This window comes from Urtica dioica, chromosome 2 (genome assembly GCF_054948205.1).
Source record: "Urtica dioica subsp. dioica isolate 48M chromosome 2, U.dioica_male_clone48M_v1_H2, whole genome shotgun sequence".
Taxonomy (NCBI): domain Eukaryota; kingdom Viridiplantae; phylum Streptophyta; class Magnoliopsida; order Rosales; family Urticaceae; genus Urtica; species Urtica dioica.
This window is the reverse complement of record NC_142757.1, coordinates 18,900,196-18,972,284: the sequence shown is the minus strand read 5'-3', so window position 1 is coordinate 18,972,284 and position 72,089 is coordinate 18,900,196. Positions and strand designations below refer to the sequence as shown.

Below are 72,089 nucleotides of genomic sequence, written 5' to 3'. Positions count from 1 at the left end.
TATCGTACTCATTGATTATTCGATTATATATATATATATATATATATATATATATATATATATATCCTTATTTAATTTGTGTATTAAAACCGAGTTCGACTATAAGTTCGACTCTTTTGAACTGAAAAAGAATATCAACGCAAAACGTTTTATCTAGACAAGAAAATAGAAATAAAAGCAAGGTTCGAATACGGACCGAGGGTTCGATTATTTCATAAATATTTTATTAAATCGAATCCGAAATTTATTTATAGTGTGGTTGAACATTTAAAATAAACGACTTAGTTTATTTTAAACGAAAAAGTTTTTATGTTATTTATTTGTATTCTCAAGCATTTATTACTTGTCATTAAAAAAGAGACAAGTAAAAAAAAATGATTTCTAGAACTTATTTGATAAGAGTTGTTTCGAGTTATTTTTTAATAACTTACCTCCGTTAGAAACTTTGAGTGAAAATTTCTTGTATGTTCTTTTCTTTTGTTTTCGACCCTTGGGAAGGAATAGAAAGTCGAATATTGTGGGACGTTTCTTTAGCTTAAATCAGAGAAACGACGTCAAGGCCTTGTTTTTTAAGGCTCGATTCTTTTCTATATCTCTGTTTTGTCTTCGTGTGTTCTCTGGTAATCCTGTTAGAGGCGCTCTGAGTAGCGTCACTATAAGGACGTTTATAATACGTTCCATATGAGCTTCGTTTTCAGTTAGAGTGTGTACGTTATTGTATCGATGGATGAGATACTAAGCACGCTCGATGTTGATCTTTCTCTTTCTTAGATAAGTCCAGGTTGCTATAAGAACTAGCAGCGAGCAAGAAGGAGCTGACGTGGACGGGGTCTTAAGTGAAGATGTGGATTACCCTTTTATTTGGAAGAGAAGGTTTTAGGATTCGAAAGAATCATATCCGGGTAAGTGGATTTTAGGGACCAACAATATCAAGAAATATTATATATATCCTTATATATACATATATTGTACGTGCATCTTTATGTGTTTACTAGTAAGCAAGAGTAAAATACGCCAAAAGATAAGTCACTATCAAGATTAAGGGCTTTAAGCCACTAACAAAATTGGGAAACGGAATCAGTCAGGCTAATGAAAATGGCTAGAAGTGGTTAGGAACTCAAGCCTTTGTTATATGTTTAGTTAGCATCCCCCAAGAGAATCCAGTCCTAGTGAACTGGGTTATGAGAGACTCTGGTTAAGACTCGTATTCAAAAGCGAGGATGATTACATTAGGATCTCCGAGAGTCATATCCCGAGATCTTATAAGTCACGAGTTAATAAGCAAAAAGAATACATGTTAAGGCCTGGATTTAACCCGAGCTAAGCAGTCTCTCATGTTGAGTTAATTAAAGAGAAGACATAGAAAGGTACCGCCTCCGACATATACCCCATGGTAGTAGGTACATGTTATCCTTCGTGGTGGTACCACACAGGGATTAAGCAGGAGATTGTTCACCCTCTTGTATGGCTCCAGTAAGACATATGTCATGCGGATATCATTAAGGGATCCCGAGTATGGCATGTATTGTATGATTGGAATCGTCGGGACCTAAGCTGGCAGATTCTCAAGTAAGTTGGAATTGTCGGGACCTAAGCTGATAATTCCATAGATTATGGTCGAAGTATGTATGTATGTTATGATGTGAATCACCGGGACCTAAGCTGGTGGATTCTTATGAGATGAATCTATCGGGACCTAAGCCTATCGATTCTTAAGTAAGATAAATCTATCGGGACCTAAGCCGATTGATTCTTAAGAAATGTGAATTTATCAGGACCTAAGCCGATACTTCAACAAAATATGTTAAGATATAAATTCTATGCTATGCATTGCTTATCTGTTATGTGCACGGTGCATTAGATACAAAGATATCCGCTTGCTGAGTCTTTCGATGCATAGTTATTTATCTTGATATTGTAGATAAAGGCAAGGCTAAGGAGGACGAAGCAGTGCATCAGCAGAATCAAGTAAGTAGGTGTGTATGTACGGCTGCTGACCTGTGGCCAAGTCATGGGCGAATCAGCCTGTTTTGTTTTTGAAAGTCGAGTCTTTTTTGTTTGTAAGAGTTTTAAATAGTATGTTATAGGGAAAAAAGAAAAATCCGCCCGTATTTTTGAAACGTTTATGTAAATATTTTATAAAATTTTCTAGAAAATATTTTCCGGAAGCGCTTCCACCATAGTTTTCATGAATTTTATTTTATGTTAAGCAAGATACGAAGATCTCTGCCGCGACTCGTGGGCGAGGTAAGGCTCGCGGGTCGTGAAAGAATTTTTGGTATTAGAACCCAGGTTGAGTCGTTTCTGTAGACTTGTGATCGTACATACACTAACTTACTTACTTATAAGTCAGTTGATGTCCAAGATAGCCTTATTTATAATATCTTGTTGAGTCCTTGTGAAAGATAGCAGTTATATTAAGATAACCGAATGCTTACCCATTCCTACTTGTAGGTGAAGTAGGGATTAAGAATGGGAGTTAAGAAGCAAACGCCGACGGATATTTCACAAGAAATGACTGAAATTAGCCGAGCTGTAGAGCGCAAAGCAGAAGATGCCCGACAAAGGGATGCTCAAATTGAAGAGCAGAACAGGATGATCACACAACTTATTGCTCGAATCAACGAGCAGCAACCTCCACGAGGTCCACAAGACCCTGAACCTCAGTTACCTCGACTTGAACAACCCTAATGACAAGGTGAACCCACGCCAAATATGAACATGAATCTAGATGGTCAGAATGTACAAGCACCACCACAAACTCAAGCTTTAGCCCCAGATAAGGTTTCGTTGTTTCATATTCCGATAATGGCACCGATTGTCGGAGAGTCTGTATATGAGCGCTTTCGTAAGCAGAAGCCACTGACTTTCAATGGAGATCCTAGATTATGATCCGATGGATGAGAGAAAAAGTAGGATTTGTAATCAAGATCCAATTGTTCATGCTTAACTACAAAATATGAAAGAATAAAAGAGAATTAAATATCTCTAGGATCTTCCTAGAATATCTCATTTCTACCACTATAAATAGGGGTCTAAGAGAAAGCAAAAATGACACAATTGATTAAGCAAGAATTGACCTAGGTGAGTTGGTCGAAATTCTTGCTTAATCAATTGTGTCAGTGTTGGATGAAAATTCTCTCTCTCCCTCTCCCTTGGAATTCCGTGATTCCATTCTCATAAACACGGTACGATCTAAAGTCATAAATTAGAGTCGTAGTGAGATTTTGAGTGTGCCCACCATTTCTTCTTATTCGTCTCAAAGATTACGTTTTGGAAGACTACAATATCATCTTCTGAGTACCATACGATGAGAGTACTAAAGCCAATCCTGAAGATCTGATCGTGGAAGATAAAGCTTGAAGAAGGAGTTGGAGGAACTCGGAACGAAAGCTTGAAGAACGCATTGAAGTTTTTGTAGCTAAGGAGAAACCCGTAAGTTTTTCCTAATGACTCTTCTATTTAAATCGGTTGCTTGATATTGCTCTCATGCTTATATTAATTAAAGTAAATCTAGATCTTGTTACATATAATCAATATTAATTAGCTCATGTTAGTGTAATTAATTTTCCACATGGTTATATGGGTGCATAATCACCAACAGAAATTATGCGTCAAGTTGATAGTGGTGACTTTGGGCCACAAACTTATGCGAATGCCATTCAGAGGGCGTTAATGATTGATGGTTGGCGTGTAGCACAAGTTGATCCAGTAGATAAGTCGGTGACCACAACACAAGAGCTTGCAGCGGGAATCGAGAAGAAAAACTTTAGCGATAAGAAGAAAAAGAGTTGGGATAGAAACTTCAGGCCTAGGGCACAAAGGAATGAAGAGAATTATGGAGGGAATCAAAGCAAGAACATGTATAAGAGGCTAAGGGTTGAGGATTTCCCTAGTGCAGCAATTGTGGCAGGAAGCACCAAGGCGAGTGTAGCATGGGAACCTCAAGCTACTACCGGTGTGGCTTGGAAGGTCATTTTGCAAGGGATTGCCACGTTCTAGAAGATAAAATCGCCTATCTGAAGAACCAGCCTAAAGCCAAAGCTCGCGTCTTCAGCAGCTTTGGGAATGAAATAAAAGAGTCATCGTCACGAAAAACTGGTTAGATTTATATCCTCTACTCTTCTGTTTACGCATTCATGTATGTGGAAGCTATACATACTTGTTTGTTGCCTCTAATCAAGTTCTTAAACTTGATAATTCATCAAGTGGATTCCTTGCTAGTTTATAGGGAAAATATCAACAGCATCCCACGTGTTTAATCGAAATGCGAGATTTATCCATTCGATTTTTAGAAATATCAGACATATCCCTTCAGTTTGATATAAATGACATCTACCTCCGCTAAAAAAATGTTATATTACAATTATCACCATTTTTGTTTATTTTTTACAAAAAAAAAAATTGAACTCCCCAAAATACCTTTAATGAAATAATTTTTTATTTCTATTCTATATACAAAAAAAAATTAAATTAAAAAATTTCTTTATGAAAACTTAAGGATTTTTTTTTATAAAGAGAGATTTTGATATTTTTTTAAATAAAATAGTAAATAAATATTTATTCTATTAAGGGTATTTTGGGGAGTTCAAATTATTTCTTTGTAAAAAATAAACGAAAAGAGTGATATTTGTAATATAACATTTTTTTAGGGGAGGTATATGTCATGTATATTAAATTGAAGGGATATGTCTGATATTTCTAGAAATCGAAGGGATAAATCTCGTATTTCGATTAAACAATAGGGATACTCTTGATAATTTCCCTAGTTTATATCCAAACATTAGGGATTGACTATCTTAAGTCACCAATCTAGTTTAGATATGACACGTATGCGGATGCTAAGACCAGTATCAATTTACTGCTCATCAAGCGATGATATGTTTAGGAGAAGATATCTCTTCTCTAGTTTCTAAAGAAGAAGAAGTCACCTGGAAGCTCGAGAGTGAGATGCAAAAGAAGTACACTACTTTGTTTTAAGTTTCAAGGACGAAACTAAATTAAGCGGGTAAAGATTGTAAGGATTAGCTTTTGCATCACTCGTATTGGAGATTTGGAAATAATAAACGAGCTTTCGTTGTTACAATTAAAGTCTTGAGTGAATTATGATCCTGTTAGTTTATCGAATTAATTTAAAATATTTTAAGCTAATGGAAAATCTCATAATAAATAAAGAATTGATCGAGTTCGTCTCGAATAATAAATTATTTTCTGAATGAATATTCGGGAAATTAATTTAATAAATAAATTCTCAAGAACGAGAATTATTTCCGAGAATTTGGATTAAAATTTGAGCTCGGGGTCAGTTTGGTTCGGTGAGAAAATGGGGGGATTTAATGAGCAAATATGAAACTCATGCATCATATAGAAGAAATCTCACTTCCTCTCTCCTCATTACCCATCTTCTTCAATCTTCTTCCCTCTTCTGCTGTTGTCTCCTTTGCGCGACCATCTGCAGAAGAAACCGAAGAAAAAAGAAAAGAAAAAAACAAACAAACAACACCACTGAAAATCATCATCTCCATCTTCTTCTTTGTCATCCACCACAAACTCGGATTACTGAGCCTCTACCTTGCGCGACTTCAAGCCATTAAACCCATCCCGCAGGCGCGCTCCGCCGTGAAGAGTGAGCCGCGAGTTGCCGAAAGCGTCGGACCAGAGGAAAGCATCGGAGAAGAAGGAGAGAGAGATGGCGACGGAGAAGGTAACCTTGTTTCCAAATTTCTCTTCTTCGATTGCTCAGATTTGAGAATAATTAAATGGCTAGGGTTTGACATGATTACTACAATTTATAACAACAATTATTAGCAATATGAAAAGAAACAACTATCAATAATATTTAGGAAAATTAAAACTAATACATAAGCACGAGATAAAACACTAGAATAAAAGAACCCACCTATTATATTCCACAGTAATTCACCAATAGCCACAGTCCGTTTCACTAAGGTGACGTAACGGAGTGCACCTAGTAAACATGAGAACTATCTCAGATAAATGAGCAGTCACAGTTCATGCACATAGTTCATGTACATTCATAACTATGTTCATTAATTACCAGTTTATAGGAATCTTTGGCCATATGAAACAACCACCGGTCATTCATACATGAGTCGACCCAACATTTCAGTAGACAAAACTTAGCCCGTTCGTGCTAGGGAAGCCTAGGTCAGACACGAGATCCACTTCTCTACCTATCGTTAGAAACACAACCTTGGTATTGGCATGCACTTACACCTTCCGAAGGGAATGGACCACCATGTCTAAAAGACCGCCGGTCACGAGGCGAACAAGACCACCCTCACAGTGTTGTGTTAACGTTGGAGGCCTACGACTCAATGTACTTTCAGTATTTTAATTTTTCTACATTAACTTTAATCTAAGTGATCCACTCGAGTTAACTAAATCGTATTAAAAACTCGAGTGTTTCTAAGCTACCCTTAAAAATATAAGTTTTGTATAGCTTAGTTATAAGGCTTTGCATCCCAAAAACATTTCCTGCAGCGAGTCAAAGATTTCCACAGTAGTCTCATTCCCTTCCATTTTTGTTCATAACGCATCAGATATGTTCGCGACATGTAGGCCATAGCTTTGTTGTAAGCCATGACCCACTTGTCATAATCCTCCCTCAAGTTCTTGGAGGCATTAGGAGCAAGAAGGGGAGGTCTCTCTTCAGCGAGGATAAAGTGTATGCTTTCACTCACCACCACGATGTTAATGTTCGACTTCCACTTCGGGAAGTTATCACTAGTGAGAACCTCTTTTCTCTGGAGTTGGAATCCGAGATTTATGTTCGTATTTTGATGATTTCGGTGATGATTCTACTGGTTATGAGTTGTTCAATTAACCGATTTTGGTGACTTGTGCTGGGTTTGTTTGGCCGAAAATTTGAGATGGAATCTGAAATTGTTGTGAATGTTTGGGCTTGATGAGTTTGTGTTGATGGTGATGATTCACGTTGCTGATTTTGTTTCCTCGTGCTTCTGTTTGGTTTGGGTTTGGTCGAGACTTGTGATTTTCCTTTTAGTTGAAATGTTATGAAATGGTTGTTTTGACCGTGAGTTTGAAGTCAAGAATAAGAGAAATTGGGTTTCTTTGTGGTTATGGAATATTGTGGTATTTTTAATCTGAGAATTTAAGTTTGATTTTCAGATTTGATATTATGATTTATTGAGTTGTTTTTGGTCTGCGTGTCAGTTGTATTTATCGAGGGTCTATGCTCGATTTAGGTGGGCTGCACAGAGCCCGTGGCGGCGGTTCGGGATGGCGAGGACGATGTCCAAGAAATGGCGGAGCTGCCGCACGTACGTCGACGAGGTGGGGCCGGACCAAGCCGAGAGTAGGCCGGGTGGATAAGGCCTTTCAGCTTTGGCTCGGAGACTCGCAAAGTGTCAATTTAGTGTTTAGCGAATTGAGAATTTCCTGAGTCTCAACTCGAGCTAGTTACAGACCATTCATCAGTTTTATGAGTCGTTTTGATATATATATTTATTTGTAAGTATTTTATTTTCCGAGTTAGTTTCGATATGAATTATTAAAAATTATCATGTTATTATCTTACTCGTTGATTATTCGATTAATTATATATATATATATATATATATATATATATATCCTTATTTAATTTATGTATTAAAACCAAGTTCGACCATAAGTTCGACACTTTTGAATTGAAAAAGAATATCAACGAGAAACGTTTTATTTACGCAAGAAAATAGAAAATAAAAGGAAGGTTCAAGTACGGACCGAGGGTTCGATTATCTCATAAATGTTTTATTAAATCGAATCCAAAATTTATTTATAATATGGGTGAACATTTAAAATAAACGACTTAGTTTATTTTAAACGAAAAGGTTCTTACGTTATTTATTTGTATTCTCAAGTATTTATAACTTATCAATAAAAAAGAGACAGGTAAAAAAAATGTTTTCTTGAACTTATTTTAGAAGAGTTGTTTCGAGTTATTTTCTAATAACTTATGTACGTTAGAAACTTTGAGCGAGGTTCTTTTCTTTTAGTTTCGACCCTCGGGAGTCTATTCTAAGCATTGGGTCTTGCCTAGTCGAAGTAATAGGAGGTCGAATATTGTGGGACGTTTCTTTAGCTTAAATCAGAGAAACGACGTCAAGGCCTTGTTTTATAGACTTTGATTCTTTTCCATATCTCTATTTTGTCTTCGTGTGTTCTCTGTTGCTCATGTTAGAGACGCTCTGAGTAGCGCCACTAGAAGGACGTTTTGAATACGTTCCATATGAGCTTCCTTTTAAGTAAGAGTGTGTACATTAGTAAGAGTCGCCGGGCCAGAAAAGTGCTTGCCCGGTCCGTAATTATTCTTGTTGGGGCCATCAGGTCCAGTCGAGGTCACTAGCCCATGGTCACCGGACCATGATCAATGTGTGGCAAGGGTCTTTTGAGCATGGTCAAGGCACACGTGAAGATGCACGGCGAGGTACGCTGCAAGGCGCACAGCGAGTCACGCATAGGAATGACAACGAATACGGGTATGAAGAGGTGCACCTAATCGGTACCCAACTCGTTAGCAAAAAATACCCGTTAACCCGTACTCGTTAACCCGTTTTCTCAAACGGGTCGGGTAACGGATAATACCAGCCGGGTAGTGGGTGTGAAATTTCAATACCCGTTCACCCGGTTGACAAAAAAAAAATTAACCACTCAATAAATCTAAATATAAATTATAAACTACAATTTATAGTCAAAATATAATTTAAATTGTGAACACTGAAGCAAGTTAAAATTCATAGTTACAAAACAAACAATTTAGAAGTAGAAAGATATCTCATTATTTTTTTTTTTAAATTAAATTTTTTTATAACGGGCCGGGTTATCAAGATGAGTAAATCTATACATGTACATGTACCTGTACCTGTATCCGTACTCATTCAAATGTTAACAAGTATTACCCGTTAACCCGTTTCAAGTGGCTATTACCAGACCCGTTTAGACCGGGTAACGGGCAAATTAACAAGTACCGGGTAGTAATGTCATCCCTACGCACACGGCGAGGCATGCAGCAAGGCCCACGACAAGACACCCGGCAAGGCACATGTCAAGACAAGGGCTATAACTTATATGCAACATGCCCTTTTTCTTTTTGGGGGGTTATTTTTCGGTGCCAAAAAATAACGGTTTAACAAGAATGATGAGGTCCAAAATAGAGAAAGTTAGGCATATAACCCTACATTCAAATTCTAGCCGAAGTTTCTATAAATTAAGTAAATAACTCAAACTCAAACTCAAACAAGACGCATGCCCCATATGATAGACGTATGAATGAATTGAGCTTTTTTTTAATGTTAGAGTAGTTAGATTATACTTTTAATTGAAAATAATCATTTGACTATTTCATATATTTTTTCTATATAAAATAGATAGCCATACTGTTCATGGAATGTTTCGGCCCAACGACTATAGCGTTGAATAGGAGCATATAGTTACTAAATGTAAAAAACAATTCTTCAAAATCCATATAGAGTATTTGAGATTATCCACTGATTGTCTATCAAACTCTCACAATCCTCATCTTCATACCACACAATGTAAATTGAAACAGCAAAGGAATACCTTTGACAAAATAAAACAAAAAAGTAAGCATATGATTCACTTGTCATTCTAATGTATTTCTTCATATTTTAATTTAACATAAATTATAGAAATTCTCTTTGTACTATGGGCTCGGTAACAAAGTGTCCCCTCATTTAGAAAAATTCACAAAAAATTATCTGAACTTTGGTTTTCCTCGGCTTTTACCCCTTCCGTCGAATGAGAGAAATTATCAATATGCCCTTTCTCTCTTCTCTTCATTTTCATAGCATTTCTTTTCTTTTTAAATTTAATTTTTTTTATTTCTTCTATCTCTCTCTCTCTCTCTCTCTCTCTCCCCTCTCTCTCTCTCTCACACTCTCTATCTCTCTTCGAATCTAGAAAACTTAAACCCATGTATCCTTGCTTGTTCGTCATACTCAGAGAGAAGTCCTAGTTGTGTGTGCAGACTTGCCGGCCGCAAGGTCGTCGAAATCTGGAATTTGTGCTGTTTTCATGGGCTGTCACGGGGGTCTGAATCCATAATTTCTTTAGGCGAGTTGAGAGACAAGGGAAATGGGTTTTTTTTTACAATGGGGGTTTAGTTTCACCGTGTGTGCGACGCCGCGCTCGAGGCGAAGCTTATCGATGAAGAACCAACTCTTTGAAGCCAGAACGCTCTTATGGATGTCCATGGAAACCCTAAGCTCGTCCCTTCCAACTACCGCGGGCTTCACGTCGCCGGCACAACCCTAAGCCCTTCCCTTCCAACCATCTGTGGCAGAGGAGAGACTAGGGATTTGGACGACAGCGATTGCAGAGAGTACATTTTGGAGGCGGCAAATCTCGACCGTGAGAATGTGAAGATTTGGTCGGAGATGAATTCTTGCTTTATCATCGCAAAGACTTCTCTCGATTTGAACGAGCTCTCGATCGCCGTTTTCGCCTCAAAGAACAGATACAAGCTGAGAAAATAGAGTAATTTTAATAAGAATAATAAAAAAGAGTACTTGTGGTGGTGAGAGGTGGAAGAGAGAGAGAGAGAGAGAGAGAGAGAGAGAGAGAGAGAGAGAGAGAGAGAGAGAGAGAGAGAGATGAGGGACATGAAGATGATCGAAGCCGTGGAAATTAGAAGGTATCAGCAAGAAATAAAAACATATTAAATAAATGAGAATAAATAATCAATACATATTAAATAAATGAGAATAAATTTGATATGGTAAAATTACCATTATAATCTCACTAGAAGTCTCACATGGCTAAAATGTGAGTAATGATGATAACTACCAAATTTTGACGAAAGGGGCAAAACTCAAGGAAAACCAAAATTCAAATAATTTTTTGTGGATTTTTTAAAATGAGGGGACATTTTATTACAGAGCCTAGAATATAGATAGAATTCCTGTAATTTATCCTTTAATTTATTTTAACTAGAAGCTTTGACGTAGAACACAGTTAGAGATTGGCACATGACACTAACGAGATCCAATTATTTGGGGGATTTATACGTTTTCGATGGTTAGGGAGATGAACAAATCTATGAGTAAATTACGATAACTTTGCATATTTCTATTAAAAAAAATATATATCTTTCACTTTGATGAATAAATCTTTTAAACTTTATGAGTAAATGGAGGAGAGAAATTAATTGCACCTATTATTATTATCTTACATCCTTCATTTTTTTTTCCTTTTTTTTTCTGACCAAACCCAATAAATTTTTGGCCAAACAAAAGGTTTCCAATATGACTCTTTCTTTTTTTTCTCTCTATTTCCTTTGTTAACTCCTATCTTTCTCATCTTTTTCCATTTTTCTCTCTTTTTGTCCAACGGTCTCTCCCTTGGTTCCTCTCTTTTCATCGATTAATCTTCTATCTATCTCGCCATTTGGTCATCAGAGATCCCCTCGGGGGCTAATGTTGTTGGCCCGTTCCGGACCACCAAAGACGGCCAGTCCAGAAAGGCCATTTTGGGACGGCCAAGCCCGATCGGCCAGTCTCGGGCGGCCGGTCCCAAACGGCCATTCCTAGGCGGCCAGTCCCGGGCGGCCAATCTCAGACGGCCAATCCCGGGAGACAAGTCCAGGACGGCCAATCCCGGACGGCCATTCTCGAACGGCCAGTCCCGGGCGACCAGTCCCGAGCAACCAAGCCCGATTGGCCCTTCCAATCATCCGACCTTGGTCTGCCAGTGATGGGCTGGACGTCATGCACGCCCAAGTCCATCCTTGAGCCAAACCCAAGGTAATCTAATTTTGAGCCCCGAAACTCTCTGCAGCTCGTTTCTTTCATAATATACCCCTAAACACTATAAATCTTTTGTCTATCACCTCAATCTTCCTAATGTTGAGCGTCCGAAAGGTAAACAAAGGCAACTCCTCTGTTTTTCCTTTGTTGTTCATCGTTTCCTTTTCTTTCATGATCGACAAAGGACGAGAGAGACCAATCACAACTAAGGAGAACTCGAAACACCGAGTTCAAGACGCTTAGACTCGAACGCGATCACTTGGTTCGGGCTTGGGTCGAATCGTTTGGAGCCTCTAAATCGTCCGAAAACGAGAGACAACATCTAATATAAATACCAAGCATTCTCCCAAAAAACCACGAACATTGAAACCTAACAATCCACAACACCCAAAACCGTTCCATGAAAGATCATAAAAATAACATGCAACCATAAATCCGAAAACATTAAAATTTAAGTCTCGTGATAATTTTAAACACATTAAATCATAAAGCACTCTCATTTGTGGGTAGCTTGGAAGAATTTGTTCTACACAGAGAACAACAAACTTGTAGACATCAAAATCAGAGCTCGATTCACATTCATATTTCATGCATTTTCAACGTTTTGCACTAGCCTTCTTCGGCGCGAAGCCTTTCGCTTCATCACCGATGAGGTATGCGCTTCCAATCGGGAGTTCTTCATGGTTCGCGACTTGGCTTCCATGACGAACCAGCGAAGAACCCACTATAGGACTCCGGCGCGATGACAATTGCTTCTCTAGCGAGGGTTGCATGGGCATTTTGTTAATGAATTTTAGGGTTTGATAGATGCTTTTTCGAGGGACTCTTCTTCATTTCAATAGGGCTCAAGGAATGAAGAAAGTAAGATGACGTTTGGTCTACAGTTAAAAGGAGTTGGGCGGAAATTTTTGTCGTCGGTTTGAGTTTGGCTCTCTCTCTCTCTCTCTCGCTATCTATCTATCTATATATATATATTATTTTTCTTTCACTTTTTATCTTCCTTCGTATTTTCATTTTCTCGTATTTTTTGGATTCCAAACGGAGAGTTTTATTATTATTATGGGTAGGAGAAAAAAAAGTGTGTTATGTTGAAGATTAAGTTCAAAACTTGAATTATTTAGTGTAAAATGCTATTGGACAAAATCAAATAATCTCTTTTCTACTAGGCGACAAATGAATAGCAAAGCAATAGATTTCAAGTTGTAGCAGACCAAACCTTCAAGCATGATTATGCTGTCCTACGCATATATAATAGGTTGTTATTGAGCAAAGTGAAGACCTGAACATATATGGCTGACATCAACAACCAAATAACATCCCATTCTCTCTCTCTCTCTCTCTCTCTCTCTCTCTCATTAATCAGCTCAGTAACACGCCAAGAAGAGAAGTTAACAGACCGGTATAAAATATGATATGTTACACTCCATGAACATACATATCACATCTATTTCATACACATAACTTAAGGACAGACTGAATGTATGGCTTTAGTCTACCACAATTGCTGTTTTCAAATTAAGGAAATGTTGTATAAATTATTATGGGAATCGAAGATCTACTATTATGGGAATCGAAGATCTACTAAGGGTATACATCCAACGTATGCTTATACAATGCGATCAGGATGTTGATTATTACATAATCAGTTTCAGATGATTTAACTACCGCACTCATGTATTAATTTTGGAGTTGAGTGAACAGTAGGAAAAATTTGTTGACAACTATATATATATATATTATATGATATGGAATCAAATTGATAATTTTGATCCACACCATATTATATCAAAGTGGATTTGAAATTATCTAGTGAAATGCTGTTACTCGGCAATTAAAATCCTCTATACATTCTGAAACAATCCGATGTACTTGTTCACTGAGACCTCTTTATTTGACTCTAGTTCAAATCTATATAGGAAGAAAAAAACAATATACCTGAGTTATAAGGATGGGTCAGGTACAGATTGGGCACAAAACAAGGCCGTTCTCATTACAGTGGGAACACCTAAGGACGAGAGTCCTTGACATGACGACTTTACAGCTGCCATTGCAGTGGAAGCAGGGAAGGAAGCGAACCCCGCCACAGCCGTCACACACAGTCCCTGCTTTTTGCCTGGGCAGTCCCTGCAATATCTCTCCCAGCAGGCCCTCCTCTGCAAACCCCAGTATTTCTTCCGCCCCTCCCACGTGCTTCCCTCTCACGAACACCTGAGGCAGCCGAATACCCACATTGCCCCTCATCAACTCCCTTAATTCCTCCCGGAACCCCCGGTCCATCGAAACGTCCCGCTCGCAGATCGAAACGCCCAAGCCCTCGATCGCCGCCCGAACCGCGTTGCAGTCCTCGAACGTCCTCCGCACGCCGCGCAGCGACGTCGTGTAGATCACCACCCTCTTCTCGCCCGGCGATCTCTGCCCGGCGCTCTCGAAACGTTTCGAGAGGGACTTCGGCCTCGGAACGCTGCTGTTGGGGTTGGAGTTCTCTTTGTTGTCTGCGATGAACCTGAAGCTCTCGGCGTCGAGGCCGGCCATGAGCTCCCACGAGTTGATGACCTCCGGTCCGGGCCTGATGGGCCTCGGCTCCGACCACAGCGATTTCGCCTCCGGAAGTGGGCCCGGCGACGGCGTCGGTCGGCCCATTATAGCCTCGAAACGCGGTGCCGTCGGAGGGGTCGTTGGATCGAGTGTGATCAGCCCGTAGGTTGAGGAGGTTAGGGAGACTATGTGGTGACTTATTGCTGAGCTTCCGAGTTGAGTCAACTCGTCCTCGTTGCTCAGCAGGTGCGAAGAGACGCAGCCCATTTTTTGTGTTTTCTTCTGCTTTTGTTATTCAAGTTCAAGTGATTGAGAGACAGTGAGTGTGAGTTGAATATTGAACGAGAGTGAGGACAAAAAGGACAGTTACATTTGATAGGGATGACTTTCTAGTGAAACTGATTCGTAACTTTGAATTTTTTTTTTATTTATTTTACTGGTTTTATAATATCGAGGAAAGTTTTTTTTTTTTTTTTAAATGTTGAAATGTAACGAAGCAAATTTGAATGTGAAGAAGACGAGTTTCCTTTCGAATGAATAAATTTCTTTTGGGATTGTTAAAGCGTGGGTCTTTTCTCTGTTCAATTTTAATTTTCAAATATTTTGGTGGGTCTGGCGGTGGGTCATTCTGATTTTTTTTAATATTTTCTTGCCTTTCTGTCACAGATTTGAGCGCTAAAAAATGAGTTCAAAATTTAGGAGGTTGTGAAGCACGTGTCTGATGCAGGGAGAAAGGCTGATATGCATTTTTTTTTTTTTTTTTTTTTTTTTGTGGGAAAGGCTGATATGCATTTACTTTTGGGAGTTTTCCAAAACAACGAATAAATAAAGATCAAATGACTTTTTTGGACCTTTTTTTTAAAAGGTCAGCAATATGACCTCTTCATTTATTTCTATTTATGTAATTATCATTATACCCTTATTTATTTTCTATTTTTTTTTTTTAAAGAATCCTAAAAACTAAACCCTACTCTCAATCTCTCCTTTATTTTCTTTCATTTATTATCGGCTTCATCTTCTCCACTGCACTTGTTTCATCTCCTCCATTGTCTCTGTCGCATCTCCTCCATTGGCGTCGTGTCTCATTGTTGTCGTCCGGGTGTCTGGATCTCAGCCGGCGTCCGTCCTCTCTCTCTAACTTGACGGCCATCCCTCCTCTCTCTCTTAGTTCGCGCCGTCCGTCGTCTTCCAAGGCCACCCACCTTCGCCGTCGTCTCTCTCTGCCCTTTCCGGCGCAACAAGCTCTCACATTGACACTCTTTTCGCTCTTTATTCCGGTAAGCTCCCTCATACATAGCCATTGTGGTTACAGTGTTTGTGACCAACGTTGTCACGAAAGCTTCAGCATGACTCAATATTTCGTGACAATATAGTCACAAAACGAAATTATTTCATGACTGTCACGAAACTAAATTATTTCGTGACACCCATAGTCACGAAAGCTTCAACATGACTCCATATTTCGTGACAATATAGTCACAAAATGAAATTATTTCGTGACACTATTGTCACGAAATTAAATTATTTCGTGACACCCATAGTCACGAAAGCTTCAGCATGACTCCATATTTCGTGACAATATAGTCACAAAACGAAATTATTTCGTGACACTATTGTCACGAAATTAAATTATTTTGTGACACTATTGTCACGGAATTAAATTATTTTGTGACACTATAGTCACGAAACTAAAGTCTGCAATGACAAACATGAACGATATTATATAATATGGATTCAGGTGCTTACTATATATCTGCACATATAATAAAGTTTTATGAGAAAATAATTTAATGTGACTTTATCTCCACTATTTGCAGTTATGAAAGACATTCATACCTTCGTCAAACATAGCGGTAGATGGGTGAAACATGAACGATACGAGGCTGGCCCTGGGTGTGCAGTGGGAATCTTAATACCGGAAAAAGCAACGTACGAGGTGTTTATGCAGCTATTGTATGCCACGCTCAATCGCTAACCTAAAAATCAAGTCCTCTGTGTTTCTTATGAGACAGAAGGGTCGGTACCCCCAGTATTTATTGACTCCGACCTAAGTTTGAAATGTTACTTGCATCTTCGGAAGGAGAAACCGGACAGATCCAAATTTAGTTTGGTAGTAGATATGGAGACATTGAAGCAAGAGCCGTTGGTTTCGGACTCAGGCGTTGGTTCAACTCCGAACACCGGTCAACCAGCACAAGCGGACATGTCGTCTCCTAAGTCGGAGGCTAGTTCTCCCGAGATCCCCGACCCGAATCAGAGTCATTCAGGCACACCATGGCAGACCCCTCCGCGCTCAGGCACTCCAAAACGGTTTAGTACGCCTTGCTCTAGAACGAGGAGGACGAGTCAATGCGCTACGCCTTCCACGGATAACCAAAATATGCATCCTGACCTTGATGTGTCAGATATTCACTCTCCGCTGAGACTAGTCAAAGGAGGATTGTACGCCAACAAAGCAACTCTGAAGAAACATTTATGCATGTTAGCAATCACCAAACATTTTACATTCAAGACGAAGACTTCTAACAAACGGTATATCCATGTTGTTTGTCGAGATGACTCATGCGCGTGGTCTGTTCGTGAAGTAAAAAAGACTACATCCGAGATCTTTGAAGTGAGGAGGTGACTTATTACTTATTTCTACATTGATATTATCGTGGTCACCCGAAATTAACATTGCTCTTACATTCTTGCAGGTATGATTCTGAGCACACGTGTGCTACACAATTCAGACAAGGAGAACATCCTCAGGCTACGTCCACATTTGTAGGCGAGACTATGAAACACAGGTACATCGATCCCTCATGTTCACCATGCAAACCCAAAGACATCATGTCCTACATGCAACAAAATTTTGGAGTGGACATGTCCTACAAAATAGCATGGAGGTCAAGACAGGCGGCACTATCATCATTGTTTGGCACCGATGATGCATCGTATAGATCTCTGCCTAAATTCATGTACATGTGGTCGACTAACAATCCAGGTTCGTCATTCGACCTTGTCACAACTCCTCGATCCCACCGTTTCAAATACTTCTTCATGTCGTTTAGTGCTTGGAAAAGGGGGTGGAAGTATCTACGGCCCGTAGTTATCATCGACGGCACTTTTTTGAAGAGTTACTATAAAGGCACACTGTTTTCAGCATGTGGTATGGATGCGAATGAACAAGTTTACCCCCTCGCATTCGGCGCTGGTGATTCAGAATCTACTGAATCGTGGGTTTACTTCTTGACAAGGTTAAAGGAAGCAATCGGGGAGAGGTCACATCAGGTCATAGTGTCTGACAGGAACGCGGGAATCATTAACAGTGTGAAAAAGGTTTTCACTAACTCAGACCATGGTTATTGCATGTTTCATCTTTTGAAGAACGTGAAGAACCAAATCAAAGGTCTATCAAAAGAGGTGAATTGGACGTTTTATGCTGCAGCAAAGGCATACACGTATGCAGAGTTTGAAAAGTATATGCTTATGATAGATGAGGAAGATCCAAGAATCCGAGCGTATCTTCAGAACGACGTAGGCTACGAAAAATGGGCTCGTAGTTTCTACACGGAGAAGAGGTACTCAATAATGACATCAAACAATGCCGAGTCGCTGAATGCAATGAATGTCAAACTGAGAGAGTTCCCTATTGCCAAGCTATTTGATTTTCTCCGGGAGAGAATGAGTAAATGGTTTTACGAACGTAGAGAAAAAGCGTTGGGAACGTTGACGATCCTTTGCGTTGACGCGAATAAAAAACTTGAAGAATACCACGCTAAATCTACTGGACTGGGGGTACGTGATAGGCATTCAATTTTTAATTTTTTTATAATATGTTTTTTATTATAACCCGTAAACAAAATGGTATTGGGTGCGGAACAGGTGCATCCATCATCGGTGTACGAGTTTGAAGTCGTTGATAGAGAGGGGCAAAAGTGGGCTGTAAATTTGAGAGAGAAGACATGTAGTTGCCGTGTCTTTCAAACTGACAACTTTATCTGTCCCCACGGCATTGCGGCTTGCAGTTTTCGAAACTTCGCAGTTAAGAAGTACATATCAAATTACTACACCACCGAATATTGGAGAAGTTGTTATGCAGGTGTAATTCATCCAATTGGCAGCGAGGAGTCGTGGAATTTTCCAGAGGAAGTCATGCAAAAAATAGTAAATCCACCTCATGTTGCGGCTCGTGCCGCCGGAAGACCGAAAAAGAAAAGAATACCCTCTCAATGGGAAGGGGATGAGGATAGAAGGAATAAATGCAGTCGGTGTGGTGGAGTAGGACATAATCGAGCCACATGTCGCAACGCGATCCCGACCCACCATAGCCGACCCCGAACATGAGCTCGATTGTTCCTTTTTTTTAAACTTTTTATTTTATGTACCAATTTGGATTTGTACTTTACTTTATTTCTCACTTAGTTTGTTATGTTTGTTATGGATTTTTATATTTCTCGTTCGTGACGTTTTAGTCCCATCAAACAATTTACGTGACGTAAACGTCACGAAATCTATTGTTTTACTGACATAGAAGTCACGAAATAACAATTCTTCGTGACATAGAAGTCACGACATCAAATTTTTTCATGACAGAGAAGTCACGAAATCATCATTTTTCATGACATAGAAGTCACGACATCCAATTGTTTCGTGACAGAGAAGTCACGACATCATCATTTTTCTTGACATAGAAGTCACGAAGTTCGAGCTATTTTCGTGAACCATGATATCTTTCACTGTTTTGACCGAGTTGGTATTTGGGATATGGATATTTAATAGCAATAAATGACATTCATAGAAATTAAATTACTGAACAACCAACTTTGGAAGTTAGGTAAGAATATTTATTTTAGCATTTACTTACCACAAAAGTTAGGTAAGGAATCCTCATATTTATCCGACCTTTGATATTTACCTCATATCAAACCGATAATATTGTTCGAAAGAGTCTAACGGTGAAATGGACGCTAAAGATCCAACGACGAAGGGAAGCGATTCGAGTAAAAAGGTGTCGACGGTGAATGAGACGTCGGAGATGCCTTCAGGAAGTGCAAACTCGACCGCAAGATATTACATGATTCCATCTCCGCGCCCTCCCAGGAAATTAAAGAAGCGTCATGACATGAGCGACGCTGAATACAACGAGTACGTAGAGATGTATGCAGGTGAGGATTAGAAATCTCCGGTTTTGATGGCTAACTCCGTTCTTCAAGGAATATTCGGCGAGAATTGGGAGGAATTTTTGAAATCAAAGGGAGCTATTGTCGAAGACCATAAAGATTTGCCGGCTTGCCAAAGGGGGGTGGACGGAAAGAAATAAAATGTAGTTCGAGATGAGGTACTCAATGTTTACAATGTTTTAATGTTTTAATGTCTAGACGATATCACATGTTTTAAAACTATTTGTATAATTCTCCTCCTATGTTCATATGTTTTTAAGACTTTTTCTTGATGTACTAATGTTGGGTATGGACTTTTTTCCAATTTTGTGACAGGAACGTCACGAAATCCCCATTTTTCGTGACATGAATGTCACGAAATCCTCATTTTTTGTGACATGAACGTCACGAAATCCCCATTTTTCGTGACAGGAACGTCACGAAGTCCCCATTTTTCGTGACAGGAACGTCACGAAGTCCCCATTTTTCGTGACAGGAACGTCACGAAATCCCCATTTTTCGTGACAGGAACGTCACGAAATCCCCATTTTTCGTGACAGGAACGTCATGACATCCCCTTCTAGACTCTTAAATGAGTTGTTTTGGGAGGACTACCAACGCTATTAATCAAAAAATTCCAACATTAAGGAGAAATTAGAGTTGAAAACGACATGTCGGACGACATGACGTTCAACCTCATTCACCTATGTTCATATGTTTAGAGTACTTTAAATTCTGTCCCTTTGAGATGATGAAATGAAATGGGAGAAATGAATGTATGTCAACAACACTTCACGATACAAAACACATTAGTTCGTCAAGATGTTCTAGGTAAGTAGAACTCACTTACCATTTATCCTTCTCATATTTTCTTGATATTCTAGGTAAGTAGAACGGCTGTCCATTTATTTTTCAAATTTTATCATTTTAATATTCATAACAACCATTTAATGAAAAGAAGAAGAGATTTCTCATTAAATTCCATCAAAGGGAACAATTTCGTGACTGGTATGTCACGAAAACGTACCGTTTCGTGACTTGAAGACTTCATTTTCGTTACAGGAACGTCACGAAATCCCCATTTTTCGTGACAGGAACGTCACGAAATCCCCATTTTTCGTGACAGGAACGTCACGAAATCCCCATTTTTCGTGACAGGAACGTCACGAAGTCCCCATTTTTCGTGACAGGAACGTCACGAGATCACTATTTTTCGTGACAGGTACGAATGATAAATATAAAAATTAAGGGTATTTTGGGGAGTTCAAATTATTTTTTTGTAAAAAATAAACGAAAAGGGTGATATTTGTAATATAATTTTCCCTATTAATTTCAAACTTATTTTATTAAAATAATAAATATAATAAACATGTGTCTACTTTATTATTTTCATGGAAATTAATTTAAAACTTATTTTATTAAAAATAATAAAAATGTGTCTACTTTTTTCGTGACAGAGAAGTAACGAAATCCCCATTTTTCTTGACAGGAACGTCACGAAATCCCCATTTTTCGTGACAGGAACGTCACGAGATCACTATTTTTCGTGACAGGAACGTCACAAAGTCCCCATTTTTCGTGACATGAACGTCACGAAGTGCACAATTTTCGTGACAGGAACGTCACGAGATCACTATTTTTCGTGACAGGTACGAATGATAAATATAAAAATTAAAAAAGAGGTATTTTACAATACCTCATTTTATTATTTTGTAGTTGTTTAACTTGAGTACGGTACGACCTTCGAACCCGTTACCTAGAGGAAGCCACATAGCAATCGTCTAGGCTATCGGGAGAGTCGTGATAGGTGGAGCACTAAATTTAAATTTATACAATTAAAAGCTGGAGTTCAGGTTAGACTCGTTATACTCATTGTTCGTGATAGGAACGTCACGAAATCTCACTTTCGTGACATTATATTAATTTTCGTGACAGAGAAGTAACGAAGTGCCCATTTTTCGTGACAGAGAAGTAACGAAATCCCCATTTTTCTTTACAGGAACGTCACGAAATCCCCATTTTTCGTGACAGGAACGTCACGAGATCACTATTTTTCGTGACAGGAACGTCACGAAGTCCCCATGTTTCGTGACAGGAACGTCACGAGATCACTATTTTTCGTGACAGGAACGTCACGAAGTCCCCATTTTTCGTGACAGTAACGTCACGAGATGCGTACCAATTAAGTGACATCAAGAATCTATTTGGCGTTGTTATGAAATCATATGAATTGTATTTCATATAATCACATCCAAAAGAGTATAGAGTTACATATTTAATAATTTACTGGCCCCTATACGTACTTATAAAACATAGACCATGTCTTCGTGACGACCTTGTCACACAAATTCTACAAAGGAGAATTAAGAGTCACACCGCCATCACAAAGACATTCCAAAAGTATACACTTCACCCTATTTATAAGATTTGGATCACTAATCACTTCTCCTACTTTCAATTCTCTTCGTCTGACTCAACATTGTTTGCGATCTTTAATGCCCCGTGCTTGACAACTCGGTTGTCATCTTCTTTCTGTACATGGAAATATTGTCTTGATGCAAACTACTCACCGGAATCCCATGGATCATAAATTCGGCGGCCTTTACGCAAAACATGCCACAGTCTCCCCTGTTCATGGTTGCTTACTAGTATTAAATATACATCAAAATAGAACATGATAAACAATTATGAGAAGAGATCTTACCCATTGGATTGTTGTGGCATAGGCGCTATTACTATTTTTAATGGCTCTGAGTTGCCATCTCCCAGACCGACGACGGCCAACACAATGGGGATAAAATCCGCCATCATCCGTATGCTATCACGAACATTGCGTGCATACTTTGAGTCCATAGAGTTGTATATTGTTAGCGCTCTACGGCTTAGGGAAATTATGACAAGGAGCCAGTGGTCCGACACATGGACAGGGACGTAGATAGTGTTAACATCTGCCCATGGAGTGTTTGCAAAACCTGTTTTTTTTTTGGCAGTTATGTAGTCAAGCACAACTAAATGGTCCGTCCAATCAAACACGTCCTTGTTCTTCGCTTTGGACCAAGCATCATGGCATCGGGTGAGCATTGGTAGAAAGTACGAGTTGGTTGTCGTAAACGGCTTTTGGACATTTCCATACTTCCCCTTCTTTCTCAAGAAGTAGAAAATGACGTCCATATGCTGCAAAATAAAAAATTCACAGAAATCAGTGACATATAAGTGTTCACTTCGTGATAATATTGTCACCAGATTCTTATCTTCATGTGGTGACAACAACACAGTTTCTGGTGACAATGTTGTCACGTACTAAATATTAACAACAACAAATAAATGCAGTTGACTATTGAGTATGTAGAATAACAAGCGAAATCCAAGTGAATTAATTCAGGTATCCAGGTTCAGAAATTCATTGTCACGACATATATAATTTATTACATGAAGTTCAAAAAACCAAATAAAAAACAGGTCACAACAAAGCTAGAAAAACCATGGTTTTATCTATTTACATTCACACAAACAAACAACAAAAAACACTCCGAAGTGCAGTGGTGTTTGTCATCCCTGGCTCTAAAAAACCTGGTTGAGCGGACGTAGCTCTCCCGTAAGCCACTCAACTGGGGTCCACAAAGAGTAAAACCACGTCTTCGATGTAATCTCAACCACCGTAAAATGGAACGAGGGAGATAAATCTTCTTCCGGTGACTTGTACTTCGGACTGCTGAAAAATCACAAGTATTAGATCTCATTTTTATTTAAAATTACCAGACAATATATGTAAGAAGGAGAAAGATACTTACGCATTTTTGTGATTCGATTTAAGACCAACTTTAATCCATTTAGCCATTGCTGCAATATCTCCCACATAAATCTCGTCTTTAGGGTAGGAGAATGGATAGACTGACGGTGGCCGAAGTGGTCGTGTGAACCTCGTAAACACAGCCGGCGCGGGTGTCGGTGTGAAGACCGCTGGCGCCCTCCTATGGCGAGTAGGCTTTTCATCTGATGATGAAATCATTATGAGCTTTCCAGGCATCTTCAACAACGAGGAACATACCTCATCAGCCACCTCTGGACATGGCATAGGCGTTTTAGACTCCTGGGTCTCTTCGGCTCGGGTCTGGTCCTCGCCGGCTCGGGTCTGGTCCTCGCCGCTATCAGCGTGCGTTTGGTTCCTGTCTACTTCTTTTGGCCCTTCATCTTCAGGACCTCTCCCACCGTCTTCGTCATCTTCACTATCATCTTTTTTCTTCTGAAGATCATCTTCTTTACATTTGCCTCCAATAGATGGCTGATCTTCATCATTTTTCTCGGCTTCTTCGTTGTTGTTCTGCAACTCATTTGATTTGTCCACAACTACTTCTTCATTACCCTTCTTCTCTTCTTTGTCATTCTCCTCTTCTTTGTCCTTCTCCTCTTCTTTGTTCTCTTCTTTGTCCTTCTCATCTTCTTTGTCCTTCTCCTCTTCTTTGTCCTTCTCCTCTTCCTTGTTCTCTTCTTCTTCTCCTTGTTTCTCTTCAACATCGACGTCGTTCATGGGAACTTCTGTCCCATCATTCCCGTGCCCTTCTTCTCTGTTCACATCTTCCATATTCTCTTCTTCCTTCTCCTTCACCTCCTCTTCATATTTCTGGAGGTTGACAAAATCATCATCCTGAGAGACTTGTTGCTTGTCCAGAACCTCTTTCAAGGTTTCTGAAATGGATCGCATTTCAGTGGAAAACTGCTTCTTCCACTCAAGAAACTCTATTCTGAAATGTTTCAGATCTTTTTCCATGGCGGACATGCGTATCTGCAGTGTACAAATAATTTTGTATGAGAATAGAATCACGAAATTAAGTATTTTCGTGACATACAAGTCACGAAATCAATTATATTCGTGACATACTTTCGTGACATAGATGTCACGACATCACGTATACTCGTGCCATGAAAGTCACGAAATCAAATATTTTTGGTGACCATAATAATGTCACAAACATACTTACCCATTTCGTGACTGTTATGTCACCAAAATATTGGAATTCGTGACTTACATGTCACGAATATAATTGATTTCGTGACATATATGTCACGAATTTACTTGATTTCGTGACGTTACTGTCACGAATTTACTTTACTTAAGAAACCATTACCTCAATTGATGATGATGCTGTGGTAACAATGTCTTCTTTTTTCTTCTTCCCCCTCTTCTCAGAGGGGCTCACAACAGTCCTCGCAGTTTTCGCAGACTCTACCTCACCACCGATCGGCTTGAATTCGATCTGGAAGAGGTCCGAAGTTAATTAAATTTGCATGTTCTTATAAGTAAGAGATTAAAATTTAATTAAATGTACATATTCTTATCAATCATATTCATACCTCTTGGAATCGAATCTTTTGTAGTTGGGACTCCAAGACCTTCCCTGATTTAGTAGCCCAACGCCTCATCAGCGGCGTTGCGTCGGCAATGAGTATTGAGGCGAACTCCAGCTCCACGAATCGTGGGATGCACTCGTAACCCCATATCTGGAGTGGGAGCACGAAACCCGGCAGGTGGAGTTTTGGGTTCTTACCCTCCTTGATGGTCTTGGCCTTGCTCACAAAGCCCACGATAGAACCTAGAAAGAAGTTCCAGGCGACGTCTCCCCATGGGTAGTTGTTGAAAACAACCGGGTCATCCACCATCTTGATGTAGCTATCGCAGGGGAGGTTGACGGTCTTCTCGGCTGCCAAGAGAACATTGTACAGAAAGTGGAGGAGGAGTAGTCTCACCCTCCTATCATCTGGCCATTCCTGGCTACTCTCAAGGACTGCACCAATGTTGGCCCTTTTCCGGCAAAGAGCACCATTACAGAAGGTGACATTGTATAGCCCTCCCTCAACCACATTAGCATACCGTGGTTGTTCTGCGTAGTTTTCGCTTCATCTTAACCCTGTGATCAGGGAAAAGTGCTCTTTGGTGAACTCGCGGGGTCTTCCACCAATCTCCATGACCAGAGAATCGTTAGATGCACCGGCCTCATCATAATAACCAGATCTCAATACCAAATGACTTATTATTCTGGATGATTTTGTTATCAAGGGCATGTCTAGAAACTGCCCAAAACACGTCTTTTTGAATAAGTCTTTTTGGTTGGCGGTCATGCCGGTCTCCTTTTCGAAGTCGTCCAAGTTCCCATGGAAGTTGAACGAGTAGCCTGAGTCTATTTCATCTTCTTTTATCCTTCGTATGAAACCCTAAAAATTACAACATTAAACACATAAAAGTTAAAACATTAAACACATATGAGTTGGAACATTAAACACATAAACATTGTGGTTTTCGTGACAATTGTGTCACGAAATTTCTGGGTTTCGTGACTCTTGTGTCACGAAACTTCTGCGTTTCGTGATAATTCTGTCACGACATTTTTAGGGTTTCGTGACACCTATGTCACAAAATTTATGGGTTTTGCTACAATTGTGTCACGAAGTTCAGGGTATGGTGACATAGTTGCACAATACCCAGAAATTCGTGATATAGTTGTCACGATACCTAGAAATTTCGTCACATAGGTGTCACGAAACCCAGATATTTCATGACACAATTGTCACGGAAATCCATAAATTTCATGACACAATTATCACGATACCCAGAAATGTGTGACACAAAACAATTCACAGAACCTACATCTAATATGAGCAAGCCTAGAAAAATCTAATTTTCGTACAAAATACACACATAATCCCCAATAACATAAAAAATGAATACTTTTGTCAAACTAACAGTTACATGAAACACACAATAAACATGCAAACCCATGAATCAACACAAAATCCACACATAATCAACACAAAATTAACATGCAAACCCAAAAGTTTTCATTTTTGTCACGAAATAAAAAATTTAAGCAACCAAAAAACTGAAACCACCAATTGCAAGTAAAAAAACTCACCTTGTGAGGTCTCTCGGATGTACAAGGAACAGAGGAGTCAGAATTTGAAGGCGACTCAAGAACCACCTTCCTCTTCTTCTTCGGCGGCGCAAGAACCTTCTTCCATTTCTTCGCCGTGGAGTTTTGCATTGGTGACTCCGAGCCAAAATTCACGCGTGGACTCCGACGCGGGGATGCGTGCGTCACTGGAGGTGGAGTTTCGGCCGATGATTGAGGAAGACTCCTCTTTTTAGGGTTAGGTTTTGGAACTTTTTGGGGGCGTTTGGTCGGCGACCTGTTCTTTTTCTTCATTTCTTGGGCGAAGAATGGACGAGAGTGACGAAATGAGTGAGATTATGGAGTTTGAAAAACAAATCGAGACGGTTTTTGGAGTGTTGGTTAAGGAAGTTGGACGTTTTTTTTTTCGCTCGCTCTCTCTCTCTCTCTCTCTCTCTCTCTCTCTCTCTCTCTCTCTTCTGGTTAAACTCGGTCAATGAAGAAATGAAGAGGAAGGTGACGTGGAGGCAAGGTAAGTGAGGAAGGTGACGTGGAGGCAAGGTAAATGAAGAAATCCGGTCATCTTAGTTTTTAATATATAATTAATAAAATAGTAACATTTTTTATTTTTTAAAATAATTTTGTGTTAATTTTCATGAAAATAATAAAGTACACACATAAATAATTAATAAAATAGACACATTTTTTATTTTTATGAAATTAGTTCGATTTAATTTCCATGAAAATAATAAAGTGCACAAATAAATGCTTAATAAAATAGAAATTTTTTTTTATTTTTATGAAATTAGTTCGATTTAATTTCCATGAAAATAATAAAGTGCACAAATAAATGATTAATAAAACAGACAAATTATTTTATAACACATGTATTAGCGTTGTTAGTCCTCCAAATCAACTCATTTAACAGCCTAGAAGGAAGTTTATGAGGACAAAACGAGATCAAAAGAGCAAAAGAGAGCATGTTTCATGTAATTGAGTGGGAATTCGTGACATCTTTGTCACGAAAAAAGGAAATTCGTGACTTATACGTCACAAAATATTGGGATTTCGTGACTTATTTGTCACGAAAAATAAGGATTTCGTGACTTATCTGTCATGAAACAAAGCTCTTTAAGTCACGAAACAGTACGTTTTCGTGACAGACCAGTCACGAAATGGGATACTTTGATGGAATTTAATGACAAATCTCTCTTTTATTTTATTAAATACGTCTTAGGTGACCAATATTTGTTATAAATATAAAAATAAAAAATTTGAAAAAATACGTAGTTAGTCATGCTCTACTTACCTAGAAGATATTGAGGAACTAATGTGTCTTGTATTGTGAAGTGTCGTTGACATACATTTATTTGTCCCATTTCATCATTTCAAATTAATGGGACAAAGTGTCAAGTAGTCTAAAACAAATGAACATAGGTAAATGAGATTTACTTTCATGTCGTCTGGCATGTCGTTTTCCCCTCCAACTTCTCCTTAATGTGAGGATTTATTGATAACACATGTATTATGCGTTGTTAGTCCTCCAAATAAACTCATTTAACAGACTAGAAGCAAGTTTATGAGGACAAAACGAGATCAAAAGAGCAAAAGAGAGCATGTTTCACGTAATTGAGTGGGAATTCGTGACATCTTTGTCACGAAAAAAAAGAAATTCGTGACTTCTATGTCACGGAAAATGGGAATTCGTTACCTTTATGCCACGAAAAATTAGAATTTCGTGACTTCTATGTCACGAAAAATGGGGATTTCGTGACTTATCTGTCATGAAAAATGAGGATTGCGTGACTTTCCTGTCACGAAAACTGGGGATTGCGTGACTGTCCTGTCACGAAAAATGGGGATTTCGTGACTTTACTGTCACGAAAAATGGAGATTTCGTGAATATCCTGTCACGAAAAATTGAGATTTCGTGACGTATCTATCACGAAACAAACTCTTCAAGCTACGAAACAGCACGTTTTCATGACATTTCAATCACGAAATTGGATACTTTGATGAAATTTAATGAGGAATCTCTCTTTTATTGTTATAAATATAAAAATAAAAGAATTGAAAAAATACATGGTATGTCAAACTCTACTTACTTAGAAGATCATGATGAAATAATTGAAAAAATACATGGTAGGTCAAAATACATGTAGGCTAATGATATTTATTTTTGTCAAAACCTATGGTAATGAAACAGTTATACAGAACTATCTGAGTTTAGCTAGTTCTTTCGATAAAAAAACAAAAAAAAAACCTGCAAGAGAGATCAATCAATGGCATGATATAGCACATTATAAAAATATGAAGCAACACAGTATAGCTATATACTACCCACACAACCAGACCTTGTTCCACCGAAAAACTTCCCCGTCGTCGAATTTGACAGAGGGTTAAATGGCTTGCAGTGCTGACCTTCCGACGAAGCATAAGCCGACACCGCAAACGCAGCGACGTTCAGCGCTCTCTTCAAGAAAAAAAACCCATAAACCAGTGTCTCTCCCGTTCAAAAGACATTCTTCTCTTTAATATTAGAAATCCGTGTTTTAGAGCGTGTACCGCTTTTCCAGAGTGATAAGCGCGATCGAGAAGATAAGAGTATTCCATGTCTTCGCAGCATTTCTGGAGGGAGGAGATGGGCTCGTTGAAGAAGACGGGGAGGCAGACGCGGGTCAAGTCTTTTCCGGATGCTTCGCCAGAAAAAGATCGAAGAAAAAGAAGAGGAGAAAAATGGTGGAGAGAGAGATGAAGTGAGATAGTCAGAGTAAAAGGAAAAATATATATTAAATGAAATATAAGGAATTGTAATTAAAAAGTAAAAGTAAGGGTAAAATTGTCATTACATAATTCATTTTAAATTCATAAGTCCTATTTGTGACCTTTTTGAAAAAAAGTCCAAAAAAGTAAAAAGCCTCTGATTTACTCCTATTTAGAGCAATTTCCATTTACTTTTGGGCCCCTACAGATTATGAACTTGGTAATCGGGAAAGAGGCATTTCGAGCGCCATATTCATGTTGTGTTTTAAATTTTTACTCTTACTAAAATATTGACCTATTTGTTGAATGTGATATTGGATGATCATCTGAAAGACAAAGGCACCGTTTGGCGTTTTTTAAAAAAAAAAGTGCTTATAGATTTGTTTTTTTCTTAAATTTACAGGTATTTAGTAAACTGTTTATAAAACAGTTGTTGCTTGTAAAAAAAACTGATTTAGCGTTTGGTAAAATAAATATATTATAGTAAAAAGACTAAAATAGACATGTTCATAAAAATTAAATAAGGGAAAATAACACATTTATACCATGTGTTTTAGTGAAATGTCGACTTTAACCTTTGGTTTTCAAAAATGTCGAGATCATACCTTCTGTTTAATTAAAATGACAAAATTATACTCTGAAATGGATAATAGTGTCACAAATCTCTCTTTCATTGATATTAACTCTTATATAAGAAAAACAGAATCAAATCCAAAACAATATCCTAAGTTTCAAATTTTCAATTTTGAAATAAAAATAGCCTTAAATTGAAATTAAATAATAAAATTCATATCTCCCAAGAGATGACTTCATTCTGTGTTCAAATTGCAACTCTGAATCATGAGTTCTCTGTTCGAATCTGTAATTTTGATGACTATCTACTGTCGATTTGTACTCTTTTGCCTCTTTTTGCGTTCTTCACGATTAAGAGATTGTTGTTTATTTTTTTTGTTTTTAAATAAATTACATATATGACGCGAATGATTAAAGATAATTGGTGTTTACATATAAATATTATAGTCAACGTCAATAAAAAGAAGATTTGTGGCACTGTTGTCTATTTCATGGTATAATTTCGTCATTTTAGTTAAACAGATGGTATGATCTCGACATTTTATAAAACCAAAGGTTAAACTCGACATTTCACTAAAACACAAGGTATATATGTGTCATTTTCCCATTAAATAATAACTATTAAAATGATTATTTATATGCATATATATGAATTATAATTACAAACTAGATAAATATGGATTGTAAAAATTTATTTTATTTTTAATATAAATTTTTTTAATTATTGACAAAAATTTAAACTACAAATTAATCGTGTCTACTAAACTTGCAGCAATTTCATCTTTTAACTGGTCCATGCTACTCGAAGAAGTCTGACAATCTTCATCTTGACGCTTTAACTTTTAGTCAAACACAGACTAAATTAGAAATATCTTATCAACAAAGCTAAAAAGTTGGATTTGAATGGTTTTTGAACCAAATTAAAGGTATGTGAGTCTACTTTCCAAAATAGTTCGAATTAGCTCAATTCGACATTGGAGTCGCCGTTTACGGCATTTTTACTCTCCGAGGTGTTCGTTGCCCGGGATTCCAGGATTTCTTGAAAATTTATTTTTTGAATTCCGAATCCCGGCTCCCATTCCAAGAGTTCTAGAACTCAAATTGAAAAATTTCTATGAGCAAATTTTTTTTTCTAAGTATTATAAACATAATGTACAAGATTGAAAATTTTCGATTTTTTGAATATTTACTTGAAATTGAACTTTTACATAAACTAGTTTGAATTTTGAAAAACCGTTTTCACTTTCAAACTTGAAAATATTTTTTCATCCAAATCAAATAATTTTTCAAAATGTTTTCAAAACTATATCTATATCACTTATGTTCAAAATCTATTTGCTCTTGAAAATTTAAGTGGGAGGTCTCAGTTGTCAATGGTGTCCACAAGAAGAGTACTAGGCTTTACTTATGTACATTTGATGTAATAAAGTCTCACGAAGACTCTTTCTTGTAACTGCTGAATCATTAATAAAAGTTGAAACATTCATTCATTCTTCCTTGTCTGTTTGAAGCTTTATGATAGTCTATAGTCTTTAGTCCTTAAACAAGTTAGAGTAACTTTGTGATTCTGAACATGACCTATTGGTGAAGTACTAAGTTTGAAACGTATTCTCATTTGAGAAAGTCAGAGTTCGGATTCACTATGTGATTCTGAACAGGACCTATTGGTGAAGTACTAAGTTGTGAAGATGTCATAAGTAACTTTGTGAAGTTCTCATATATATGGAATTCATGTACAAGATTGCTGAAATGCAATGTATATCACCTCATGCTTTGCTCCTTCGAATGTGAATAAATGAACTGGCCAGTGTCCAAATGGAGTCATGACTCTTTTGGATGAATCAATGTGACTTGTTAGCTCCTCGTCAATACATTGTTTCTAACTTATTCACAAGCGACAAATGAGTTGAGGAAATAACAGCTAGAAGGGTGAAATGGTAATTTTGTAAATCCCATCTGGCTGATGATATTCATGAAGGGTAAACATAGATAATATTCAGTGGATCCACTCATCACAATTAAGTTGAATTCTTGAGTAGAAAATAAATTCATTTGAATCGAGAGATTCTCAGTGTCAATTCTTTAGTGGAGTCAGTTGACATTAAGTTAAACTTGAAAAAAGGTTTGTGAACTTTTGAGTCCAAGTATGTTAGCTCAAACTTTGTTCATTTGGATCTATGAGGTCACTGTCACAAGTAATTTCGAGTAGGATTACTTAAACTAGAAGCTAAGTCAAAACAATAACAAGACAAGTTTTACGAAAATTGTCTAAAGGATATTTTTGTCTTTTTGGACATAGGATGAAATGAATGTCAACAAATAAGTTTTTTGACATTGTCATATGATGACAACAAATAATTTCACACGGCCATGATAAGTGAATTGGGCCTTGAGGATTAATTTTGTTTCATGGAATTTTACTTGAAAATTCTTAATGGGCTTTTCTTATGTTGTCATGAACAAATGAATAGATGTATAGAAGCTCCTTCTAGAAGCCTTTCACTCGTCCAAATAAGAGAGAATAAGAGATTATTTTGTGCATTGATGTATGAAGATATTTGCCAAAAGAAAAAGAGGAAACAAATTTGAAGTCAAGGGGGCGGCAAAGAGAGAGAGAAAAACAAATGAGGAAACAAATCCAAGGACTTGAATGCCCTATGTTGCACGTCCAAAAGGGGAAGAAAGAGGAAACAATATTTGCTAATGAATATGTGATATTCTATGGAAAAGAGGAAATTACCTTTTGAAGGTAATCTTTCTCCTATAAATAGAGCCCTCATTCTCATTGTTTGTCATCCCATAATTTTAGAGATTGAGAGCTTCTCTCTCTAAGTTTGGCCACCCACTTCTCTCTCTCTCTAGCTCCTTTCGTTTTTGTTTTGGCACCTAGGTCCACATTTGACCTAGCGTTTTGTTTTAGCTCTTCGACTCTAAGTCTCGTTCTTGAGTCGTTGTGTTTAAAAGTGCCCACACACTTATTCCTTCTTACCTCGAGTGATTTATGTGATAGAAACTTTCGTGGTTACTCGAATTCCCGAAGAATGAAGAAAGACGAGCTGCGTGGGGAGACGAGCGATTCAACCTCCACAAGCTTCTCAATGATCAAGCTACGTAAATGTTAGTAAATGAGTAATTGCTCTTAGATAGTTTTAATTTAAAAATAACATGTGCTTGCTCTTTTTCTAGGTTAGTAAAATCGTTTTTACTTGTTTAAAGAAAATTTTTATTTTCCGTCGCTTGCTAGAAGCGTTGAATTTTTTTCTTAATCCTCGATCTATTCCAACAAATGGTATCAGAGCTATGGTCAAAATTAAGCAAGTACATGTGATTAAAATTATGAGCTTGAACATTGTTTTCGAAAGATTACTCGTTTTTTGACAAGTTATAATTGTTTTCTAAGATTTTTTTTAATTTATTGCTCGTGTCTTTAAATTAAAAATCATGTTGATTTTCTATGACCTTGGGATGTTATCAAAACACATTAGAATCAGTTCTAAATTTTTTTAAGTTTTTCATAATGAAAAACGTGTTTTATTAAGTTTGAGAAATTTCGGGTAATTTCATGACTAGTTATATTGTCTTGCTAGTTTTTTTGTTTACTCGTTTCGTTTTATGTTTGTTGTTATTTACTTTTATACTATGTTATTACCATGTTAATGAAACACATATAAAAGCTTTAACAACCCTCTAAAACGTTCCGTTACACTTGATTCTTTTGCACTCTAATCTGGACTTTAATTATTTTCAGTTTTCTTCGTGCTCGAGAAAAACCTACGGTAAAAGTGGCATAACTCTCTGCTCAGAATTTAAAATTTAATGATTTTTTAATCAAATTAAAGGTGTGTTTGTCCTCTTTCCAATACAATTGGCTTTAGGTCAAAAGGATGTCGGAGCCACCAGTTATGGTGATTTTACTCCGAGGTGTGCGGCTGTCTCGAAAGTCCAGTTTTTTAGAATTTTTGAATTCCGGATTTCGGACCCCACTCCATGAGTTATAGAACTCTAATGAGAAAATTTCCTTGAGAATTTTTTTTTTCATAAGATAATAAACATAATGTGAAAGATTAAAATGTTTTGATTTTTGAAAAATATACTTGGATTGAATTTCTTTAAAAACTAGTTTGATTGTTGAAAATCGTTTTGACTTTCAAAACTTAAAAATGTTTTGTTATCCAAATCATATATGTTTTTCAAAATATTTTCAAAACTATATATATATCACATATGTTCAAAATCTATATGCTCTTGAAAATTTGAGTGGGAGGTCTCCTCGAAGACCAACCGAAAAAATAAAGATGTGTAATCTCAAACTTTCAAGTGTTTGAGTGAGTTGAAGTTCACACTTCCCTCATGCACTTTCCCGAATAGAAAATATGAAAATATCCGAGTATGTACCTCGTGCCTTTATACACTAACACTAGTCTTCCTTGAACATGAAGATCTAAGACTCTTTTCTAGAATTCCACTCTATCTCTCTAAGCACTAGGAAATCATGTTTCCGAAATGTATTAGAGACGATGTGCCAACTCTAAAAATTAAGTGGAAGGGTTATACTTGTTATTTACAACCCACGATCCCCAAAACTAATGAAAAGTGTAATTCTCGCCAGACTAAGAGTCACCCTCGTGGCCCTCTCTTAAATGAGAGTACTCAACGGTGCTTTGCTCTGATCATTGCTCAATGAGCTACGTCCAGAGTGAGACAATGAGACAAGGCCTCCCCTCAATGGATTATTTTTCAAAGTCGATCTTTTGGACTAAGTTGTTTGTTACACACTTAGACTCCATCACTAGTAATCCTCCCTCGAGGCCCTGCGAAAGGATGTATGTGATCAAACTTTTTTATAAGTTGGCTAGTCAAATATGATGTATTGACATCTTGGCTATGCATTAATGATGAGTCATTTACTTATGAAAGGAGACTTGTTGCGGCCTTCCCTCGAAGGAGTAAAGTGTCATTTCGTTCATTACACCTTTGGATTTTTCCTGTCTTATTCATCCTAAAAACTTAAACAAACTTAAATCCTAAACCAAAAGACTAATCATAAACTTGTTTCAATTTCAGGAACATGTCTCTCAACCATCCTTTCCTCAAACAAAACTAGGTAGATTGGAAACGTAACCTCAACATAGTCCTTACTGTGGACAAGCACAAATGGGTACTCACCACCCCCTGTTCTCAAACGAATGATGATTCGACTCAAAATGAAAAAGGCGCCTTGGCGGCCTGGCTCCGTTTTGATGAGATTGCGAGATGCTATATTTTAGTATCTATGAACAATGTACTCCAGTAGCAACATCGTGATATTGAGACAGCCGCTGACATGCTCTACAATCTCCATGAGATGTTTTGAGGGCAAGGGCGTCAGGCCAGACAACAAGTAGTCAGACAGTTTATGAACTGTCGCATGAAGGCTGAGACTCCTGTCAGGGACCATATGATGCTGATCATTAGTTAGCTGAATGAGATGGAAATCCTAGGATATGAGATTAACGAGGAGACCAGAATAGATATGATCTTGGAAACTCTCCCCAAATCTTTTGATACCTTCAAGCTGAACTACTCCATGAACAAGCTAGAGTACACTATTACTGAGCTTATGAAGGAGCTTCACACTGCTGAAGGTCTCACTAAGAGAAAGAGGAATCAAGGAGAGGCACATGCTACTGAGCATAGAGCCTCCACCTCTGGATCTAAGAAGAGACCTCTCAAGGCCGAGAAGAAGAATTGTCTTGCCTACCTCAAAGCAAAGGAAAATAGTAATGTACTTATTACCAAAGCATGCTTAGTAGCTGATAATGTATCAATGTGGATTCTCGACTCCGCTTCTACTAACCATATTTGTTGTTCCTTGACTAGTTTCAAGAAAACCAAAAGCTTAGAGGAAGGTGACCTCCATCAGATGGGGTGATGAGAGCTCAGTGTCAGCAAAGGCCGTGGGATCAGTGACCCTATCTTTTGAAGATCGAACTCTAAACTTGAATAATGTTTATTTTGTTCCTTCCTTCGGAAACAACTTGATATTCGTTGCTCATCTTTATGAGCAAGATTACTATTTAAAGTTTATTAAGAATGGAATTAGAATTTCTCTTTCCAATAATTCTTTCGTCACTGATGCATGTATGAAGAATGCTCTTTTTTACATTTATCCCACACAACCTTCGCTTTTAGACACTGAAATAGATAATGATATAGTTAGGGAGCCAAAGAGGATCAAACTTTCTGAATCCTCCGATCTAATAAAATCAACATATCTCTGGTTACCGGCCCGTCCTGATCGCGGCCGAGCGAAGGCGAGGCAGCACCGAACATGACCCGAAGGCTCACCCCGTCCATTGGCCGGCCCAAGGGCCTGCCTTGGCCAATGACCGGCCCTAGGATATCCTCGGCCATTGGCGAGCCCAAGGGCCTGCCTCGGCCAATGGCCGGCCCTAGGATATCCTCGGCCAATGGCCGACCCTAGGATATCCTCGGCCATTGGCCGGCCCAAGGGCCTGCCTCGGCGAATGGCCGGCCCTAGGATATCCTCGGCCATTGGCCGACCTAAGGGCCTGCCTCGGCCAATGGCCAGCCCTAGGAAATCCTCGGCCATCGACCGACCTTAGGAGGCCCTCTCCCGGCACTTGGCCGGCCTTGCTACACCCGGCCATTGGCCGACCCAAGCTATGGTCAGCCAATGGTCGGCCATAATGTCCACACGGCCAAGGAGCCCCAAAACGTTCCTTGGTCGCCTATAAATACGGGGTTCGACCCCTCGAAGCAGGTAATCCTTATACCTCACTCGTTTCTCTCAAGCTTCCGCCCTCTAAACACCTAATCCTCTACACCCCACCTCAATCCTCCTAATGTTGAGCGTCGGAGAGGTAAACAGAGGCACCCCCTCTATTTCCCCTTTGTAGTTCACGTGTTCTTTCTCTCATTTCAGGTGTTTGGATGAGGCAAGCATCATCGACAGCTAAGGGATGACTTGGGATACCAAGTCCGACACGCTTTCGCCCGAACGCGACCACTTGGTCCGGCCTTGGGTCGAACCGTTTGGAGCTCCTAAATAGTTGTCCGAAAACGAGCGACAACATTTTGGGGCTAGAAGGAGGGGACCTCCCGACCTTGGCGACACTCTCCCTTTCGACCTCTTTTCTTGCAACCTTTGCAACTCTCGAGAGATGAGTCAAATCCCTACCACTTCTGCAGGCACTCGAGCGACGGGCTCGAGGTACGGCCTCAGGAACCTCGCGCATCGCCTAGGAGGAAAGCCTCGTGACAACGAGGGCCACCCCCAGGATCCGAAGGCCGACCCCGAAACCGTTCTCCGCGAGGATACGGCTCGGAGACTCGCCGAGCTCCTAGATCGCCCCGGCGTGGATAGCGCACTCATTGCTGGCCTTCTCGGCTACGATGTCGAGGGTGGTCCTGGTCATGGCGACTCCGACCCTGACTACGAAGGGGAATCTAGGACCGACGAGGTGACTCCTAGCCTCGTGTGCTCCCGGTCCGAGAGGACGAGGGATGCCACGGTCGGGCCAGCCCCGCCGGCGCGCCAGTGCTCGAGCTCCTATTCTCGGGGGTTTTGCCCCCTCATGCTCAAGAGGTGGCCAGACATGGCCCCCCGCTGGGGAAAGGGCTGCCCTCGGAGATGATGGGGCCGATAGCCGGGACGCCCACCGAGCGACCTGACCTAGGGTTGCCTCGCCCCGCCAGGCGCAGAGCGGGGACTTGAGGGAGCATTTGACGGCTCAGAGGAACTCCCGAGGTGAAGACCTCCGCCAAAGGCTAAACTCCCGGAGGGATGCGCTCCCTGCCACCACTCTCGGCCGACCTCAGGCCAACGCCGGGGACCAAGCGTCCAATGAACGCCAACAGGCGACTCCCGCGGCCCCGACGGTTAGCCCATCCAATGGGCTTGACATGGTAACGATGATCCAAAGCCTCCAAAATCAGATCATTGAGATGAGGGAGTCGGGGGGACAGAGACCGTATGGCGGGATCGAGGAATCATACTCTCCCTTCGCCGCTCAGATCCTTGCACAGCCATGTGTAGGGAATTTTAAGCTACCGTCCATCCCTCCTTACGACGGACGGACGGATCCGAACTTCCACATCCAGCATTACGAGATGTGGAGGACGATGCAGGGACAGTCGGACGCCACCCTGTGCCAGGCATTCAGCCTGACCCTCACCGGGTCGGGATTTGAATGGTTCTAAAGCCTGAGGCCGGGGAGCATCTCGTCCTTCCGGGCCTTGCGAGAGGCCTTCCTTGCTCGGTTTGCCACTTTGGTGAAGCAGAAGAAGTCGAAGACGTACCTCCTGTCCATCCGACAAGGGAGAGATGAGACCTTGATGCAGTATCTGGCTCGCTTCACTGCAGAATCCCACAAGGTCGAAGGGTTTGATGACAAGGACACCATCACGGCGATCACGGAGGGAGCTCGCACAAGCGACTTCCTCAAGTCTATTGTTGGAAAGGTCCCACGGGACATGGCGGAGCTGATGTCGAGAGCCCGTACTTACATGGGGATCGAGGACTACCTCGATGGCCGAGACGGTCGGAAAACTGGAGGACAGGGCGGTTTCCGTCGCGACGATCAGGACGGGGATCGCCCCGACCCTCGAAAGAGGAGGAATAAGGGAGACCAGGCCCCTAACGGTCGCTCCCTCCCTGGGCCAAGACCCTCACATGTCGACAGCTTCCAGAAGTTTTCGGCATTCACCCCTCTGAACACTCCGAAAGAGCGGATCCTGGCTCAGCATCACGACAAGCTAGGAAGCCCCGCTCCTCTCACGAAGGATCCCACGAAGCGGGATCGAAGTAAATTTTGTGAATACCATCAAGACCACGGGCACCTGACGTCCGAACGCTACCAACTCAAACGTCAGATCAAAGCCCTTATCCAAGACGGGAAGTTGAAGGAATACATCCTCAGAACGATCGGGATGGCCGCGGAAGGCGGAGAACGCCCACGGCAAGAAAGGAAGGGTCAGTCGATGGTAACCGTCACCGACCGAACGGCAAACGATGGACCGGAGAGCTTGCAAATGCACATTGTGGGCTCGATCATGGGAGGACCAGAGTTTGGGGAGTCAAGAACGCAAAGAAAGAAGTACGTGCGGGAAGTCTCCCAGGGAAAGATAGCACACCATATCAACCACACGTACGAGGCTCCACCTCCGACCCCGTTCGAGTCCATGTTCTTCACCAACCTTGAGGCAGTGCGAGTGCTCCACCCGCACAATGACGCGATAGTCGTCTCGGCCCCGGTCGATAACAACCTTGTCTGAAGGATCCTGATTGATAACGGCAGCTCAGCCGACATCATCTTCAAATCAGCTCTAGACAGGATGAAGCTAACCGGGCTGAGACCGACCCCGATCTCGACCCCACTCTTCGGCTTCTCCGGGGAGAGGGTCATGACGGAGGGCACCATCGACCTCCCAGTTACCTTCGGGACTCCTGGGGGGATCGAGGTCACCCACATTGTGTCCTTCCTGGTCATGGATCAGTCGTCCGCGTACAAAATCATCATAGGTCGCCCGACCCTCAATCGGCTGAACGCCATAACTTCCACCTACCATCTGATGATGAAATTCCCAACCGAGAAAGGAATCACCATAATATTGAGAGACCAATCAATGGTGAGAATGTGCTACATCCAGGGGGTGGATGGAAAGGCGAAGGGAAAGATGGTGAGCACCGTCTTCCAACTCGGAGACAAATTCCCATGCAAAATCGAGGAAGGAGGCACCTTCGGGGAACTGGACCAAAGGGACGATGTCGAGCTTCGGAAGGTGGAGACACCGGATGACCTCGTTCCCGTTGTGCTGGACGACGCCAAGCCTGACCAAGTAGTCAAGGTGGGTGAACAGCTCCCGACCGAGATCCAACTTCAACTTGAGACCTTCCTTCGCGAGTTCAAAGATGTCATCACGTGGACACACGCCGACATGCCGGGGATCGACCCCGAGATAATGGTCCATCGCCTCAATGATGACAAAAGCGTGGCCGAACGCGTCCAACCGAGACGAGCATTCAGCGGGGAGAGATACCTGGACATTGGTGAAGAAGTTGACAAGCTTCTCGCTGCCAACTTCATTAGGGAGGCGGAATACCCCAAGTGGGTGTCCAATGTCGTCATGGTAAAGAAGCCGAACGGGAAGTGACAGATCTGCATCGATTACAAAGATCTCAACAAGGCCTGCCCGAAGGACAGCTTTCCTCTCCCAAGAGTTGAGCAACTCGTGGATGCCACGGCGGGCCATGAACTGCTAAGCTTCATGGATGCCTACTCGGGATACAATCAGATCCGCATGCACGAGCCGGATCAAATCAAGACCACATTCGTCACGAACTACGGACTCTATTGCTACAAGGTCATGCCTTTTGGCCTTAAAAACGCGGGTGCAACGTACTAAAGGTTGGTAAATCGAATGTTCGCCAACCAAATTGGCAAGACAATGGAGGTCTACATGGACGACATGTTAGTCAAAAGCCTCAAAGCCCACGACCACGTCCGAGACCTCAGGGAGATGTTCACAATCCTGCGGCGTTACAAGATGAAGCTCAATACCAACAAGTGCGCTTTCAGGGTTGAGTCCGGCAAATTCCTAGGCTACATGGTGAGCCGTCGTGGGATCGAAGCTAATCCCGAAAAAATCAAGGCGATCTTGGAAATGAGGTCGCCGCAAAAGGTCAAAGAAGTGCAAAGTTTGACGGGAAGAATCGCCGCCCTAACGCGATTCATGTCCAAGGCCACCGACAGATGCCAACCATTCTTCAAAGCATTGACAAAGACCGACGGGTTCGTGTGGACGAAGGAGTGCGAGGAGGTGTTCCGCGAAATGAAGACCTACTTCAGCTCCCCTCTGTTCCTTGCAAAACTAAAAGATGGTGAAACCTTGTATGTCTATCTTGCGGTTTCCGACAGGGCCGTGAGCACGGTTTTGGTACGTTAGCAACGCGCTCCTCGACGCCGAAACTCGGTACCCGGAAATCGAGAGGTTGTCCCTCGTCCTTGTCATAAGCGTGAGAAAATTGAGCCCTTACTTCTAGGCACATCCGATCGTGGTGCGCACATCACATCCCATCATGAAGGCTCTACAAAAAGGGACCTCGTCATGAATGGCCATATGGTCCCAGGAGCTGGGCGAGTATGGGGTCGAGTTTCAACCAAGAACCGCTATCAAAGGCCAGGCCCTCGCCAACTTTGTGGCAGAATTCACCAGCACGCCCCTAACAGGCGAAGACAAGGAGAACGACCACGACGGGTCGTCGAAGAAGAGGACTAGTGACCCGATAGGGCTGGTTTGGGACTTGCATGTAGATGGTGCATCGAATGCCCGGGGGGCTGGCGCCGGTGTCGTACTCACGAACCCCGATAGGGAAAGATTGAGGTACGCCTTGCGATTCGAGTTCAAGGCCTCCAACTGTTGTCAATGGTGCCCACAAGAAGAGTAGTAGTGTCTATTTATGTACATTTGATGTAATATAGTCTTACGAAGACTCTTGCTTGTAATTGCTTATTCATTAATAAAAAGTTGAAACGTTCATTCAATCTTCCTTGTCTGAAGCTTTATGATAAAACCCTAGTCTTTTAGTCCATAAACAAACCTAACAACTTACGAAGAGACAAATGTAGATTTGCATGAACAAACTCTTCGTAGTTTGCTTAAAACGATATATTCGCAATCTTAGGGTCAAAGGACTATTGACCTCAGTATGATTGTTAGAAGAATCTATGATGTCTGGTTATGAGGCATTGAGAGTTGGGGACTCTATAGTTCTTCTAGGTATCTTCCGAAGGTACTGAATTGACCAGTGCACTTCTAGAGACAATATAAGAACAAACCATTTAACCTCTTATGTCTCGAAGTCACTATGTATGAATTGCATCATGCTTACCTTAATCCTGAAATGAGACATGCCATTTCACACCTTAGTATTCTCATTTGAGAAAGTCAAAGTTCGGACTCACTATGTGATTCCGAACAAGGCCTATTGGTGAAGTACTAAGTTGTGAGTCTGTCATGAGTAACTTTGTGAAGTTCTCATAGATATGGAATTCATGTACAAGATTGCTGAAATGCCATGTATGTCACCTCATGCTTTGTTCCTTGGAGTGTGAATAAATGAACTGGCCAGTGTCCAAATTGAGTTCTGACTCTTTTGGATGAAACAATGTGACTTGTTAGCTCCTCGTCAATACATTGTTTCTAACTTATTCACAAGCGACAAAGGAGTTGATGAAATAACAGCTAGAAGGGTAAAATGGTAATTTAGTAAATCCCGACTAGCTGATGACATTCATGAAGGGTAAACATAGATAATATTCAGTGGATCCGCTCATCGTAATTAGGTCGAATTCTTGAGTAGAAAACAAATTCATTTGAACCGAGAGATTTTCAGTGTCAACTCTTTAGTGGAGTCAGTTGGCATTAAGCTAAACTTGGAAAAGGTTTGTGAACTTTTGAGTCCAAGTGTTTAGCTCAAGCTTTGTTCATTTGGATCCATGAGGTCACTGTCACGAATCACATCGAGTAGGAATAGTTAAACTAGAAGCTAAGTCAAAACAAAAACGAGACAAGTTTTACGAAAATTGTCAAAATGGTATTTTAGTCCTTTTGGACATAGGACGAAATGAATGTCAATAAATTATTTTTGACATTGTCATATGATGACAAATGAAATAAATATTACTCAGCCATATTAGTGTAATTGGGCCTTGAGGATTAATTTCGTTTCATAGAATTTTACTTGAAAATTCTTAATGGGCTTTTCTTATGTTGTCATGAACAATTGAAGAAACATCTAGAAGCTCCTTCTAGAAGCTCAAATTTCGTCCAACCCAAGGAAAATAAGGCTGAATTTCGTTCATGCCATAGTGGGAAAGAGAGTTTATTTTGTGCATTGATGTATGAAGATACTTGCCAAAAGAAAAAGAGGAAACAAATTTCCTTTAGAAGGAAAGTGCATTTTCGGCCAACTAAGAGAGAACAAATGAGGAAACAAATCCAAGGACTTGCATGACATGTCATGAACGTCCAACATGGGTAGAAAAGAGGAAATAAGATTTGCTCATGCCTCCCCTATAAATAGAGGCCTCATTCCTCTCATTCTAGTCATCCCACACAAGTTAGAGATTGAGAGACTCTCTCTCTAGACATTGTGGCCGAAAATCCTCTCTCTCTCTCTAGTTTATTTTCGATTTTTTCTTGTCTTGGCACCTAGGTCCTCACTCGACCTAGTGTTTAGCTCTGCGACTTCGAGACTCGTTCTTAAGTCGTAGTGTTTAAAAGTGCCCACTCACTGATTCCTTCTTTTCGAGTGATTTAGTGATAGAAACTTTCGTGGTTGCTCGAGGTGCCGAGGAAAGAAAGAGAGACGTGCTGCGAGGGGAGACGAGCGTTGCAAACTTTCCACAAGCTTCTTCAAAGTTCAAGCTTCAAGAAAGGTTAGTAAACTTCTAGCTCATATTGGTTTTTAATTACATGTACTTGCACTTGTCTAGGTTAGTAAAAACTGTTTTTACTTGTAAAAGAAAATTTTTAAAATTCCGCCGCTTATCGAAGCGTTAATTATTTTCTCAAACCCTAGATCGATTCCAACACCAACAACGAGGCGGAGTACGAGGCTCTGATCATTGGCTTGGAGTTGGCAAACAAGCTAGAAATCCGGAACCTACGTATCCATTGTGACTCACAACTAATTGTGAACCAGGTGAAGGGCGACTATGCAGCCAAGGAGCCGAGCATGATCGCATATCTGTCCAAGACTCAGAAGAACCTGGAAGCCCTAGCCTGGTTTGAGATAGTCCAAGTTCCCCGAGAGGCGAACATTGAGGCCGATGCCCTGGCGCGTCTTGCGTCAGGGATAGATGAGGAAGGAGAAGGCAATGTCCCAATAGAAGTGTTGACCCAACCCTATGTCTCGAGAGGCGACGTATGGGTGATTGACGAGGTGCCACCCCCCTCAAGGATGACGCCACTCGTGGAGTACCTCAAGCGAGGAGTCGTCCTCGAAAGCAAGGAGGAAGCGAGAAAGCTGCAAAGCTTGGCGCCGAAATACACGATGAAGGGGGATACTCTATTCAAGAGAGGATACTCGATGCCCCTCCTCCGATGCTTAACCGAGGTCGAAGCGATAAAAGCGCTCCGTGAGGTGCACGAGGGGCTGTGTGGGAACCACACCGCCAGACAATCTCTGGCTCTGAAGCTGCTAAGGCTTGGGTACTTTTGGCCAACCTTGAAAAAGGACTCCCACGAGTGGGCCAAAAGGTGTGACAAATGCCAAAGATTCGCTCACGTCCCGCGCTAAGCACCAGCGCCACTATGCCTGATCGTGGTGCCTCGACCCTTCGCGAAGTAGGGAATCGACCTCATCGGTGAGCTGCCTATGGCCCCGCGACAATACAAGCACGCAATCGTAGCCATCGATTATTTCACAAAATGGGTAGAGGCAGAACCATTGGCAAAGATCACGGAGGCGAACACGACTAGTTTCATCTGGAAGAACATCGTCTGCCGCTTCCGGATCCCCGCATCGATTGTGACTAACAATGGGAAGCAATTCGACAACGCGCGCGTCCGCGACATATGCGAACAGTTAGGCATCAGCAAGACCTTCTCCTCTCCCCATCATCCTCAGGCCAACGACCAAGTCGAAGCGGTCAACAAAACGATCAAGGAGAACCTAAAGAAGAGGCTGGAAGAAAGAAAGGGGGCGTGGGCCGAGGAGCTCCCCATGGTCCTGTGGGTGTACCGGACGACCGCGCGAAACGTAACCGGCGAAACCCCGTTCGCACTTGCATTCGGCATCGAGGCCGTGGTACCCGTCGAGACCAAACTCCCGACTTTCCGCATTGAAGAATTCGAAGAAACCGCCAACGACGAAGCAATGAGGCTAGAACTAGACCTCATAGACAAGAAGAGGGCAGACGCACTTACCCGCCTGGCCGCACTTACCCGCCTGGCTGCACAAAAGAGGAAGGTTGAGAAGTATTACAACTCCAAGGTCAAGCTTCGAAAGTTTGCCGACGGAAGCCTCGTCCTCAGAAGGGTGTTTCAAAACATCAAGGTGCAAGGGGCGGGAGTCCTGGGACCCACCTGGGAAGGCCCGTATCGTGTACGCCGAGCCATACATGGTGGCACGTACGAGCTCGAGAACCTGGAAGGGCTCGTGTTCACTCATCCGTGGAATGCCGAGGACCTGAGGCAATACTACCAATAGAAGCCCGCTCTCGACTCTTCATGCTTTCTTGATTTTATTTTCAATTTTGTTAACTGACAATTTCGAGTTTAAATAAGGCCAATGGCCAAGGGATGTAATTTCAATTTGTTTTGACACAATAATGGGATTACATTTCGCCTCAAAAGCATTGTCATGCGTTATTATAATTTCTAGTCTCCTCTACGAGTACACAAGAAACTCGGAGGGCTAACAGGTACACATCTTTCGCGCGACGCTCTCGCACGATTCCACGCCTTACACGCCGAAAGGTAGCGAGACGTCAATGGGTCGAATCCACGCACCGGACCGCTGATCCTAAGGCGGCAGTCAAAACCCAAAACGCGACACGCATACCGACAGGTACCGCGCTCGCTGGGAACTGCGCTTGCTTCAAGCCCGTCCTGGCGCATAACATGCACGCCGACAGGTAGCGTACACGCCAGGAAAGAGGCGTGATAGCCATCCATATCGTGCGCCGAGAGACAGCGAGTCACTAATGGATGTCAATGGCTCGCACCCGTCGGACAAAACTGGTCTAGCCAGCGTCCACGGGAAAACTTGCCACTAAGTATTGCACTAAGCCGTGCAGACTGGTTACGCTAGACATAGTAAGCTGAGGGTCTTGAGGCATGAACTAGCCATATTGCGCGAATCGATTACGCTTAGCATAGTAAATCGAGAAAATAAGACGCATAATAAACCGAAAAAGATTTAATAAAAACAAACAATGTTGCGAAAACAATCCAACGAAAGGAAAAAGAATGCGACAAATATCCGAAAGGAAAAAAAGACAAGCGCTAAACAAGTGCGCAGGAAATCAAGACAAGACCAACTACTCGGAACCAAAGTCGACCTGCTCCTCATCAATCTCGGGCAGAGGGACGCCTGACCCGTCGGTGGCCTCTCCGTCAAGCGGGCAATTCGTAGACTGAGCAAGGGAGGAAACATGGGGATAGGGGTCGTCCGCCTATGGCACGTCATCCAAGGGAGGAAACATGCCGTCAAAGAAAGAAAAGGTGGTTCCGCGAGATACGTTCTCCTTCGCGGTCACGTCACGAACCCGTACGGCCACCGCATAACGAGCCTCCTCTAGGGCGATGTCCCAGTCATCCTCTAAATCCGCCTTAGCTCGCACGGCGTCATCCTTCTCTTCAATAATGGCTTGCATCTCCACCAGTAGGGAATCCCGTTCCCTCTCCGCCTTGACACGGGAGATCTCGCTCGCCGATAGTCGAGCGTGGACGATCTTCAGCTCCTCGTCTCGGCCTGAGAGTAACATTTGGAGTTTCCTCGTCTCCCCCAGAAAGGTGTCGGCCGACTGTTCCACCTTCTCCCGAGACGCCTACTCGGCCGCACGCAATGACCTCTCGGCGGCTAGCTCCGTGCCCAGACGAGACACCTCCTCGCGGGCCCGCTTTGACTCCTCCTCGAGTGCTTGAAACTCCTGAGCAGTTCGGACCCCCGTCAGGGCGGCGGCATGGTCGGCCGCTGCGCTCTCCATGTCCGTCTTCATGATCTGCATCCACCGCAACAAGTCCCGAAGAATGCGGTCGCCTCGCTCTTGATGGGCAAGCATATGCAAAAGTGGGTGGCACGTGCGCAATCGAAATAAGTACGACGGCTATATACAAATCAAATAACGAATCGTACCTTCCGAGCATCGCTGATCCCGTTCTGGAAGTATTCGATGTCGCTTGTTGTCAGGAGACCCTTGAAGTCTCTCAGAGGGGCTTCGAGGATTCCTTGGGAGCATTGGCCCCTCAGCTCCACCGCTTCCGCTAGAAGCATCGAGTCCATGCCATCTTGTGCCGCCGACGTGTGAGCACGCTACTGGCAAGAAGGCGAGCTGAGAGAGACCGACGACGACAGCCGCTTGTTCGAAGAGTTCACCTCATTCCTTGCTCGCACAGGCGACCCCCAATAACGAGCCTCAACTCGAGAGCGGGCCGCGGCCACGGCTTCGGCAGTGGGTTGCACCCTGGGCACTCGCGCGCGCGAACGATCTCGAGCCATGGTACCTGTCATAAAGGGCGTCAATCGAGTAGAACGAAATAATAAACGAAAGCGATAAAGTAGTGCGATAGCACAACAAATATGTGGTTAGTACCCCCCGCATCGGGGAGAGGAGCAGAGGAGCCCCCCGCCTCGGACTCGGGGCCCTCCATGACCTCCGCGCCAAGGATAGGGCACCTGGGCGTGCCGTCACCTGGCACGAACCACCCGGTGGTCGCCATTAAGTCCGGAGACTCAAACAGCGACCCTTGCCGTCTCGAGTCGGGGACCGCCCGGATCACGGTTGCGAGCTCGGAGTCCTCGATGTAACCAACATGCGAGAAGTCGGCCGCGGGGCCAAACGCGAGCGGTGCCACCCCGAAGGCGGATTCACATACCCATACATAAGGATACCGATACTTCGAAGAGACTTTGGTGATAATAGCGAGACGCTTTCGAGGGGCCGCTAGATAAAAGCCCGATTTCCCGGGGACTCCACGGACAACTACGAGATCCTGAATGTTGTCCGCAGTGACGGCCCTCCTCTTCGCTCGATAGAGCATCATATGGCACGCCGCGATCACCCGATAGAATGATGGAGACATCTGTGATGCGTGCACTCCCAGTCAGACCAGCAAATCTTGAATTACCGGCTGGAAGGGCAACCGTAGCCCTCCGCGAAGGCTCGCCTAGTGAATGGCGGCGTGCCCCTTCCGTGGACGGGTTGGGAGATCGTAGGGTAGTGGTCGCAAGATCGATATCGATTCTGGGATGTTGAATCGTTTCCTCAAGCTCAGGAAGCTGACAAGCGAGAGCGAGCTAGGAATATCAACGCCCGAGCAGTCCAGGTCGCCCCGGATCGCTGATCCTGCGATTGGGAAGGCCAAGGCTCGCGACTCCTCCTGCGCGGTCAGCGTGAGTGTGGCGGCTGAAAAGGTGTGGTGACTCGACGACTTGCCCGAGCACTCGGCATCGGGAACGATCCTCGGTTCAAAGGACTCCTTGCAGCGATCGCCCGAATGGGCCGGCCGGCCACTTGCGTGCCCGCCCGGCCCGGCATGGCCTATCTCATGCGTGTCAAGCCCGACAGGCGGCCCCGCTGGCGCGCCCGCCCTGACAGGGTTCGCCCTTCTCGCGTATGGCCCGTTTGAGGTCCCTGCGTGTCCGTCCGGCCCGAGGCTTGCTCCCCAGGGTCGGCCCAGCCATGGGTCCTCCGCGCGCACCAGGCCCCCAGGCGATTAGGTCGTCCTCGCCAAGGCCCGGCCCAAGCGGGCCTCCCTCATGCCCACTAGGCTTTGGGCCGGCGGGGCTGTCCTCTTGGCTTGCGCTCGGCCCAGTCGCGCGGCCCAACCATTGGTGGGTTGGGTCCTCATCACCTAGGCCCAGCCCAACAAGGGCTAGGGTTGGCATGGGGACCAGGCCGACCGCCACCCCATGCCCGGCGCTCCTGACCCCCGGCGCCGGCGCCCTCACTGACGGCACCGCCTGTCGCTGATGGCGCCGCCCGTTGCCAGTGGCCCTCCACCGGCGCACACTCCCTCGGGCATGGCCGGGCCCAGGCCACCCGAGCCTCCATCGCCGCCCGCTGGTTGCCAAACAGCCCCACCCCGGCGGGTGGGGTCTCCTCTGGCACCAAGACCGGCCCCAGCGTCACCGCCCAGGGCCGGCGCGTCATCTCTAGCGCCCACCTCGCCAAGCGCGACACCCCCCGGGTTGCGCGCTCCGTCGGCGCTGCCTGGGCGTAGCCAAACAGCCTCACCCAGGTGAGTGGGGTCTTCCCCGGCACCGAGACTAGCCCCAGCGTCATCGCCCAGGGCCGACGCGTCATCTCTAGCGCCCTCCTCGCCAGGCGCGACGCCCCCCGGCTCGCGCGCTCGTCCTGCGCTACCCGTGTGCAGCCAAACACCCTCCCTGGTCGAGGGGGGTCTTCTCCGGTGTCAGCCCCCAGACGACACCGCCCAGTGCCGGCACGTCTCTGCCTGTGCCTGCCTCGCCGAGCGTGGCTCCACCCAGGCCGTGTGCCCCGCCGACGCGTCCTGGGCGTGACCAAACGCCCCCGCCTGGCCAACGGGGGTCTCTCCCGGCATCGGCCTCGGCCCAGACGCCCGAGGCTGGCGCGCCTCTTTCGGTCCCGGCCTTACCAGAAAAGGCTTCACCCAAGCCGTGCGGCTCGCTGGCGCTGCTCCGGACGGCGTCACCCGCGCGCAAGAGATCCCTGGCGCGTCCATCGGCCGGGTTGACATCTCCCGGACGGGGTGGTTTATCTTCGACGTGCGAAACTCCCTCCTCGCCGATCAGCCATGTGTCAACGGAAGAGAAATCGTCCTCGGCCATCCTCGCCGCTCTCATGATGGGAAAACTCGGATAGGATGTGTGATGATCGGGTGGGGGATGAGATAACCGGGCCAATAATTCTTCTAGATCAACACTGGGATCTTCGAGAAGGGTAAAGACGTCATCCTCGAGGGCCTCACACGCCGACAGGTGGGTGGTGGGGTCCATAGGCACGTGTATCGAGGCGGAAATAGTAAACACGAAAGACAAAAGACGAATAAAAAATAATAAAAACATACCTCGCTACGATGAAGGGAGAAACGCTCCGACGGACCGGCGATGATGGAATACCTTGAGTTTACCACACGGGGTGCACCCGGTGATAAACTCGGGGGGCTAATGTTACCGGCCCGTCCCGATCGCGGCCGAGCGAAGGCGAGGCAGCACCGAACACGACCCGAAGACTCGCCTCGGCCATTGGCCGGCCTAAGGGCCTGCCTCGGCCAATAGCCGACCCTAGGATATCCTCGGCCATTGGCCGGCCCAAGGGCCTACCTCGGCCAATGGCCGGCCCTAGGATGTCCTCGGCCATTGGCCGGCCCAAGGGCCTGCCTCGGCCAATGGCCGGCCCTAGGATGTCCTCGGCCATTGGCCGGTCCATGGGCCTGCCTCGGCCAATGGCCGGCCCTAGGATATCCTCGGCCATTGGCCGGCCCAAGGGCCTGCCTCAGCCAATGGCCGGCCCTAGGATATCCTCGGCCATTGGCCAGCCCAAGGGCCTGCCTCGGCCATGGCCGGCCCTAGGAAATCCTCGGCCATCGACCGACCTTAGGAGCCTTCTCCTGGTGCTTGGTCGGCCTTGCTACACCCGGCCATTGGCCGACCCAAGCTATGGTCAGCCAATGGCCGGCCATAATGTCGACACGGCCAAGGAGCCCCAAAACGTTCCTTGGTCGCCTATAAATATAGGGTTCGACCCCTCGAAGCAGGTAATTCGAATTTGAGTACTGAAGCGCTACTGAACTCATACCTTACTCTTTTCTCTCAAGCTTCGGCCCTCTAAACCCCTAATCCTCTACACCCCAACTCAATCTTCCTAATGTTGAGCGTCGAAGAGGTAAACAGAGGCACCCCCTCTGTTTCCCCTTTGTAGTTCACGTGTTCTTTCTCTCATTTCAGGTGTTTGGATGAGGCAAGCATCATCGACAGCTAAGGGACGACTTGGGATACTAAGTCCGCACGCTCGAGCCCGAACGCAACCACTTGGTCCGGCCTTGGGTCGTACCGTTTGGAGCTCCTAAATAGTTGTTCGAAAACGAGCGACAACATCTCTGGCACTTAAGACTTGGTGATATCAGTCTAGACATGATTAAGAGACTTGTGAGGGACGGTCCACTCCAAGCGTCTGCAATAGGTTCACTACCTACTTCTAAATCTTGCATAGAAGGAAAAATGACTAAGTGACCTTTCTCAGCAAAAGGTCAAAGAGCCACTGAGTTGCTGGAACTTGTACATTCTGATGTATGTGGTCCACTCAGTACACAGGCACGGGGAGGATATAAGTACTTTGTTGCCTTCACCGATGATTATTCAAGATGTGGTTTTGTCTATTTGCTCAAACACAAATCCGAGACCTTTAACGTATTTAAGGTCTTTCGGGCTTTAGTGGAAAAGCAAACTGGCAAACAGATCAAAACCCTTCGATCCGATCGAGGTGGTGAGTATATGTCTGGAGTGTTCTATGACTTTCTTAAAGAAGAAGGTATTGCTTCTCAGCTTACATCACCTGTCACACCTCAACAAAACGAAGTGTCAGAGAGAAGGAATCGAACTATAATGGAGATGGTTAGATCAATGATGAGTTACTCATCACTCCCTCTTTCATTTTGGGGATATACCCTCGAAACAACAACTTACATTCTGAACTAAGTTTCGTCTAAAACGGTTCCTGGTACTCCTTATGAAATATGGACTGGCCGTAAAGTAAATCTAGGCCACATCCGAATTTGCGGTTGCCCTGCACATGTGCTAAGGCAAAAGACTAGCAACTGGCTAGTAGGTTAGAATTGTGTCTGTTTGTTGGATATCCAAAGGAAACCAAAGGTTTCATTTTCTATAGTCCCGAGGACGATAATATTTCGTTAGCATGAACGCTCGTTTCCTTGAGGAGAACTTCATGAAAGATGTAAAACCTAGATGCAAAATTGTGCTTGAAGAAAAGTTGGGCGAGGATGCTTCTACCTTATCTGTAAGAATTGTTCTTACCCAAACTGAAACACAACCTAACTCCTCAGAACCTCGTCAAGTAGTACTTCGACGTAGTGGGAGGGCTATTCAAAATCCTAACAGGTACATGTCTTACGGAGATACTCTCATAGCCATCTCTGACTTGGATGACCCTGCTTCCTACAGCCATGCAATGGCTGGTTCCGAATCAAACCTTTGGTTTGATGCCATAAAAGTGGAAATTCACTCGATGTATGCCAACAAAGTCTGGAAACTTGTAGACCTTCCCGAAGGGATTAAACCCATAGGGTGTAAGTGGATATCCAAGAAGAAAAGGGGTCTGGGAGAGAACGTCGAGACGTTCAAAGCACGACTAATGGCTAAGGGTTATACCAAAAGGAAGGGATTGACTATGAAGAAACCTTCTCGCCAGTCCCGATGCTTAAATCCATCCGCATACTTCTATCCATAGCTGCAGCTCTTGATTATGAGATCTGACAAATGGATGTCAAGACTGCCTTCCTGAATGGCAATCTTGACAAGCGCATTTATATGGCTCAACCAGACGGTTTCGTGATAGAAGGTTAAGAGACCAAGGTTAAGAAACTGTGCAAAGCTTCGGTTTTGAGCAATCAATAGATGAGCCGTGTGTTTACCAGTTAATACACGAAGGCAAAGTTGTGTTTGTGGTACTGTATGTCGATGATATATTACTCATAGGTAATGATGTGGGTAATTTATCTAAGGTTAAGATCTGGCTTGCAAAACAATTCGATATAAAGGATCTAGAAGAAGCCGCGTACATTCTGGGAATCCAAATCTTTCGAGATAAGAACAACCGGACTTTGTCGCTCTCTCAAGCATCTTATATTGATAAGGTGATGGATCGCTTCTCCATGGAAGACTCCAAGAAGGGCCAAACACCTTTTAGGCATGGAGTCTCACTCTCTAAGGACCAGTCTCCCAAGACTGCACAAGAGATTGAGGACATGAGAAAAATTCCTTACGCCTCAGCTGTTGGGAGTCTCATGTATGCTATGCTTTGCACTAGGCCAGATATCCGCTTCACAGTTGGCGTAGTTAGCCGTTTTCAATCCAACCCTGGACCCGAGCACTAGATTGCTGTTAAGCTTGTTCTTAAGTATCTTCGGAGAACTAGGAACTTGATGCTTACATATTCAGGTACTGACCTGGCTATGACGGGATATACCGACTCCGATTTTCAAGCGGATAAGGATTCCATGAAATCCACTTCGGGATCTGTGTTAATCCTTAGTGGTGGAACTGTTGTGTGGAGGAGTATTAAGCAATCTTGCATTGCTGACTCCACAATGGAAGCAGAATATGTGGCTGCTTGTGAAGCATCCAAAGAGGCTGTATGGCTTAGAAAATTCCTTAAGTATTTGGAAGTCGTTCCAAACGTCGTTGAGCCCATGACCATTTATTGTGATAACAGTGGGGCTGTCGCTAACTCAAAGGAACCTCAAAGCCATAAGAGCTCTAAACATATTGAGAGGAAATACCATTTGATTCGAGAGATTGTGCAGCGCGGAGACGTAGAGGTGAAGAAGATCTCACCGGTGGACAACCTGGCAGATCCATTCACCAAGGCCCTAGCGAACAAGGTCTTTGACCAGCATCGGGAGGGATTAGGCATGAAGGACTACACACATCTTCTTTGAGTCAAGTGGGAGTTTGTTGTCAATGGTGCCCACAAAAAGAGTAGTAGTCTTTACTTATGTACATTTGATGTAATAAAGTCTCATGAAAACTTTTGCTTGTAACTGCTGAATCATTAATAAAAGTTGAAACGTTCATTCATTCTTCCTTGTCTATTTGAAGCTTTATGATAATCTATAGTCTTTAGTCCTTAAAAAAACCTAACAATATATGAAGAGACAAATGTAGATTTGCATGAACAAACTCTTCATGGTTTGCTTAAAACAATATATTCGCAATCTAAAGATCAATGGACTATTGATCTTAGTACGATTGTTAGTATCAATGTGGATTCTTGACTCTGCTGCTACTAACCATATTTGTTGTTCCTTGACTGGTTTCAGGAAAAGCAAAAGTTTAGGGGAAGGTGAATTCTCCTTCAGGTAGGGGGATGGGAGTTCGGTGTCAGCGAAGGCCGTGGGATCAGTGACGCTGTCTTTTGAAGATAGAACTTTAATTTTAAATAATGTTTATTTTGTTCCTTCATTCGGGAAAAACATTATATCTATTGCTCAACTTTTTGAGCAAGATTATTGTTTAAAGTTTATAAATAATTGGAATTCTTATTTCTCTTTCAAATCCTTTTGTCACTGATGCATGTATGAAGAATGCTCTCATTTACATTTATCCCACACAACCTTCACTTTTAGACACTAAAATAGATAACGATCTTGTTGTCAATGGTGCCCACAAGAAGAGTTGTAGTGTGTATTTATGTACATTTGATGTCATATAGTCTTACGAAGACTCTTGCTTGTAACTGCTTATTTATTAATAAAAATTGAAACGTTCATTCAATCTTCCTTGTCTGAAGCTTTATGATAAAACCTTAGTCTTTAGTCCATAAACAAACTTAACAACTTACGAAGAGACAAATGTAGATTTGCATGAACAAACTCTTCGTAATTTGCTTAAAACGATATATTCGCAATCTAAGGGTCAAAGGACTATTGACCTCAGTATGATTGTTAGGAGAATCTATGATGTCTGGTTATGGGGCATTGAGAGTTAGAGACTCTATAGTTCTTCTAGGTATCTTCCGAAGGTACTGAATTGACCAGTGCACTTCTAGAGACAAGATAAGAACAAACCATTTAACCTCTTATGTCTCGAAGTCACTACGTATGAATTGCATCATGCTTACCTTAATCCTGAAATGAGACATGCCATTTCACAGCTTACGTATTCTCATTTGAGAAAGTCAGAGTTCGGACTCACTATGTGATTTCGAGCAGGGCCTATTGGTGAAATACTAAGTTGTGAGAATGTCATGAGTCACTTTGTGAAGTTCTCATAGATATGGAATTCATGTACAAGATTGCTGAAATGCAATGTATATCACCTCATGCTTTGTTTCTTGGAGTGTGAATAAATGAACTGGCCAGTGTCCAAATTGAGTCTTGACTCTTTTGGATGAAACAATGTGACTTGTTAGCTCCTCGTCAATACACTGTTTCTTACTTATTCACAAGCGACAAAGGAGTTGAGGAAATAACAGCTAGAAGGGTAAAATGGTAATTTCGTAAATCCCGACTAGCTGATGATATTCATGAAGGGTAAACATAGATAATATTCAGTGGATCCTCTCATCATAATTTGGTTGAATTCTTGAGTAGAAAATAAATTCATTAGAACCGAGAGATTTTCAGTGTCAACTCTTTACTGGAGTCAGTTGACATTAAGCTAAACTTGGAAAAGGTTTGTGAACTTTTGAGTCCAAGTGTTTAGCTCAAGCTTTGTTCATTTGGATCCATGAGGTCACTGTCACGAATCACATCGAGTATGAATAGTTAAACTAGAAGCTAAGTCAAAACAAGAACGAGACAAGTTTTACGAAAATTTTCAAAAGGGTATTTTTTGTCTTTTGAGACATAAGATGAAATGAATGTCAATAAATTTTTTGACATGGTCATTTGATGACATGCATCACTCGGCCAAAATTAGATTTATTGGGCCTTGTGGATTAATTTCATTTCATAAGAATTTTATTGAAAATTCTTAATGGGCCTTTTTTTCATGTTGTCATGAATAAATGGAAAAGCTTCAAGAAGCCTTTTCTAGACAATATGGGCGCCTACTACCCAAGGGAAAGAGAGAATATTTTGTGCATAAATGTATCAAGATACTTGCCAAAAGAAAAAGAGGAAACAAATTTTCATATGGATGCACTAAGGGAATCGGCAAAGTAGAGTGAAGGCAAGGCAAGGAACAAAAAAGGAAACAAATCCAAGCCTTCTAGAAGGCTGCCTTGGCCGTGTGACATAAGTGGGAAGGAGGCAATATTTGCTCATGAATATGTGATATTCTATAGAAGAGGAAACTACCTTATTGAAGGTGAGACCTCTCCTATAAATAGGAGCCTCATTCCACACATTTCATTCATCCAATGTTTTAGAGATTGAGAGCTTCTCTATCTAGACTTGGCCGCCCCTCTCCTCTCTCAGTCTATTCAATTTCGTTCTTATTGTTTTGGCACCTAGGTCCTCATTTGACCTAGTGTTTAGCTCTGCGACTTCAAGACTCGTTCTTAAGTTGTAGTGTTTAAAAGTGCCCACACACTAATTCCTTTTTATCTTGAGTGATTTAGTGATAGAAACTTTCGTGATTGCTCGAGTTAACGAGGAAAGGAAGAGAGACGTGTTGCGAGGGAGACAAACGTTGCAACCTTTTCCAAAAGCTTCTCAACGTTCAAGCTTCTAAAAAGGTTAGTAATCTTTTATGCTCATATTAGTTTTTATTTACATGTGCTTGCTCTTTGTCTAGGTTAGTAAAAACTGTTTTACTTGAAAAAGAAAATTTTTAAAATTCCGCCGCTTACCGAAGCGTTAAACTTTTTCTTATATCCTAGATCAATTCCAACAAATCTAGTTAGGGAGCCAAAGAGGATCAAACTTTCTGATTCATCCAATCTAATAAAATCAATATATCTCTGGCAGTTAAGACTTGGTCATATTAGTCTAGACAGGATTAAGAGACATGTGAGGGACGGTCCACTCCAACCCTCTGGAATAGGTTCATTACCTACTTGTGAATCTTGTATAGAAGGAAAAATGACTAAGCGACCTTTCTCTGCTAAGGGTCGAAGAGCCACTGAGTTGCTGGAGCTTGTAAATTCTGATGTATGTGATCCGCTCAATACACATGCATGGGGAGGATACAAGTACTTCGTTACCTTCACCGATGATTACTCAAGATACGGTTTTGTCTATTTGCTCAAGACCTTTGACGTATTTAAGGTCTTCCGGGCTTTATTGGAAAAGCAAACTGGAAAACAGATGAAAACCCTTTGATCCGATCGAGGTGGTGAGTATATGTCTGGAGAGTTTGATGACTTTCTTAAAGAAGAAGGTATCGCTTCTCAGCTTACGGCACCTGGCACACCTCAATAAAACGGAGTGTCAGAGAGAAGGAACCAAACTCTAATGGAGATGGTTAGATCAATAATGAGTTACTCATCACTCCCTCTTTCCTTTTGGGGATATGCCCTAGAAATAACTGCTAACATTCTGAACTAGGTTCCGTCTAAAACGGTTCTTGGTACTCCTTATGAACGATGGACTGGCCGTAAAGTAAATCTAGGCGATATCCGAATTTGGGGTTGCCCAACACATGTGCTAAGGAAAAAGAATAGCAAGTTGACTAGCAGGTCAGAATTGTGTCTGTTTGTTGGATTTTCGAAGGAAACCAAAGGTTTCACATTCTATAGTCCCGAGGACGACAAGAGTTTCATTAGCACGGACGCTCGTTTCTTTGAGGAGGACTTTATGAAAGATATAAAACCTAGAAGCAAAATTGTGCTTGAAGAAAAGTTGGGTGAGGATGCTTCTACTTCGTCTGTAAGAACTGTTCTTATCCTAACTGAAACAAAACATAACTCATTAGAATCTCGTCAAGTAGTACTTCGACGTAGTGGGAGGGTTTCTCAAAAACTTGAGAGGTACATGTCTTACGGAGATACTCTCGTAGCTGTCTCTGACATGGATGACCCTATTTCCTACAGCCATGCAATGGCTGGTTCTGAATAAAACCTTTGGCTTGATGCCATGAAAGTTGAAATGCACTCGATGTATGTCAACAAAGTCTGGAAACTTGTAGACCTTCCCGAAAGGATTAAACCCGTAGGGTGTAAGTGGATATACAAGAAGAAAATGGGTCCGGATAGGAACATCGAGACATTCAAAGCACGACTAGTGGCCAAGGGTTATACCCAAAAGGAATGTATTGACTATGAGGATACCTTCTCGTCAATCGCGATGCTTAAATCCATCCCCATACTTCTATCACTACAACAAATAGAGTCATTACCGATGATTTTTTTCGTCGGTAATAACACCTTAATCGTCGCTAAATCTATTTAGCGACGATATTAGCGACGATTATTATCGTTGCTAAATGTCCGTGCCTTAATATATTTAGCGACGAAATAGTCCTCGCTAAATATTTACCGACGACATCAGCGACGATAATGTCGTCTTGAAATGTATAAACGAAGAAATTTGTTTAATTTTGTGAAATAGCTAGTTCGCGCGCGAAATTTTCCCGCGCGAATCAGCGACGGAATAGTCGTCGCTAATAACTTCACTCATTACAAGAATTAGCGAAGACAAATTATTAATTTTTTATTCTTTTTTTCGTTTATGAAATTCTAAAATGAGAAATCAAATAAAAACCAAATTATATTATCGAAATCAACTTATATATAAAATCCAGTTTCGATTTCGATAAACGAGAAATATGTAAAAATACATGTAAATAATAATCTACTATACACAAAATATCTAATAAAAGACTAGCCGGGACCTTTGGGTCGTCGTCCTTTTTTTCCTCCGCCTCGATGTGAAATGCTCTGCTGGCGCTGATACTTTGCAAGGCTCGGCGGAATAATGTGCTCATCAACTGACTGACTCGGACCGCCACGATTGGAGGTCGGGCTACTGTCGGGAGTCGTCTACTAGCCGCCCGTCGGAGTGTGGACGCCGGGCGTCAGAGTGTGGACGTCGGCTGTCGGAGTCTGCTGGTTGTGGGCCGACGGAGCGTGCTGCGAACTCTACAGAAATTGTGGCATAAACGAGCTTAGGTTGAGGCCGAGCACCTGACTCTGTATTGCCTCGGCGAACAAGGCGAGGGTCGATGTGAACACCTCCTGCGAGACATATCCTGGATGCAAAGTCCAAGCCTCCGAACCGTAGTCTTCGGCGATTTCAGCCACCATTCGTGCTCCTTGTGGCACGAAGCGTCCGATGCCGGTCAAGTGATCACTCCGCGAACCCATAATATCATGGATCGCCTGCTGCTCTAGGACGGAAATATCAACGTTCGCTCCTTGTTGCTCAGCCTCCGCTTGCAACGTGTTGAACCTATCGACCAGTCGATCCTGATATAATTAACTAGTTAGTATATATTAATAAAAAAATAAGACAAAATAAATGTAAACTTACGTAACGAGCGGAGGCTTCAGCAGTCAGCCATTCGGACTTGTCAGACTGATGTTGGCGCTTGTAGTTCGCAAACAAGCTCTCAAAAGCGCCTGCCTCGGCGCTCTTCTGCATGTAAACAAAATTTCAAGTGTTAGATAGTTTTAACGATTTGATGTATCATATAAAAATCAAACTTACGTTCTTCATGCGGTGGGTCAAGAATCCAATCGTCCCTGTCGACTCTTCGTCTTCTTCTTCGCGCGATTCGCCATGTTCTTCGCTTGTATGGTATGTAATATAAGTAAATGTACACGTAAATAACAAATCTTATAATAAAAGAGTAAACACATATTTAACATAAATGATTTTATTACCATAAACTCATCGCTCGTATATCGTTGTATAAGCGTCTCCCATTCGGTGTCGAGCTTAACGGTCCTCGGTTTCAGTGACTGCGCCACCTGTACGCTGCTCTTGCAGTCGATGTCGAACCATGACCGCAAGGTATGCCTCCAATCGCGAAGATGGTTCTTCGCGTCTCGAATGATTGCCGCATCGACAATCACTTTCTTCTTCCCGGTTATGTCACCATCGACTCGAATGTCGTACTTGTCTTGAATCGCTTCTCCGATCTCGGCCTCCTTCGCCGGCCCCACGTTCGCATGCATCCACCTTGGGACGGTAGGCGAGATCTTATCATGGATGACCAACCCGAGCGTGTTCTAGAACGTCGCGAGATCCGGATCCATCTCGCTCTGGCAGCAAGAAAGACTGAAACTCTTCATTATAAATAACGACTTCCTTCACCCCGGGGCGCCTTGCACGCTCAGATCGAATTCCGAGCGTCGGCATACGCATGGCCGGTTCGATCTCCTAGTCTTCTTCTTCGCTGCCATCGCGTACGGGCGCCGACTCGCAATAATTCGGGAGACGCGCTAAGTCGTCATCCCCGCCTCCGCTATCTCCAGCTCCTGTAGCCGTAGCCTTCTGAAATTCAAAACAAACTTTATTTAGTTATGCATTCGCAATAATTTAAATATGTTAATTTAGTAGTTAAATGAAAAATGTTATATACTATCAATCATCATCGTTTGACAAATCATCTTCTTCCATCAAATCATCGTCGTCAACTTCTTCGTCATCAATGAACTCTTATTCTTCAATATTTTCCAAGTTCAGTCCTTCGTTGCTCACGGGCTCTGGTATCGCAGACTGATGACGCGTTGACAGTGAATCTAAATCTGACGGTTCCACCGACAATTGAACTGAAGACGAAGATTGACCAAGAATGAGGTCTATATCAGGAAGATCCCACACATTTCGATGATTACACTCTTCGACGAATCGCGAATCAGGACCATTCAAGTTATCTTCCAAGTAGAAAACTTGTTTTGCCTGAGTTGCCAAAATAAATGGCTCGTCTCTGTACCATTCTTTTGTGACATACACGCTTGTCAAGTTGTTGTCGTTGCGTGTTCTTTTCCTCGGATCTTGGTCACCGAACCAACGACATTGAAATAGGATGACACGACATTCGTTCTGATAAGTCAAGACAATGACGTTATCTACTTGACCGTAGAAGTCGTGACCTCCTTCACTTGGTACACATACCCCTCTATTCTGAGTTGTTCTTCTGCTATCACGTTGACGGGAGATAAATTTAACTCCATTCACTACACAACACGGATACGTCTGTGGTACGAAATGTGGTCCCAATGCGAATACGTATAATTCGGAGGATACGGGTAATCCGTCTTGGCTCATGCGAAACACCTACATATAACCATTAACGAGTCGGTTAGTGTCGAATACCTACATACGGAGTTTAATCATATTCTTTAAGTTAGTCAAATACCTTTTCCCAAAACCATTTTGGGAACTCAAGTCGATGCGCTTCTTCAACATCCGGCCGACCTTCTAGTTCCATGAGATCTATGTGTTCACTGAAATAAAATTCATGTTCATTTAATACATTATTTAGTATAAGTAATTGAAGTTCATTTATTTCACTCATTTACCTCATGAAATCATCAATTTCGGGACAATTTCTTAAAATGTACCACTCAGCGAGCAATCGTAGATTCTCATCTAAGCGTATCGTGGTCATCTTCCCGTAAGGCTGACAACTTGATGACTGAAACACCGATAACTCCCGTTCGACACCTTCAAAGTTAGACGCGACGTCTGTTCATTGGGGCATGTTGAAACGATTCTCAACGCCTTCTAGATACCTTGAGCAGAATGTCAATGCTTCGTTTACAACATAAGCTTCGGCAATTGAACCCTCTGGTCTAGCTCGATTACGCACAAAGTTCTTGAGCGTTCCAAGGTATCTCTCAAATGGATACATCCACCGCATATGAACCGGACCTCCGTTCATTGCCTCCTCCGGTAGATGCATTACCAAATGAACCATGATTGTGAAGAAATCAGGCGGGAAAATTCGTTCCAACTTACACAATATCAGCTTTACATCCTCCTACGCCTTTTTGAAGTCTGAAATTACCAGCGTTCTTGAGCAAATAAGTCTGAAGAAGTTGCAAAGCTCTATTATGGCATCTCGAATGGTTCGCTCCATAAAAGGACGAATAGCAGGAGCCAATAGTTGCTGCATAATCACGTGACAATCGTGAGACTTCAAACCCGTCAACCTCCCGTCCGCGGTAACATTCTTCTTCAAATTCCCAGCAAAACCATCGGGAAATCTGACAGATCTCAAGAACTCAGTAAACCTCTTCTGTTCTTAGTTTATTAGGTAAACCATCGGGAAATCTGACAAAGTCGCACCTAAAAGCCCTTCGCTAAAGGCATTAGGTGCGACATGTCGCACCTAATACCCAAACTATTTTCCTGCCAAATTTATAAAATTTGGCGGGTTATTCATATCGGGTGCGACATTGTCGCACCTAATAACATTACCGCCATTGTATTCGGTGTCACAATGTCGCACCGAATATATTTTTATAATTTAAAAAAAATTACAAAATTAAATCAAAATTCGTTTAGAATTAAATAAAAATTTATTAACAAAATTCTAAATTAATTAGAAATAATATTATGAAAATAGAATTCTTAATTAAAAATACAAATTCATTCTAAAAAAGCGAAAAAATGAATTCCTAATTTTTTTTCCTATAAAACTTATCGATAGTAGAATTCCCTCTACCGAATAAGTTGCTAGAACTTCGGGAACCGCTTCCGCGTCCTCGTCCACCGCTGCCTGACGCACTGCCGCTCGCTCCGCCGCTTCCGTAAGGACGGTCTCGCAAGAAATCCATAGAACCAGGCGTAGAACCCGGCGTGGAACCTGGCGTCTGCGGATCAGTCCGACCTGGTTGCAGTGCAGGCAGAGGTTGGGGAGTCGTGGGAGGCTGGTTGTGCATCTGGCTGAGGAAGGCGATCCGTTGCCGCATCTCCTACAGCTCAGCTTGTTGGGCATCCATCTGAGCTCGCATCTCGGCAACCAATGGATCGGTCTGAGATGAAGAACTTGACGAGCCTCTATCTAGCGTTTGGGGAACACCCAACGATGACCTTGGGATCAAAGGCCCTAAACCGACTTCCCAGTCTCTGCGTACTCCCAAAACTTCGCGCATCGCGTACATCTCTGCATCTTCTTGGGAGATCACGGTGTTTTGCTCCGCCGCTTGTCGCAAAATATCTATCGTTTGGGCGGTGATTTGATCCTTAAAAAAAACCACAAAAAACTTATCAGATTAGAATAATTTAAGTAATTAAATATAGTAAATAAAACAATTAACTTACGAATTGAGACTTCGCGAAGTCCGTCGTCCACGATCCCTTAGCTTCATGGTGTTTTTCTGACCATATCGCTAAAGCCGAGCCTATACTCCCATCTTCTCTTCGCTGTAATTTTTCAACATTAAAATATGAATCACATATATATTGCATATTAATATTAAGCGACTTACGTTCCTCGAGCGATGACCAAAAAAACTAAGCGACCTTTGTCTCGCCTTCGTCTTCTTCATCTTCTAATTTTTCCGGTTGTGGACAGACTTCGCCTGCGAGACATCGGAAGTTCAACTCATACCTCGGCGAGTCGAACGTCTCTATTGCTTTCAACCAGGCTTCCTGGTTATAGCCTTCGAGAGTTTCGTTTTTAGCGAGATCCTTACTCCCGTAAAATGTCTTGAAGAAGAGCTGCGACAACCTCGACTTCTGGCCACGGCACATCCTCTTCGCATCACGAATGATAGCCATATCAATCTCGTTGCGAATAGGATCTGCAGGCACAAGCTCGCCACTGTCGGGATGTTCATAAGAGTCGCCACACTCTGCGCAGGCACATGATTCCAGTCTGGGAGGTCGACTGGAATGGTACTCTTGATCAGGTTTCCTAATCGGTTTTGGAACGTCCCGATCAACGGATTTTGCTCCCTGACGTCTTGGTAGAACGCCTGCGCAGTCTGATCGTAGCAAACTGTGTTCGCTACAAGGGTCCCAGCACCAGCTCTCGCAGAAACGAGGCCAGTCGTTGGTCCCCGCTTCTTCCTCGGCATCTGCGGGGGTTCACGCTCTCCTCCTGTTGGGTCCTGACCTGAAGTAGACATCCTGCAAAATGAATTGTAGTTAGTATTTTTACTATTTAATTAGTATTCGACGACTATGGTTATTACATGGTGTTAGTCATTCATCGTTGTCAGTCGATGTAATGTTAGTATCGACATCAACATCGTCTCCCTAAAAAACAGCGTACGCCTCATCTTCTTCATACACTTCTTCATCATCTTCAACAACAGTAACAAGCTCGGCCGTAGCGGTTTTGTGTCGATGATTAAGACGGTCGATATTTGACAATTCTATTGTCAATGGAATCGATGCTAAAGTGGTCGGATCAACTTCAGGAATATCCAATATCCCTCGTTGATTGCATTCCTGAACGATTTCTTCTTTGACGCGATCTCGTTCGTGCCACTGCATCTCAAGCGACGTGTGTCAAGAAGCGTACAATCACTTCAATCGATCTTTCAAGGGAAAGTATCGTAATATCTTTTATGATACATTCTTCCCGGTTTGCTTCCATCTGCTCTCATTGCAAATTGGGCACACTTTAGCTTTCTCGAGATCTTTTTGAAATAACACACAATCGTTGATGCACGCGTCGATCATATCGTATCCCATGCCGAAACGTTTCAGCTTCGCCTTTGCCTCATAGTGTTTTTCCGGAATTCGGTTACCAATTGGATGAGACTTCCTCAAGAGCTGCAACAATTCTGTAAACGACTTGTTCGTCCAATGGTTCGTGACTTTGATGTGCATCAACGAAACCAAGAACGACAAAGACGAAAACTCTTTGCATCCAGGGTACAATTCTGCTTCCAACTCGACGAACAAGTCTTCCACTTGCTCATCTGCACGCACTTTACTCGGAGTCGGATCCGTAAAATCGTTGAAGTCCTCGTGATCCATTATATCATGGAGAGAATCGTGCAATCCACCGACTCCTCTCTGGTTAGTCTCGCTGGCATGTTCTACTTGGGTAAGCACATGACGTTCGCCGTGATGATACCATTCGGTGTATCCTGGGGTAAACCCCTTGTTCAAAAGGTGATTCTTTACGACCCCGATGTCCAGCCATCTCACGTTATTGCAAGACTTACAAGGACAATAATAATGACCGTTTTCGTTCGGGAGTTTGCTTGCAAGGCGGATAAACTCGTTAACCCCTGTTTTATATTGCAAACTCAACCGATTGTTCTCGGTAATCCACTCCCTACTTGGATTTGACATTCTTCTGAATGAGACGAGAAATTGAGAGATAAAAATGAATCGTTAGAATTCATTTTGTAAGAGTGAATTATTAGGACATTGAGAGGTAAAATTGAGAGTGAATCGTTAATATTTGAAATGTAGAGTGAATTGTTATGAAATTGAGAGTGATGAATTGTTAGGAAATTGAGAGTGACTCGTTAACATTTGAAGGATTCGAGAGCGAATTTGTAAGAGTGAAAGAGAAATTGTGAAAAATATGTATTAATTTGGAAAAATGGTTAGAATTCGTAATATTATTGAAAGAGTTAATTTTTTTTTACAAATACTTATTATTCTACCGAAAATTCGGCAGAGTTTCCCCTAAAATATTGAATAACAAAAAAAAAACATATACAACCAACCAGGTCTATCCTATTAACATACTAAATACTAAACCGAGCCTCTGTGGCTCGGTCGCAATAAATTTTCAATAATTACATTAAATGTAACATGTTACTAATCATTTTAAAATATAGTACTAATTAATCTAACTAAATATGATACTTATTAACTAATTAATTAAATTTTCAACAAATTGCAATCAAACTAAACGAACAATTAAACTCAACATATATCCATAAAACTAATTAACAGACGAATATCCATTTCAATATTCCAATTCAACTTTCTGATTTCAACATATAACAATTTAACTCAACATTCCAATTTCAACATATATTAATTTTAATTTCAACCATTTAACTCAATATTCTAATTTCAACATATATCCATTTCAAATTCAATTTCAAATTCAATTTTCATTTCAATCTAAATAATAATTATATAAAAATTGTCACTAACCTTCAACGGCGAGGTAACACGGTGTCGGGGTTAAGGCTGATCACGTCGGCGCTGGGCCGGGGGGGGTTTAGCGGCGGTGGGTCGAGGCTGGGCCGAGGATGGGCAGCAGCGGTGGGGGACGGCCTCGCTGATTGGGGGCGGGATATAAAGAGTGAGATTAATGGAGAGAGAGGGTGAGAGAGAGGGGGGACGTACCAGAGGGGCTGGTCGGCGGAGGTGGGCTGGTCGCCGAAGGTGGGCTGGGCCGAGGGTGGTTTAGCGGTGGCGGGTCGGGGCTGGGCCGAGGACGGGCAGCGGCGGTGGGGGACGGCCTCGCTGAACGGGGGCAGGAGATAAAGAGTAAGATTAAATGAGAGAGAGGGTGAGAGAGAGAGAGAGGGGGACGTACCAGAGGAGCTGGTCGCCGGAGGTTGCTGGTCGCCGGTGAGAGAGAGGATGAGAGGGTGCTGGTGATGGACCGGAGGCGGAGTGTCCGGCGTTGGTGGGGTGGAGGCTGACAGCGGCGCGGAGGGCTGATGGTGGCGATGGGGACGCGGCAGGCGAGGTGTCGACGTCGAAGGTAGAGGCGTAGGAGAGACAGGTTCAAGAGAGGGGTCGGGCAAAGGAAGAAGACGAAGAAGATTTCGCGCGAGGAAGAAGAAGAAGGATATTGGGGTTTTTAAACCCCTAAAACTATTAGGTGCGACGCTGTTGCACCTAATATTCATATCCGGTGCGACATGTCGCACCAAATGTCGCACCAGATATGAAATCCCAAACCCAAAAAATTTCGGAGGAATATGCCTAACAACTTTAAATTTTAAAACTATTAGGTGCGACATTAGTCGCACCTAAAACTATTAGGTGCGACACTGTCGCACCGGATACCACTAAACAGTAGCGAAATTTTTAGTCATCTGGCAGAGTATCCGGTGCGACATGTCGCACCTAATATGGGCTTAGGTGCGACTATTAGGTGCGACATGTCGCACCTAATACCCTTCCGCACTAGAAATGTGAATTTGTAGTAGTGATCTTGAGCGTTCTAAGGTATCTCTCAAATGGATACATCCACCGCATATGAACCGGACCTCCGTTCATTGCCTCCTCCGGTAGATGCATTACCAAATGAACCATGATTGTGAAGAAATCAGGCGGGAAAATTCGTTCCAACTTACACAATATCAGCTTCACATCCTCTTGCGCCTTTTTGATGTCTGAAATTACAAGCGTTCTTGAGCAAATAAGTCTGAAGAAGTTGCAAAGCTCTATTATGGCATCTCGAATGGTTCGATCCATAAAAGGACGAATAGCAAGAGCCAATAGTCCCTGCATAATCACGTGACAATCGTGAGACTTCAAACCCGTCAACCTCCCATCCGCGGTAACATTCTTCTTCAAATTCCCGGCAAAACCATCGGGAAATCTGACAGATCTCAAGAACTCAGTAAACTGCTTCCGTTCTGAAGGTGCCAGAGTGTATGACGAAGGCGGTTTCATCCATCTATCTCCCTCTTGGTACAGATGAAACTCGTGCCTTAAGTTCCACTCCGCCAGAGTCAACCGTGCCTTATCTGTGTCTTTCATCTTCCCCTCGATGTTCGGCAATGTACCCAGAAGATTGTCGCATACATTCTTTTCTATATGCATTACATCGAGGTTATGCTTCAACGTAAGACTCGACCAATATGGAAACTCGAAGAAAACACTTTTCTTTGTCCAATTCAGCTCACTCGCATCGCGCTTTCGGTTGTTCCCGCCGAAGTCAGTGTGCTTCACCGGGGTTGTATCTCCCACTAATCGCAATTGTCGAAGTATGTCGCTCGCCAATTTTCTCACTGGTGGTGGTCGTTTCTTATTTTGTACCTTGTACAGTTTACTCTTCCTCATCGGGTATAACAACGGCAAGAATCGACGATGGTCGCAGTAAACAATCTTGTTTCGAGCCTGGAAAGACGGTGTGTCATTGTTACACGTCGGACAAGCAAGGTACCCTTGACCACTCCATCCCGACAAACTGCTTCTTGCTCGAAAATCATTCACCATCCATAGCAGTACGAAAAACAACCTAAATAGCTCACCGGTCGAACCATCTCTCAACACAATTCCGGTTTCCCACAATTCCTTCAGCTCATCAATCAGCGGATGTAAAAAAACGTCCATGTATTTTCCCGGCGCACTACGACCTGGTATAAGCAATGTTAACATCAAGTATGATGTTTTCATGCACAACGACGGTCATAAGTTGTACGCATTCAAGACTACCGGCCACATACTGTACGATAAACTCATGTCACCAAATTGGGTAAAACCATCGGCGGCAAGTCCAAGCCGGACGTTCCTCGGTTCTGCCGCAAACACGGGATATTTTCGGTCGATCTCCTTCCACATTGCTCCATCAGTAGGATGTCGCAGTACACCATCCTCCTTAATGCGTTCATTCTCGTGCCACTGCATCTCTAGAGTTGTGTGCCGACTCGCGTACAATCGCTTAAGCCGATCTTTCAGTGGAAAGTAGCGCAACACCTTATGTGCTACTTTTTTTCCACCGTCTTTCTTCAGCCACCGGCTCTCATTACAAACTGGACACTCGTCTAGATTGGCGTTGTCCTTCCAAAATAACGCGTAATCATGTTTGCAGACGTGAATCGACTCATAACCCATACCAAATCGACGCAATTTCGCCTTTGCTTCATAGTTCGACTCTGGAATCGTGTTGCCGATCGGATGAGACTTTTTCAGTACTTTTAGAAGCTGATCAAACGACTTATTCGTCCACTTGTTCATCACTTTCAAATGCATCAACGTGACAACAAAGGAGAGTGACGAATACTCCGTACAACCCGACCATAATTCTGTGTTCAGGTCGCTGAAAAGGTCATCGAATTGTCCACTCTGGTATTCTGCATTCTGGTCAATACTGTCATCGTCACCGTCTACGTCGTTGCGATCTAAGATATCGTGTACAACATCAAACATCCCACCTCCTCATCCGTAATCCGTTTGATACTGCATTACGTCATCTTCTTCCTCCCCGTGAAAGATCCACCTCGTGTAATTCCTCTTAAATCCTCTGATAAAGAGATGATTCTCTATATCAGGAATTTTTTGCATCAACACGTTGTTACACCTCTTGCATGGACACTTAACTCGTCCTTCGATGTTTACGTGTTGTCGGGCCATTGCCATGAACTCTGTCATGCCAGCCGCAAACTCAACGCTTAGACGTTGGTCCTCGATTATCCAATTCCTATTTGGATAACTCATTTTACCTAAAGATTCAACATTTAAAAATTTAGTAGTTTTCAGATTTTATTTTATAATTTCACGATCCTACCGAAATTTCGGCAGAACCTCCCCTATAAACTTAACAACCCGGCGTCATGCCTTTAACTTTAAAACCTGCATAAAAACATCCTTAAACTAACAATAAATCGAACCTCAGTGGTTCGATTACTAAAATACATAATCCATAACCAACTTTAAGAAAATTAATTACAGTTTCAATTTTTATTCTTTTTTACATAATTTTACATAATCAATTTTAATTACGAAACTAATTAATTTTCGTTAAACTAATTCATTAATTTAAGTTTGATACCTTTAAAGAATCGGTCGAAATTGGATGCGGAGCGACAAACAGTATTTTATCTCCGACGCATCGAGGACAACTACACAAAATTAAACAATTTTAAATCCTCTAATCCTAGCAAAATTACATTTCCTAATTTAGTAATCTCTAATATACTAATCCTAACAAAATTCCATTTCATAATTAATCTCTAATCCTAATTTACATATATTTACATATATTTATATTTATACATGTAAATATTTATATCTCTAATATTTATTTATCTAATCCTAAATTATATTTATATATATATATATATATATATAAATAATTATATCTCTAATTTACATAAATATTTATACCTAATTTAAATATTTATACCTAATATAAATATTTATGTAAATATAACTAATTTAAATATTTATACCTAATATATATATATATATATATATATATATATATATATATATATATAAACTTACCGTAGAGACTGCAGGAGGACCGGGGAGAATGGCGGCGGATGAGGACGGAGGACGGCGGAGGAAGAGGCGGAACGGCAGCCCGACTTCGGCGTCGGCGGCGGAACGGCGGAGGACGACCGGGGAGAGACTGCAGTAGAGAGAGAAGAGTGAGGAGAGAGAGATGTGAGGAGAGAGAGAAGTGAGGAGATAGAGAATTGAGGAGAGAGAGACTAACCGGAGGAGGGAAGAGGACGGAGCTTCGGGACGGCATCACACGGCGGAGGACGGCGACGAGCAGGGGAGATTCCGAGGAGAAAATGGGAGAAAAATGATTTAGGGCGTGAAAATGAAATGGGGGAAACTGAACGCGTGATCTGGTATTTAAAGACACTTAGAGACAATACTATCGTCGCTAAATGAAATGATAACACTTTCGTAACTAAATGAACTTACCTTTTCAGTTCATAACCAGACATTTAGCGACGATATTATCGTCGCTAATATGTTTCCTAAATATTTAGCGACGATAATATCGTCGCTAAATCTTTTTGATTTAATACAATTGGAGGGATTTTTCCTTCTTCAAAATTCGAAACTATTAGCGACGATACTACCGTCGCTAAATGAATTTATAACAATTTAGCGACGATATTATCGTCGCTAAATCATTTTGTTTTATTTAAATTGGAGGGATTTTTCCCTCTTCAAAATTTGTTAAAATTCGAAATTATTAGCTACGACAATACCGTCGCTAAATGAAATGATAATAATTTAGCGACGAGATTATCGTCGCTAAATATTTTCCCGCGAACTTAGCGACGACAAGAAATAATTAGCGATGATTTCACCGTCGCTAAATGTCTTTGCCGCCAAACTTTGGAATTTTTAGCACCAAATTTTCATACTCTTTTAGCGACGACTTTATCGTCACTAAAAGCATGATTAGCGACGAAATATTAGCGCCGACTAAGTCGTCGCTAATAGTTTTGTAGCTAAATGTCATATTACTTGTAGTGTATCCATAAATGTAGGTCTCAACTATGAGATCTGGCAAATGGATGTTAAGACTGGCTTCCTGAATGGCAATCTTGATGAGCGCATTTATATGGTTCAACCAGACGGTTTTGTGGAAGAAGGTCAACAGACCAAAGTTTGTGAGTTGCTTAACTCCATTTATGGATTAAAGCAAGCATCTAGGTCATGGAATATTAGATTCGATGAAACTGTGAAGAGCTTCGGCTTTGAGCAGTCAATAGATGAGCCGTGTGTTTACAAGTTAATACACGAAGGTAAATTTGTGTTTCTGGTACTATATGTCGATGATATATTACTCATAGGTAATGATGTGGGTAAGTTATCTGAGGTTAAGGTCTGACTGGAAAAGCATATCGATATGAAGGATCTAGGAGAAACCACGTACATTATGGGGATCCAAATCTTTCGATATCGGAAGAACAAGACTTTGTCGCTCTTTCAAGCATCTTATATTGATAAGGTGATGGATTGCTTCTCGATGCAAGATTCCAAGAAGGGCCAGACACCGTTTAGGCATAGAATTTCATTCTCGAAGGACCAGTCTCACAAGACTGCACAAGAGATTGAGGACATGAGAATAATTCCTTACGCTTCAGCCGTAGGAAACCTCATGTATGCTATGCTTTGCACTAGGCCAGATATCTGCTTTGTTGTTGGCGTAGTAAGCCGTTTTCAATCCAACCCTGGATCCGAGCACATGATTGTTGTTAAGCATGTTCTTAAGTATCTTCGGAGAACTAGAAACTTCATGCTTACATATTCAGGTACTGACCTGACTATGACAGGATATACCGACTCCGATTTTCATTGCATTGCTGACTCCACAATGGAAGCAGAATATGTGGCTGCTTGTGAAGCATCCAGAGAGGCTGTATGGCTTAGAAAATTCCTTAAGTATTTGGAAGTCATTCCAAACATCGACGAGTCCATGACCCTTTATTGTTATAATAGTGGGGCTTTCGCTAACTCAAAGGAACCTCGAAGCCATATTGAGAGGAAATACCATTTGATTCGAGAGATCGTGCAGCGCGGAGACATGGTGGTTAAGAAGATCTCGACGGTGGACAACCTTTTAGATCCATTCACCAAAGCTTTAGCCAACAAAGTCTTCGACCAACATCGGGAGGGATTAGGCATTAAGGACTACTCACATCTTATTTGCGTCAAGTGGAAGTTTGTTGTCAATGGTGCCCACAAGAAGAGTAGTAATCTTTACTTATGTACATTTGATGTAATAAAGTCTCACGAAGACTCTTGCTTGTAAGTGCTGAATAATTAATATAAGTTGAAACGTTCATTCATTCTTCCTTGTATGTTTGAAGCTTTATGATAAACTATAGTCTTTAGTCCTTAAACAAACCAAACAAGAAATGAAGAGTCAAAAAAAGATTTGCATGAACAAACTCTTCATGGTTTTCTTAAAATAGTATATTAACAATCTAAAAATCAAAGGGCTATTGATGTCGGTATGATTGTTAAGAGAATCTAGGATGTCTGGTTATAAGGCATTGAGATTTGGAGACTCTATAGTTCTTCATAGGTATCTTCTGATGGTACTGAATTGACCAGTGCACTTTTAGAGACAGCATAAGAACAAACCATTTAACCTCTTATGTCTCGGAGTCACTATGTATGAATTGCATCACGCTTACCTCAATCCTGAAATGAGACATGTCATTTCATACCTTACGTATTCTCATTTGAGAAAGTCAGAGTTCTAGATTCACTATGTGACATGTCATTTCGAATTCTGGGCAGAGAGTTATGCCACTTTTACTGTGGGTTTTACTCCAGCTCGAAGAAAATAGAAATAATTAAAGTTCTGTCTTTTAGTGCGTAAAAAAGAATCGAGTGTAACGGAACGTTTTTAGGAAGTTATTAAGGCTTTTATTAACATGGTAATAACTTGATATAAAAGAAATAACAACAAGCAG

At 42.3% G+C, this 72,089-nt stretch overlaps 2 protein-coding genes across 2 annotated transcripts; one reads left to right on the top strand and one right to left on the bottom strand.

The window, feature by feature from the left end:
• Nucleotides 1-13,352: 13,352 nt before the first annotated feature.
• On the bottom strand, nt 13,353-14,916 carry LOC149404149 (uncharacterized protein At5g39865-like). Its single transcript, XM_089605514.1, has one exon. The coding sequence runs from the start codon at nt 14,586-14,588 to the stop codon at nt 13,740-13,742; it is 849 nt and encodes a 282-aa protein (XP_089461640.1). The 5' UTR covers nt 14,589-14,916; the 3' UTR covers nt 13,353-13,739.
• A 25,602-nt stretch (nt 14,917-40,518) lies between these two features.
• On the top strand, nt 40,519-43,990 carry LOC149404148 (uncharacterized). The gene is made up of 2 exons (XM_089607423.1): nt 40,519-40,623; nt 43,394-43,990. The coding sequence occupies exons 1-2, from the start codon at nt 40,519-40,521 to the stop codon at nt 43,988-43,990; spliced, it is 702 nt and encodes a 233-aa protein (XP_089463549.1).
• Nucleotides 43,991-72,089: the final 28,099 nt, after the last annotated feature.

What these genes read in the sequence shown, in the direction of transcription:
- LOC149404149 (XM_089605514.1), bottom strand. Translation starts at nt 14,588, where the DNA reads ATGGGCTGCGTCTCTTCGCACCTGCTGAGCAACGAGGACGAGTTGACT.
- LOC149404148 (XM_089607423.1), top strand. Translation starts at nt 40,519, where the DNA reads ATGAAGACCTACTTCAGCTCCCCTCTGTTCCTTGCAAAACTAAAAGAT. An exon ending in GGGCCGTGAGCACGGTTTTG is followed by an intron (nt 40,624 to 43,393) that starts GTACGTTAGCAA and finishes ATTGTGAACCAG; the next exon opens with GTGAAGGGCGACTATGCAGC.